Raw genomic sequence first — 72,089 nt, forward strand, 5'->3', positions numbered from 1 at the left:
AGAGGAAACTTTCTCCAATTCAAGCCTTCTTCAAATGATATCAATGTCTCCTGACTCAATCCTTGTTCCTCGAATTGCTTCAATTTAGGCACAAGTTTTAATCAACAACATGTCTGATCTGCCATGAAAATACATACCCTTCTTTCATTTCCTCTGTAACTGATGCTTGATTGTGAACTCTGTAATTGTTTGTGAAAGTGATAGTGGATATGTATAATGTAAAGTTTGGTACCCCAGATCGAACGATTTCAAAATCGTGATGGATTTTAAGTGAATTACCTTGTTTGGTACTTCATGTTTTTAATGGATTAATCATGTTTTCATCTAAAAAAAAATCGGATCAAAATGATTGGATTTTCCAGGATTTCACGGGATTCCAAAGAAATTACTTATTTAACTTTGTCATATTTTAATTTTATTAATAAATTTAAATTAAAAGTCTAAATTAGTAAAATTCTTATTTTATTTTTATTATTAAGGAATGAAAAAAAAATAATTTTAATTAATTTTAAATCATACTCATTTCAATTAAGATAAAAAATTTAAAATCATGGAATATAAAATTATTTATTGAAATTTCTTGATGCTTATAGTTAATATATCCATCTTTGGTATCGGCAAGAGATTGATGCAAATGTAAATGGTTGGTTTGACATCCATATTTTGTTAAAACTAAATTAGAAAAGTATCCAGCAACGGACCAAAATATAACTAATAGTAAATACTTAGAATCTAGCTACAAAACGTTTAAATCTTTTTTTTTTTTTTTGAAAGGGCAAAAACATTTAGATCTAACCATGAAAATTTGAACATTGTCACCAGATCAAGTTAACTTAGCAATAAAATACTTAAACTAGCCATAGAACATTCAATAGGACGAAAAAAACTAATATCCATAAAAATAGTACTACCCAATTACACATATACTCATGTGTCGGATACAAATCTTTGGAAATTAAAAAAAAAAAAAAAACCTAATTGAGCATGTTAATTTCAAATAATTATTTATGTTTATGATTAAATTTACGAGACTGAGAAATGAAGATTAAGATGGACTCAATGAGCCAAATACGTGTGAGAAATGAATTTCTTTTCTTTAAAATATATATAATTTGTAGGATAGAAACTAGTTTATGAAAAGTGGATAAATTAGCCAAATTATTAGACAGGACACTTCACTATGCCATTGCTTGAAGGGAGCTTAAAGGGTGTGCTCGGGAGATTATTCTCAAAAATCACTTTCCTTTCCATGGATCATGTTTGATAAGTTAGAAAATTGATTTTAGGAGAGCTTAAAATCACTTTAAATTTATTTTCGAGGTATCACTTGGATAGTAATTTTTTAAAATCAATTAAACTTAGATCTCTTTTTTCAAAATCGCTAATTTTATCTCACTTCCAAACACACTGTAAGATATCATTGGAGTCTAGGTTCGGCTACGTAGGTTTTAATATAAGAGTTTGTTTGAAAAATGACTAAAAATATATATATTTTTTTCAATAATTAGTTCGACCTATGGACTTGACTCATTTGATAAAGATCTAGGTGAGGTTTGCCCCGATATATGGTCATTCCTAGTTATTGAAAAAAAAAATTATTTTTTAGACTTTTTCTCGAAAAAGTTTTATATTGATACTTACTTTATTGGTATTTTCAGATCAAATTAATTTTGAATTAATCTTATTACTTTTTTTTCTCAATAAAGTTATTAAAATTAGTTTTTTTTTTTAAGAAATCTTTCATTACATTTTTAAATTTCTTTTATATTAATTATAAACTTATTGTGCTTAAACGTATGAATGCAAATTCATTCATATATACAAAAAAAATGAAGTTAATTTGTGTGTATATATAAATAGAATAATATAATTTGAATCAATTATGGAATGATGAGTCATTACTATCTGTTTGGGGGTTGAAAATCGTATTGCCACGTGGAGGACAGAAAAATGTCCAACTTTGGAGGTCTTCCCTTTGTTGGCCGACCTGAGGTGGTCGACCTGAAGATCTTCCTTTTGGTGGCCGACCTGAAGAGCTCCCATAAGGGCCGACCTGAAGGCCTTGCCTGATGGCCGACCTGAAGAGCTCTCTTGAGGGCTGACCTGTAGGCCTTGCCTAATGGCCGACCTGAGGCCTTCCCTGAAGGCCGATCTGAAGGTCTTCCCTAAAGATCATTCAAGGGAAGAACGACCTTCCATACTTCGTCAAATTCCAGATGACAAGAGTATGGACTGGAATAGCTACCCCCGACAGGTCGACCTTGGTCCCGACATGCTCAATCGTCGGTCGGATTCTTTGTCGGGTACCTCAGCTTATAAATAGGGCACTTCACTCTTCAGTCAGGTATCGCACTCTAGCTCGGCCTCCATACTAAGGTCGGACTCAAAACTGACTTGAGCGTCGAAGTGTTTGTTCCCTTGTGCAGGTCTTTCCTCGCCAAGTGGCCTTTCAGCTCATTCCTGACACCAGCTCATCCTAGTCAGCCGACATTGACCCTTTGAGTTGGTCATCCCTTTCCAAGGAAACCCAAGCTCTTCCCGTGGTCATACCTGAAAAGCAGGTCATGCTCTATCGACGGTCATACCTGGAGTAGGTTGAGCTCTCCTTGTGGCCGACCTTAACCAGGTCATACCCCGTCATATTTTTTGCATAAACATTTGGCGCCGTCTGTGGGGAAGGACATTTTAAGTCATTCCTACCAAACAAAGTTGTACGCACAAAACAATCCAATATGCGCGTCTCAACGGGGATCTCCAAGATGTTCTCAAGGACCGAGCTAGTCGATCGACGTGTAAACGATGGTAGCTCAACCTCGCCTAGAGAAAGAACTTCATCTCAACTCATCCTCGCCTTGGGAAAGAGTTTCATCTTAGCTCATTCCCGCCTAGAGGAAGAGCTCCATTTCAGCTCATCCTCGCCAAGTGGAAGAGCTTCATCTCAGCTCATCCTCACCTAGAGGAAGAGCTTCATCTTAGCTCATCCACGACAAGAGAAAGAGCTGTCATTATCATAACTCACCCCCGCCTAGAGGAAGAGCTTCTATCAAGATAGCTCAACCTCGCCAAGAGGAAGAGTTTCATCTCAGCGCATTCCCACATAGAGGAAGAGCTCCATTGCAGTTCATCCCCGCCAAGAGAAAGAACTTCATTTCAGCTCATTCCCACCTAGAGGAAGAGCTTCATCTCAGCTCATCCTCGACAAGAGGAAGAGCTGTCATCATCATAACTCAACCTTGCCAAGAGGAAGAGCTCCATCTCAGCTCATCCCGGTTAGAAGAAGAGCTACCATCAAATAGCTCAACCTCGCCAAGAGGAAGAGTTTCGTCTCAGCTCATCCCGGTTAGAAGAAGAGCTGCCATCAGATAACTCAACCTCGCCAAGAGGAAGAGTTTCATCTCAGCTCATCCCCACCTTGTGGAAGAGCTTCATCTCAGCTCATTTTCGGCAAGAGAAAGAGCTGCTATCATCATAACTCAATCTGGCCAAGAGGAAGAGTTTCATCTCAGCTCATCCCGCCTAGAGGAAGAGCTTCATATCAAATAACTCAACCTCGCCAAGAGGAAGAGTTTTATCTCAGCTCATCCCCGCCTTGTGGAAGAGCTTCATCTCAGCTCATCCCCGGCAAGAGAAAGAGCTGCTATCATCATAGCTCATCCCAGCAAGAGGAAGAGCTCAATCTCAGTTCATCCCCGCTAGAGGAAGAGTTTCATATCAGATAACTCAACTTCGCCAAGAGGAAGAGCGAGCAGCCATCAGACAGCTCATCCTCATCCAAAGGAAGAACCTCGATCGTTTGATCATATTTCATCCATCATAACAGATCCAACTTAGGGGCTGTCGACCTACATTCCAATGGGGGCCAAGTACTCCCACATGGCATAAGTGCCAAGGTACAATTCAAAACCAAATTCAAGCCTCTAAACTTTCAAGTTCGAGGTGAGATGTACTCTTATAAAAGAAAATTCAAACCTCAAAACTTACGAGTTCGAGGTGAGATGTAGTCTTATAAAAGAAAATTCAAACCTTTAAACTTACGAGTTCGAGGTGCGGTGTAATTCGACAAGAAAAAATTCAAACCTCTAAACTTACGAGTTCGAGGTGTGATGTAATTTGATAAAAGAAAATTCAAACCTCTAAACTTACGAGTTCGAGGTGCGATGTAATCTGATAAAAGAAAATTCAAACCTCTAAAGTTACGAGTTCGAGGTGCGATGTAATTTGATAAGAAAAAATTCAAACCTCTAAACTTACGAGTCCGAGGTGTGATGTACGAAAAATTACGACAAGTTCGAAATGACAAAGATGAGATTGAATTCACCCCATACAAAGTATGCAAGTCCCACTCCAACCCTAAGCGCCAAGCTTAAGCTGAGCTTCTCAACTCTTACTTCAAACTTCTAAGTGCCCAACTTAGGTCAAGCTTCTTCAAATACCAAGCTTAATCAACATGACAAGTCTAAGATGAGTTTCTCAAAGTTGGCTAAGATCATGACCATAACACTGTGTTCGATGTCTGACCTACTATATGTTGTTCGACGTCTGACGTGTGATCTACTTCAATCTCGAAAGACGGAAGTCACCACTTAGGCAAATTTTCAAACCCAGTAAAAAGTTCTCTGCCAGGTTGAACTCGGACCAGCCAGAGAGGGGGCCAATGTTTGGGGGTTGAAATCGTATTGCCACATGGAGGACAGAAAAAGGTCCAACTTTGGAGGTCTTCCATTTGTTGGCCGACTTGAAGTAGCCGACCTGAAGATCTTCTTTTTGGTGGCCGACCTGAAGTGGCCGACCTGAAGAGCTCCACTGAGGGCCGTCCAGAAGAGCTCCCCTAAGGGCCGACCTGAAGGCCTTGCCTGATGGCCGACCTGAAGAGCTCCCTTGAGGGCTGACCTGAAGGCCTTGCCTAATGGCCGACCTGAGACCTTCCCTAAAGGCCGATCTGAAGGTCTTCCCTGAAGATCATTCAAGGGAGGAACGACCTTCCATACTTGGTCAAATTCCAGATGACAAGAGTATGAACTGGAATAGCTACCCCCGACAGGCCGACTTTGGTCCCAACATGCTCAATCGCCGGTCAGATTCTTTGTCGGGTACCTCAGCCTATAAATAGGGCACTTCACTCTTCAGTCAGGTATCGTATTCTAGCTCGGCCTCCATACTAAGGTCGGACTCAAAACTGACTTGAGCGTCGGAGTGTTTGTTCCCTTGTGCAGGTCTTTCCTCGCCAAGTGGCCTTTCAGCTCATTCCTGACACCAGCTCATCCCAGTCAGCCGACATTGACCCTTTGAGCTGGTCATCCCTTTCCAAAGAAACCCAAGTTCTTCCCGCGATCATACTTGAAAAGCAGGTCATGCTCTCCCGATTGTCATACCTAGAGTAGGTCGAGCTCTCCTTGTAGCTGACCTTGACCAGGTCATACCCCATCATATTTTTTTGCATTAACACTATCATAATTAGAGAGGAAATGATTTCAATTTTATATAAGATTCTTACTTTTATATTCAAGTAGTTTCTATAATGAATTCTTTGTTGTAGTAATATCTTCATTGATATGTATAAAGGGAGAAGTCACAAATTTTGATTAACCGTTTCTGATAAAATTGTTTCAATCAAACCTTATTCCTATACTTTATTGGTGACATATCGCAAAATGTACAATTTATCCATGAACAATAAATCGCAAACAAAACTAATCGGAAAGAGATAAATAACAAAGTGAATGTTATTTTTTGATATTGTTATCAGAATACCCTCATGTATTTGTAATTAATTTAAAACAACATTAACTAATAAAAAAGTTGTTACAATAATTTTTATCTTAAAAGAATAATTACATAAATACATTTTAGTTATACTTTATATTATTTTTTGGGGAACTTGCACAAATAGAAAAAAAAAACTAATAATTATTTACAAAATTGGCAAACACATTTGAATATTGCAAGGAATGGTAAAATTTAGAGGTTGAGCTCATGTTTAATATAGAGAAAGTCAAATTTAACATAAAATAACATTTAGCCCAACAGTTATAACCATTGTTTTAAATGTCGGTCCGACGTCGACATAAGGGAAAAAATGATTTTTCCTCTTTATTGACGATGTTCAAAATATCATCAAAATATCGAGAAAATCTCGATATTTTGACGATATATATCGATATATTATTAAAAAAAATTGTTTTAAATGTCGGTCCAACATCGACATAAGGGGAAAAATCATTTTCCCCTTTATTGACGATGTTCAAAATATCATCAAAATATCAAGAAAATCTCGATATTTCGACAATATATATCGATATATTATTAAAAAAATTAACTTAAAAGGTCAGATCCATAGAATGTGCCTAATTCATCTACGATTTTGTGGATCGTTGAAGAGATAAGAGGCGCGGGAAGGGGATTTTATAGGGTGCGCGCCCCTCCCGCTCCTTACCCCATCCGTGTGGGATGGGGGCACCAGCACAACAAAACAATACGCTTGTGTGTTGCTCTTTTTCTTTTCTTTTTTATTTTTCTTTATTCCTTTATTTCTTATAATGATAATAATAATATTATTATTATTTAAATTCATTTATTTATTTTTTATGGATAGAAAAATTTATTTATTTATTTCAATTTTTACAATTGATCCATTCCTGTGGATTCTTTTTAACCTTAGACCTATTTTACTTTTCAAATCTAATTACAAATTTTTAAACCTCAATTTAATCATCATATGTATGTATATATGTATCAATATTTCATATCTTGTTCAATTATGTAACTAAGATTAGATTTGGTAATAAACTATTAATAAAACAGAATTGAGCAACATTCAACTTTAATTTAATAATTCAAATTATTTTCATCAATTTTTGTTATCTTGTTCCGACATTTCTATCGACATCGACATTTTTATAAGTAAGTTTTTAAAGACCCAGATTTCTGACACGTTAAACGAGGTAACGACCCTATAATGCTTACTGAACCCTCCCATTTAAAGTAACGAAAATGTAATGTTCTCCTAATGCATCATACAAAGTGGAGGTACACAAGAATAGAATATTCAGGAGATAATACCCGCCTCAGTGGTCAGGAATCCAATCAAGAATATAATCATTTTGTCTCGTAATCCCAAATACATCAGTAGTTCGAATAGTAAAAACAAAATACCCGTAAAGCAATAAAAGAAAGTGTTCTTGGAGTTAACCCAATGTCTAATTCCCTTTTTTATTTCATAGCAGTAAGATTTTAACGATGTTTGCATTGCACGACATCATTCCCTAGCCTAACCGACACAGCTAGTGATCCCGCCTCAGTCAGACCTCCTCCACGTCATCACCACGGTCGGCCCGATTCACACCTGAAACAAAAAGGTAGAGGGAGGGGTGAGTACATAAATACTCCGTAAGTAGCCCACCCTAACTAAACACCACAACACGCTCGTAATCACAACCACATCAAAAGAACAATAGCAGAACAACAGATAGGCAGCACGGGATAATAATAATAGATTAACAATTCCATACAAGCAACCCAACTCCTAGACTTCCGGGACCCCAACCACACTACCTACTAGCACTTGTCCATACTTGAACTAACACTCACTCCCACTCTATGTTAGTCTCCAAGTCTAACTTTTCGAGGCGTAACGGCTCTTGACATTTATTCCTAAGATACCGACCTCCTTCTACAACGTTAGGTGTTCGACCCTGCCATTTATTCCCAAGGTCTAGAACTGTTACATCTTAAGCACCCCTTCACGTTAGTCCTCCGTACTTAACTCCTCGAATCGTTTTGGCCCTTGACATTTATTCTCAAGGCCCCAATACTTCTCCACAGAAACTTGAAGTTCGACCTTGCCATTTATTCCCAAGGTCTAGAACTGTGCACCAGTCATTGACATTTATTCCCAAGGCACCGATGACTACCCGGCGTATTGGTTCTTGACATTTATTCCCATGACCCCAATACTTCTCCATAGAAACCTGATGTTCGGCCTTGCCATTTATTCCCAAGGCACCCACTCAAAGCTTTGAATAACCATTCGACTAGTATGCATTCTCAATTCAGACACCCCACAGGTTAACGAACCACTAACCCGACCCATCGCTCGGGACAATTCCCACTAATCTTCCAAAGACAACCTATAAATAAGTCTTCCACATTTCAATTCACAGCTCAATTTTACCAGCATGCTTTTCTTCGTACCAACAATACACTAACTCAGCAGCTTCCAACAAAATAATATAAAACTATATAACAGGCTATCAACACATGCATTTCGTCACTAAGAGTTCCAACTACAAAAATCATAATGTCTAGCAATGAAACAACAACACGTAACACAACGATAATCACTGAGAGTTCACAAACCACGACTAACAATTTTCTAATGCACGAAATAAATTATTCTAAATTAAAAATCAGCACCAAAACCATCCAACTAATTAAAAATCAGCACCAAAACCATTCAACTATTTAAAAATCAGCACCAAAACCATTCAACTAATTAAAAATCAGCACCAAAACCATTTCCGTTAACACTAAATAACGCACGCACTCGCCCCCTGGTGCTACTTACACACTACTATGCTCCTATATCTTGCGTCAACCCACCACCTAAACAACAATAGACAACGAAATAATTAATACAAAATTTCCAGCCGTCTAAATTCATTCTAAGAGATATTGCAATGTCCATTACCGCAAAAATCGACTTCGTCTAGGTGCGGGTAGCTCAGGCCTAACTCGAATGGTTGTGGGTTGCGTAAATCGAGCCTCTAATGGTTATGGGTAGGTGCCGGGATAGGAAACTGCTGCTGTCCGGACTATTTTAGCAGTAAAAATTCACCAAAACGATGCCTACGACGCTGTGTGCAGCAAAAACCCGCGCCACGACCCGCTGCTATCGGAACCTGCGCACCACTGCTGCTGCCTAACGCGCCGTGCACCTCCGCCGCTGCCCTACACCCGCGCAACGCTGCTGCCGACGCCCGCGCACCGCTGCTGCCCGTTGTCCGCGAACTGCTGCTGCCGTCACCCGCGCGCACCTGCCCGTTGCTGCCCGATGCCGCACACCGCCGCTGCCCGGAGTCGCCGCCTCCGTTGCCTGCCGCGCCACCTGCTGCGCCGTCGCTGCTGTCAAATCGCCGGTGGTCGTCGTCCGTCGAGTGTTTCGGGGAGGGTTGAGGCGCCGGTAGAAGGAAGAAAACGAAAACTAAAACGGGGAGGGGAAGAAAAGGTTCACGAAAGGGGAAGGGTTGTTGGGGGCTAGGGTTTCCTCTTACCTCCGTTTTGTTTTAACAAGAAGGGACCCACTTGGGCTAGGCCCTTTTCTCTTTCCCTCTTGTTTTAAAACAAGAAAGACCCACTTACTTAGATACTTAATTTGGGCCCAACGGACCAGAACAATTATAGAGACAACAATTTCCTCGTTACACAATAATTGGATACGTAAGTACACTTCAACACTCATAACAATTACCACAGCAACTCGAAATAAAATGAAATGAACAATGAAATTAAATAAAAAGAAATTTCTAAGAAAAGAGGCTCGGAGACTCGAGATAAACTAACCTGAGTAACGCGGGGCGTTACAAAGTTACTCATATTTTTACATTTGATGGATAAAAAGTGATCAATTATAACTTAATTAAGCTACCATTAAAGTTTTATTTACTAATTAAAATAATAATTATTAATTTCCATAATTTCCTAAATTTTTCGTCAAATATCCATCGACATGTTCGTAAAATCAAGACTTCGACAATTCCATTGACATGGACATCTCGAACCTTGTGACCTACCTAGCCCGTGACTAAAGTAGCCACCTTAGTTCAGTCTTTCACATATATACCTAAGATCCAAACATAATATAAAGAATGCATAACGCAACAAGGCACGACACAACTCATAATGAAGGGGGCGACATATCTGTTGCACCCTCCATACGTCTTCTCTTTTGATCCTAATAAATCGCAGTCGCCACATCGACATTATTCCAAACTAACCAGAATTTCTCCCACCTTCAATCTGCCTGACCTCTTTAACTCCCACCACTTCAATCTAAAATCACAGCCCTTCACATCCCGCCATTTTAATATTATCCTCCACCACCTGGTAAAATTCTATACAATGTGCCACCACTTCAAATCCCAACCATGGAGGTAGATGTGGTTTTTTACCATTCTCATCTTGGTCCCAATCCTTTTCTTCTACGCCAATGACACCAGCCTCTCAGGATCTCTCAGAATCATGCTATTATGATGTTTTGCAGTCCAACAAAGTACATTGCCAAATTTGTAGAAAATTTAGTCATAATGCACTAATTGTTATAATCAGATGAACCATGCTTTTCAAGGTCACCATCCTCCAACCCAACTTGCAGCCCTTGTTGCTTCCACTTCATCAACCTCCGACAATGGTTCCTATTGGCTTTTTGACACTGGCTGCAACGCCCATTTGAATTCTGACTTTGCAAACTTGTTCATCTCGAATGAGTACAATGGTGGCGAACAGGTGAGTGTTGGTAGTGGTCAATCTTTACCTATCACAAACAGAGGTTCTGACACCCTTACTACCCCTTATTCTTCCTTTACTCTTAGTAACCTTGTTCTTGTTCCCAACATCACATCCAACTTGCTTTCGGTTAATCAATTTTGTTGCGATAGTAACTGCACTTTTCTCTTCGATTCTGACCTTTTCTCCATCCAAGACCGACGTTCGGGAACAATTCTATTTCAATGGCCTAGTCATAATCGTCTCTATCCCATCCAGTCCACCTCATCGTCAATTGTCTCTTCCTCTCCTTCAGGATACAAGGCCCATCTTCACAGCCTTTGATGTACTCAACCCTACCACAAGTGGCTTAGGAAACCCTTGTAAGAACAAACACCTCCTAAACATACACGACAACACCTAGTACACACACAAAGAATCAACCAAGGGGAAGAAGAAGGGACTTACCTTGAAGGTCAAAAGGCTTTGGATAAAGAGAAGTGAAACACTCCACAAGTTTAATGGCCAACCTAAACTTGCATGTTTCAAAGGGTTTTGGGAGCAAAGAGGAAATCTCATGGCTATTTCATTCATCAATAACCTAACCTCTTAAATGTACAAGAAGAAGCCTCTTTATAGGCATTTCGAAAAAAAATAACCGTGATTAAACTTTAAATAAAACATAATCTAAAACCTAAATTAATTAGTGTTCTAAGTTACACAAATTTAGGGGTTTCTCTAAATGGGCCTCTAAAAGCATAAAACCCCATTATTGGGCCTAAGACCTATTAAATAAATGGGGCAATTGTAGGAGTGACTAAAATTAATAACGCGTTTTAAAAAATGTCCAAACCTATGAAATATTGCAATAATGGCTAATTTTTTTGTGAGTTAAATTCTAAAATATTTTGTAGACAAATATAGCCTTGTAACCAATTAAGTATATACACATAATTTTAGGGATTTAGAATTTTTAACTAATTAATAGCAAAAACAACGGGCCTTCATTTTAGGGAATCAATTCTATTTAATCAAATGAATGAAATTTAAATAATTAACTTAAATCTAATTTAAAATTGATAATCAGAATTTAAAAGTTGATTTAAGAAAAAATTATTAAAAATGTGTTGGGTAGATTGAAATCTAACCCTCTAAAATTCCAAAATAAGGGGATAAATAAGATTATTACTAGGTAAATGATAAAATTTACTTCTCACCTTTGACTTGAGTTAGAGAAGTTAGGGTTTTAGGAATCCCCACCTTCTTCCCACCTTTTGGTCTCACGCAACTTCATGCGCCCCACAGCCATCGTCTTCCTCACGAAGCAGATTCGCAAGCCGCCATCCCGCCACTCACCTTCAAGGCCACCATCCCGTCTTGCTACTCACCTCACCGAAGCAGATCCGTGCGCCGCTCGCCTTCACGCTGCCGTCCACGAACCAAAACTAGACCCGTCGCCGCCGCACCCAACCGCTGCCACCCTCCCTGTTGGCTGCAACACGGTACCATATCTGCTTGATGCGCCACGTCCCAAACCAGATCTACCGCCCCCTGCTCGACCAGATCCGCCCAAGGCCGATATGATCCACCGGCCGCCCCAGACCAGATCCACCTACTGTCGCTTCAATATGTTTCCAATCTGCCGCCCAACTTTCCATCTTCTAGCAACTATTCGAGGAAGGTAAGATCCTTTGTTCAGTTTTTGCGTATTTTAAGGGTATTTAAAAAGATATTTTTGGTTTTCCTATATTTTTGGGTATTTAAAAAAATACAAGTGTGGGACCGACATGTGTTTTTTGTTTATAACTCTACAACTGCAACAGACTTACTATATTTATATAGCTTAAATTCTAAATAGAATCTATGGTTAAAGTTAGAGGAGGAACATCTCGACGATGATTAAAAGCTATGGTATAACAGGACGTTCAAAGGAATCGTGCAAAATCAACTTAGAAAGTGAAAAAAGATGTATAGATGCAGTAGTTTATATATTTCTTGTTTGTTAATTTTTACAGTAATATTTACAAATTAGATTCACTGAGCTAACTGTATGTTGGGTGTGTTGCCCTAAACTCGTAGTTTGTATTTTGTAAAAACAAATGTCTATTTAATAAAGTTTTTTTCAATAAATTTGTTGTTAAATCATAGCTTTGCATTATCCAAAATCCAATAAACTAAACATTCAAGGTTATTTGTGATGTAATCGGGACAGTATATATACTGGGTATATAGTTGATATACGGGGTATATATTTGATATACCCCTGATATATGAATGGATAATGTCCCGTGAATAACCTAAAGGGTCTATAGTATATGGATAAGGCTGGGTACCTTATCCTGGCAACACTATGGATACGGCCCACTCTGTAAAGGTTACAGACGACTCGATCCAGGTCGCTCGTGTGGACACATGCGAGTGGGGGTATCCTATACAATGAGTTTGTATAAGACCAGACCGCGAAATAGGCAATCTTTAGATGTAACACCGTTAACTAATAGATTGCCATTTCTTAGGATGACCAGGCAACTCATTCTCAATCCTGAGTGAGTTATGGACTCCTGCCCGTGAGGGCTCGTTCTTTGATCTGTATGGGTGAGAGTGGCCCGAGTCGACGACTCAACATTCCTACCATTTTGGGGATGAGACCGAGTGGGGAGCTGGGAACATAACTTCACAAGATGGAATTCACTCCTCCCCGACTTTAGGGGAGTAAATGAGTGTTCCCTTAAATGCTGACTCCGGGACTTGAACAAGAGGCCCCACCCTTTCATTGGCCGAGAGGGACTTCCGGTTATTGGTTGGACCATAACCGGGTTGTTCATTAGAGGAGCAGTGGTGTTTAAGGAGTAAGATGTAACTCAGGGGTAAAACGGTAATTTGACCCAACTTGAGTTACGAACACTCGTGAAGGATTGACTCGTCATTAATGGTCGTATATCCCTGGACACGAAAACATTCTGCAGTGAGAAGAGTGCAACTACGGGTCTTTAGTGAAATGACCCGTAGTTAACGAATCTAGATTAACTCGGTCAATGAGTTTGACCGATTAATCTTGCATCGTTGGAGCTTCGGATCTGTAGGTCCATTAGGTCCCCTTGCTAGCTCATAACGGGTAAAACGAGGATCAAATTTTTTGGAAGAATTTGAATTGTTCAAATTACTTAAGGGATTATATGTATATTGATACATTATAATATATATAGTTAATTGTAAATTAAAACTATATATTAGGAGAGATATTATTTGAATGAGATTCAAATAAAATTAATATGAATGAGATTCATATTAAAACTATAGGTTAAAAATAATGTGCATAAGATGTACATTAAAAATATAGGTTATACGAGAGAAATGTTTAAGAATATGATTCTAATTTTATAATAAATAATTAAGTGTTATACGAGAGGTTGTTGTGCGTGGGGAGTTACCCCACGTCACCCTTCTTTTTCTTCTCCAAGTGTTGGAGAAGGTGAAGAGCAGTGGTTACAGAACAGAAGGAAAAAAGAAACTCCCAACGATTTCTCTCAAAATTCGCTCAATCTCTCCCTCTCGTTCCAAAGGATTGCTCCCACCAGCACGATCCCGAGACCCAAGAGGATAGCGAGGAAGACATAGTGGTGGTGTTCGAGGGAAACTCGTTGAAGAAACGTTCTTCAAAGGTAAAGTTTCCTCTGTATTTTCCTACTTTGTAATTCGATTTTGTATCCCGAAAATCAACAACGAAAATCCGTTTCCACTCCGGGATTCACATCCCTTCACTGTACTCGTATATTTCAGGAAAAGGAAAGGGTCTCAAGATAGTTGAGGAAAAACGTGTTAGTGAGGTAATTATTGGTATATACATGTATTGACATTCTGCTTATGATATTTGAGTTGTATATTTGTATATACATGTATTGACTTTCGTATTTTGTTAATTCTTGAATTGGTATATACATGTATTGACATAATTGAGTTTTATGGTGATATATACGTGTATTGAATTCTAATTTTGATTTTTCTTTAATTGGTATATACATTTATTGACCTTTTAATTTTGATAAATTTTCTAATGTTTTAAAGAACGATACAAAGCCTAATGAAGAGAATGAAAGAGTGAATAATGAATCCACCGATGAACATAAGAAAAATAACTCATCGTCAAAAGAAGTTTAAGAAATTGAATCTGATGACGATACACGCCCAAAGGCTACAAATTTAAGAGGCATCACCTATTTTCCTAATCGTTTTGATTTATGGGTTGTTAATCTTCGATTTTTTAATTTACTTTTGTTGTAGATGATTTATTAAATGATAAAGAAATAGGAAAACAAGAATGCAAATAACATGTGACAACATATACTCCTTAGTGGTTAGGTATATATATCAATTGATGCAAATATGTATATATACATTAAGAAGATACGGTAGAACAATTGCAGAACGATGAGATGAGAGATGAATCGTTGTACACAAATGGTTTAAATTAACTGAAATACAAAACAAAGTAATTAAAATAATTAACTTGAAATCCGTTGAATGTAGGAAAATCATTTTGAATTCAAAACAAAGTTTGTTACGTGGTTGAATATAAGAAAAAACCAAAAAGACATAGAAAAGGGTATTGTTGGAAAACTACGTTCTTTTGTAAAACTCCTAAAATACCCTTTAGCCATTTGTGGAAAATTTAAAACTAATAGACATTTTTGAAAACGGGTGGCCAAATTTAGCTATCCACTTAAATTTCCCTAAATAAATTATACATGAAGTCCAAAGGAAGGTTATAAGACTAATTACATGAAAACACTACTTGAATGCTCAATCCCTAAATAACCCCTAAATTGGAGCTCTCATGTTTGATGTCTTCATGTTCCCTTGAATCTTCTTTCTCCACTTGTTCTCTTTCCTCATGAAGCTTGATTGTCTACATGTTGAAGTGAAGATCTCTTTTTTCATCGGTTGTCCCTCATGGCATGATGTGCATTGCGTGAAGCATATCAGTCTTAATTCTTGTTTGTGGCATGATAGGTTAGGCCACCCAAATAAAATAGTTCTTAAGTTGTTAAGAAGGCATTCCTGCATCTCGTTCTCGCTGTCTTTTAATTGTGTCTGTCAACATTGTTTGTTCGGTAAGATGTCCATATTACCTTTTCATATATCTCACAGTATCTATGTAATTCCTCTTAATATGATTCACAATGATGTTTGGTGTACTTCTCCTGAAGTATCTTTTAATGGGTTTAAATATTACGTGTCTTTTATCGATAACTATTCTCGTTACACTTGGATTTTTCCTTTGTTGCATAAATCTGATGTTTTCCTTGTCTTCTCCAAATTTAAATCTTATGTACAAAACTTGTTGAACTCTCTCATGAAAATATTTCATAGCGACGGTGGTGGTGAGCTTGTCAACTCCTTTATGCGCTCCTTATTTGAGTCGCATGTCATTTGACATCATGGTCCTTATACTCCAAAGCAAAATGACATTATTGAACGCAAACATAGACACATTGTAGAAACTGCATTATCACTTATTTCTCGTTCTTCTGTGCCTTTACATTGTTGGTATCATGTGTTTGCCACCGTAGTATTTCTCATTAAATCGTCTTTCCTCTCCTTCCCTTGATAATGTTTCTCCTTTTGAGCGTCTATTTTATTCTTCCCCTGATTACAAACGTCTCAAAGTTTTTGGTTGTGCTTGTTACGCTTTACTTTGTCCCTACCCTAAGAACAAATTACAACCACGCACAACTTGATGTATTTTCATTGGAAATTCTCTTGGGACAAAGGGCTACATTTGCTTTGACCCATGTTTCATAATTTTTTTTGTCATCCGCCCGGTCATTTTCGACGAAACTTGTTTCCCTTTGCTGAACCATCTTCCACCATAGACTCACAACCTCCTCAACTCATACCTTATTTTCTCCCTCATATCCTTCTCATTTCAACGACATCACCAACCCAGCCTTTTTCTGCTAATAAGCCAATCTCTGACCAGCAACCTACCGTACATGATTTGTCTAAATGTTTGCCCCTACACTTTCGCCCTCTTGTTCTCTCAACTCAAGTGTCAACACTTCCCTTGTTGTGACCTTTATTACCCTTCCATCGAGTTCTTCCCCTGGTATTCCCTTGTTGGATTGTTACCCCGCCATTCCGACACATGTATCCCCAACCCCAGCTGCTAGCTCCTCCTTGCCATCTGACCCACACCCTCTGCCACCTATTCATACCATACCATTTGCAGTCTCCAATACTCATTCCATGCATACACATTCCATGTCTGGTATCTCAAAACGTAAGCTGTTTTATTTATCTGCCACTTCATCTTTGGATAGTGAACCTAGTTTGTTTACTGTTGGAACCAAATTTGTCGATTCACAGGAGTGAAAGGATCGAATCTCCAGTGGAAGCGGTTGATCACTTGTGATTCAGCTTGAATTAGAAACGAATCGATACCGATTTTAAAAACATAACATTTCTATTAAAAAAAGGAGGTTAAGCCTCATGGGAGGATGAAAACGACTTACGTTTGAAGACTGTTGACAACCCTTCTTCCTCGAGTACAGAATTTGTATCGGCACAAAAAAGCGTTCCCGAATGCACGAATCCAAAAATTGGACACTACCACTATGTTACCTTACTATGTCTCAAGGATCAAGAACCGGATGGTGAGATCCTTTCTTGGAGAAGGAGACGTACAGAGGAAAAACAAAACCAATTTTTATATTCTATGAAAAAAAAAAACTCCAAATTGGAACAACCAACAAAACACAGCATCGTTGTGTTTTTTATTCAAGGGGGAGGAGAGAGGGGAGGGTGCACCACTTCCCAACAAAATTGCTAGGGAGTGGTGAGTTTTATTAATTAAATAAATAAATTATTAAATTAATTAATTAATATAATCTATAATATTTATTTAATCTAATTTAATTTAATAAATTAAATTAAATTAAAACTATTTTAATTTAATTAATAATTAATTAAATAAACATAATTTAATTAAATCACATTTAATTAAATCAATTAATATTTGAATCATATTCAAATATACATTTCCCTCCTAACCTATAGTATTTAATATGAATCTAATTCACATTCAATTAAAAACTAAACCTATAGAATTTAATACGAATCTAATTCACATTAAATTTTAACCTATAGTTTATAAAGTGAATCATATTCACATTATTATCTCATAATATATAGTTCTATAATGCATCAACATACATTATATTAAATTGTGTCATACACAATTAGCTCAAATTCCTTTTAATTAAATTTGAACAGTTCAAATTCCTTCCAAGACTTAATATTCTTAATTACCTTTTACGAGCTAGCAAGGGGACCTAACGGACCTATAGATAAGAAGCTCCAACGTTATGAGATTAATTGGTCAAACTCATTAATCACCTTCATCAACATACGTTAACTACAGGTTACTCCATTAAAAACCCGCAGCTGAACTCTTCTCACTACAGAGTATTTCTGTGTCCACTATTAACGGCAAGCCAATCAGTCAAGAGTGTTCGTAACCACATATGGGTCAAATTACCGCTTTACCCTGGTGTTACATCTACCTTTAGTACCGCTGATCCTCTAATGAACAACCTGGTTATGGTCCAACCCAATAACTGAAAGTCCCTCTCGGACCAGTGAGAGAGTGGGGCCTCTTGTTCAAGCCCCGGAGTCAGCACTAAAGGGAACACTCATCTACTCCCCTTAAGTTGGGGAGGAGTGAACAATATCTTGTATAGTTATGTTCTCAGCTCCCCACTCGGTCTCGTCCCCAAAATGGTGGGAATGTTGAGTTGGCGACTCGGGCCACTCTCACCCAAACAGATCAAAGAATGAGCCCTCACGGGCAGGAGTCCATAACTCACTCAGGATTGAGAATGAGTTGTCTGGTCATCATATGAAATAGCAATCTGTTAGTCAATGACGTTACATCTAATGATTGGTTATTTGTGGTCCAGTCTTATACAAACTCATTGTACTACCCCCACTCAGATGTCTCCCACGAACGACCTGGATCGAGCCGTCTGTAACATTTACAAAGTGGGCCGTATCCATAGTGTTGCCAGGGTAAGGTACCCAACCTTATCCATATACCATAGACCCTTCAGGTTATTCCTGGGACATTATCCACTTGTATATCGAGGGTATATCAAACCTAGTATATATACTATCCCTGTTACTTGACAATAACATTGGATGTTTAGTTGATTGGATTTAGACAATGCATTGCTATGAATTCAACAACAAATTAATTGAATAAAAATGTATTGAATATAAATTTATTTTTACATGAATACAAACTATGAGTTTAGGGCAACACACCCAACAAAGAGGCTATGGCTGATGAATTTTCTGCACTTCAAAAACAAGGTACTTGGTCACTGGTTCCTTCACCTCCGGGAAAGAATATCATTGGTTACAAATGGGTTTATCGCATCAAGCATCGCCCTAACCGGTCCATTGCGTACTATAAAGCACGCTTAGTAGCAAAAGGCTTTCATCAGGAACATTGCCTTGACTACGGTGAGACGTTCAGTCCCGTTGTCAATAAACCAACAGTAAGCCTTATCTTGGCTCTCTCCACCATATTTGATTGGCTCCTACGACAACTCGAAGCCAAAAATGTTTTTCTCCACGACATTCTCACTGAGGACGTCTATATGACCCAACCTCAGGTAATCCAGGCCTTCATCATCATTGTGAAAACTGCACAAGTCACTCTATGGTCTAAAGCAGGCCCCCCGTGCCCAGTATGAGTGCTTCACCAGGCACATTACTACTATATTTGATTTTGTTCCTTCTTATGCTGACCCCTGTTTGTTTGTTCGTTGTGTTGGTAGATATATTACATATCTCCCCTCTATGTGGATGACATCATTCTCACTATTCTCACTAGTAATGATGCTGCTTTTGTTAACCACTTCATCTCCAAACTTCAGACCACGTTTGACATGACTGACTTTGGAAGTCTCAAATACTTCCTTGTTCGTGAGATTGATCACCCAGGCAATTACCTTCTCATTAAATATGGTCGTGATCTCCTGGTTCGTTTTGGCTTAGCTTATGCTAAACCGTGCCTCACTCTTGACGCTATAAAAGGTCCTTCCTCTTCTATACTCGTGCAGTGCTCTCTTGCTGATGCCCATTATATCGACAGATGGCGATGCCCTTCAGTACCTTACATTCTCTCGACCAAACATTTATTTTGTTGTGAATAAAGTTTGTCAATAGATCCACTGTCCGACTAGCACTGGTCTTGCGATTGTCAAGCATATTTTCCGATATTTCAAAGGCACTCGTAATCAAGGTCCGCTTTCTACCCGACTCTCTCTCCTTTCATGCCTTCTCTGCTTTGATTAGGCAAGCGATTTTTCTGATCGTCGGTCCACCACAGGCTATGTAATCTTTCTAAGGTCTAATCTTATCTCGTTGTCTGCCAAGAAAAAATCTATTCTTTCTCGCTCTTCCACTGAGGTCGATTATCGTGTGTTGGCTGCAACTACTGTTGAGTTGTCATGGCTTCGCCAACTATGTAAGGATCTTCGCATCTTTCTCTCGGATGTCCAAACACTTTGCTGTGACAACCAATCCTTTATTTGACTGGTATCTAATCCAGTCTTTCATGCTCGCACCAAATATATTGAAATTACTTTCATTTTGTTCGTGAACGTGTTGTTCGTAAGGATCTCTGCCTTCAATATGTTCCTATCGAGTAGCAACTTGCAGAATTATTTACAAAGTCCTCACACAATAGATCGGTTTCATCTTTTATCCTCCAAACTTTTGTCTCTGTCAAAGGTATCATAAGTTTGCGGGGTCATGTTAAGTGTATCTTAACCATGTATTTTAACAATGTATCTAAACCACTTCCTTTACCTGTGTTGGGTGTGTTGCCCTAAACTCGTAGTTTGTATTTATGTAAAAACAAATTTATATTTGATAAAGTTATATTCAATAAATTTGTTGTTGAATTCATAACATTGCAATTATCTAATCTAATAAACTAAACATCCAAGGTTATTGTCATGTAATTGGGATAGTATATATATTTGGTATATATTTGATATATTTTCGATATACAAGTGGATAATGTCCCAGGAATAACCTAAAGGGTCTATGGTATATGGATAAGGCTGGGTACCTTATCCTGGCAACACTATGGATACAACCCACTTTGTAAATGTTACATACGACTCAATCCAGGTCGTGTGTATAGAGATATGGGAGTGAAGGTATCCTATACAATAATTTTGTATTAGACCAGACCACGAAATCGCAAATCTTTAGATGTAATGTTGTTGACTAACAGTTTGCTATTTCATAGGATGACCAGACAACTCATTCTCAATCTTGAGTGAGTTATGGACTCCTGCCCGTGAGCACTCGTTTTTTGATTTGTATGGGTGAGAGTGGCCCGAGTCGCCGACTCAACATTCCCACCATTTTGGGGACGAGGCCGAGTGGGGAGCTGGGAACATAACTACACAAGATGACATTCACTCCTCCCTGACTTTAGGAGAGTAGAGGAGTGTTCCCTTTAGTGCTTACTCCGGAACTTGAACAATGGGCCCCACCCACTCACTGGCCCGAGAGGGACTTTCGGTTACTGGTCGGACCATAACTAAATTGTTCATTAGAGGATCAACGGTATTTAAGGTACAAAATGTAACAGAGGGAAAAACGATAATTTGATCCATTTGTGGTTACAGACACTCGAGAAGGACTGACTTGCTGTTAATGGTCGATTTCCATGGACACAGAAATATTCTATAGTGAGAAGAGTTCAGCTGCGGGTTTTTAGTGGAGTAACATGTAGTTAACGTATGTTGATAAGGTGGTTAATGAGTTTAACCAATTAATCTCTTAACGTTGAAGCTTCTGATCTATAGGTCCATTAGTTCCCCTTGCTAGCTCGTAAAAAGTAATTAAAAACATTAAGTCTTGGAAGAAATTTGAATTGTTGAAATTTAAGTAAAGAGAATTTGAGTTAATTGTGTATCACACAATTTAATATAATGTATGATGATACATCATAGAACCATATATTATGAGAGAATAATATGAATTAGATTCATATGGAAACTATAGATTAAAGTTTAATGTGAATTAGATTCCTATTAAATATTATAGGTTGAAGTTTAATATGAATTAGACTCATATTAAATACTATAGGTTATGAGGGAAGTGTATATTTTGAATATGATTCAAATATCATTTGATTTAATTAAATTATATTTATCTAATTAATTAATTAAATAAGATTTAATTAATTATTAATTAAATTTAATTGTTTTATTAAATTAAATATATATTAAATAAATATATATATATTAGTTTTGTTAATTATGTTTTTATCGTAATTAACAAAACTACCACTTCCGAGCATTGAGGAGATTACTTCCCCTCCTCTCTCATCCCTCCTCCCTCCTCCCTCCTCCCTCCTCCCCTCCTCCCTGTTGTTAAAAAAACACAGGAGTTCTGTGTTTTGGTTGGTTTTTCCCTGGACAAAACTATATTGCAAACAACAACCTCTCTCTCTCATAATCTCGCAAAAATCAAGAAATTCCTTTTTGTTTTCTTTCCAAACACTAGTAGAAAGTCGGTCTTCAATGACAGTTAAATTCTGTCATTAACATCATTCATGACAATTATGTAATTGTCATCTATTAAGGCATCAAGAAAGAGGAGAAGATGACAAATTTGAAAAATTGTCATCAATGCATTTTCAATTACAGTTATACTTTGTCATGAATAGATTTTCCATCACAATTAATAAATGTCATGGAAAGTCATTTAATTACAATTTATAAGTGTCACTAAAACAATCAAATATTTTTGTCATTCTGTCAATAAATACCTAAAGACGACAATTTATAAATTGTCATTAACTAGTTTTTAACGACAGCTAAAGATTGACATGATTTTTTTTAACGATTATTTATAACTGTCATGAAAACTTTTGTAGTGATAGTTTTGATAGTCAATATTGCCAGTTTTAACAATCACGAAAAATTGTATAGTGACAACTTAAAAATGTCATGCAACATTAAATAATGACATTCGATAAATGTCACGTAAAGGTTTACAACGACAATTTAGAACTATCATGATGTACTTGATAATGTCAACATTTAATTGTCAAGAAACAGTTTTAATTTTTTATTTTTTTTGTCACGAAACCTATTTTGTTGACATTTATAAATGTAACTTTTCATATAAGCATGTTTTGAAATATTTCTAAAAATCGCTTTCCATAGTTGTACCTGTGCCTGCCAATTGTAACGTATTTTACATACAAGAACATATATATCCATTAATACACCAACCCACCTACAAATATAAAGTATATACATATAGTAAATTATATATACATGAACGAAGGTTTTCATGTCCATCAATCCCGTACATAAACAAACTATACCAAGTAACTACTAACCCAACAAAAAATGGCCCAACAATCATCTTTTAGATATTCCAAGTAGCTACCCGTCGTGGTTCTCCAGGCTGTTCTTGGAAGACCTAAACAATGGACAAAAACCTCAAATATTTCACAATAGTATATGCAAAAGGTCAAACTATAACAAATGTAGCTAACATATTACTATTATATGTTGTTAGAGTTCATACCGTGTAAACGTGAAAGGTCAAACTACAAAATGTAGCTAACATATTACAGAAACGCTCGGCCCTGCTTCCTTCAACCCTCGCTCCGACTTTGCATGACACATATAAACACTATATGCATGACACAAATATGAACAATAAGTCTTAATTGGCTATCTTTGCTGCAGGATAGCCACACAATTATCCAACTAAACTTTAAACCACACAATTATCCAATGATATATTATACTATATGCATGACACATATAAACACTAAGTCTTAATTGGCTACTTGCACAATTTTACATAAGCAAGTCAAGCCTAAAATCAATGCACGATATTCACAAAAGAGACCACATAAGTAGCCAGAACGGGAGAGAAAGACAACTAGAAACAAGATATGAACACACCAATCTAAACAACATAACTTTAACAAACACAAACGGAAACAGAAACATTATCTAGCACATGTCTCACTGCAAGAACAAGCTTTCACAATTAGTAAAAGTAATGAAATGAGAAAATATGAAAGACATAAAAGTTTGAACGCACTCCACTATTGCCAAAATGCTAACTTGTAAAGCACGATATAAAATAGAAAGTAAAACTGAGAGAGGGACATAACAAATGAAAACTAAGTTCTTCCTCCCCTCCCAATAATAAAATTAAATGAATGATCACCCTCTGTCTTTTGCACTATATATATGTACATCCTTTGCTCTCATTCAACTCAATGCAATTTATTACTTTGGCAATCATTCTGATCTCCTCCAATGTAGTACCCATGTATTTTATTTTCTTTCTCCACACCAAAATGAAACGAAACTATATATATACATTCTCCATTCCTTCAGAAGACATGAAAACATAATGTCTAACTAATTTTACGGGGTGGTAAATGACACAACGAATAATTCTACCATGACCAACATGCTTCTCAAGATCATACGATATGTTTCAGCTCAAGAATATAGTCAATAACATGAGGCGTTAACAGTGACCGAGAACCATACCTCAATATACCGTTACAATATATGTGGTTCATGCCGAGGGTATTGCCCAAATGTATTTGATGGAACCCTTCACTGAACAAAAATTTTCAATCTCCAACATGCGGCGGCCAACAAAACGACACTGAGTTACATGAACGGGGAAGCCAAAAAACAAGATAGCACATATACTACGAAAAGTATATGTGCGAGAGTATGAACTCTGCCAACTCCCTCCTGATCACATCTAAGTGCTCCTAGAGCATGACATCAAAGTACATCAAATATGGATAGTATGATTAAACTTGTTGTCAAACTTCAAGAGCATGAGATCATCCCATGAAAGACATCGTAGGGAGGACCATCCCAATAAAGAAACTACGATGACGTATAATGGTCATTAAAAGGAGAAGTTTCCTAGAAACAAACAAACTTGCAAAGATATGGAGGCTGACAAATATCTAAATATAGTATCTAACTTGGTTAGTCTAACAATTAGACAACTCTCATAAGGTATAATTTAACTAAATTAACATGGAAAAAATAGAAACCTTCCTATTTTTATTCCTATTCCTATTTCATATTCCCTAAAATATAGCAAATACACGCACTTGTTTTTTTTTCCTTCCCCACTCATTTTCCTTGTGTATATAGCAAAGGGATTGAAGAAAAATTATTATGATTGTTGTGTATATAAGAAAGTTATTACTAGTAATATTTGCAAATACAGATTCCAACACAACAAAATTGATTAAACAAAAACCAACCTACGTACACTTCTTCTACATCCTTTAGTAATATAGTATAAATAGAAACCTTCCAATATGAATAATACCACAATTGTAGGAAACCAAATGCAAGGAACTATATAGCCTCAACTAAGAAACTTTGCAAAGGAGATAAGTATTAAAACACCAATAAGCATAAACTCAAGAAGATGTTGTAGCATAGAAGAGAAGGAAAGAAAACGTTGATTATGTCATAGAGAGAAACTTGCAATATAATACTGTGCTCCAATCATTTAACAACAAAAATCCAATCTTTAGACAAATTCATTTCTTTCATAGACATCATTTCTTCATGAGGCATTATGGATGACACAACCATATGGTAAATTATTTCGGAATAAAATGGTCTATTTATTACAAACATATGGTACCTTTTTCCTCCTATGAATATAACCCAAGTTGTGATTGAGAGATCAAAAAATCAAGAAATCAAGCATGGTAAAATTTCCCCCACTATGGATATAACAGAGCCAATCTCATTGTGAGTGGATTTCTCACTCAACTAATATGTAAAGTCTAAGTTATATAACACTTTCCAAGAATGAGCTCTCTTTAGTCTACTTCAAATGAAGTTAGCTATAAACCTTGAATTAGCACTAAGAAATTTTAGTTTATTTCAAAATCCAGCACACTAGAATGCATCATCAAGGAGATTTGAGAAGTCATAGAATCTACGGAATTAATAGGTTTCATTCATTGTTGATAGTTGTGCCTCTCAAATTAACTTCAACAACTCTGATTGCCTTCATCAAAATTAGATAAATCATGCATTGGGATTTTGAAGGCAAACAATAAGATAATTCATGCATGATTTTTCCCATATGTCATATCAAAACAATTAAATATTAGCACAAGTAGTCAATATAATTGATGAGATTCCAGCAAAAGGGAGTCCAATATTAAGATATTACTTAGCAATATAAACTGAAACTCTCCCGTCGAAATAAAACAATGCATAATATCACTAGTTATACCATATAATACAGAGTAGGGCATGATGTTGACCGACAAAATAAATCCTTAATAACTAAAAAGTAAGAATAGAAACAAATGAAATATGAATTTCTCATCACAATAAATCCACGTCCAACAGAGAAATCGACCAAATCATGTGTAGAATGCAGGAAAATGTTTGTGCCATATGATAAACATACACAATCAATCATAATCCAGTAAAAATGACAAATCCTACCATTCTGTGAAGGCTTTGACTCGTGATTGGATTTGTTTGTGTTATTTTCTTTGCTGCAAAGAGTACAAATGATCAAGATGTAATGATTATATGCATCATAAACGGACCTCAAACAAAACCCTGTGTATTACAAAGTATGAACACATGCCTAAGTGGATCGATAAAATAAATAAGCAGTAAAGTAAGAACAAATGAAACCCTTCAACAAAGAAAATATGTAGCACCTTAAATGAGAACCTCCAACGGGCAATGGGGTAGTGATATGAATTTTTTCAAAAGAAAACTAAAATAAAATAAAATGGAAGATGAGGAGGAACTGCATGGAACCTAATAAACAAACTTCCTTACCTATTTTATCTCAGTTTATTCAAGTTACACAAAACCAACTCGGCAATCCCATCCATAAACTGAACAATTGCAGAATCAAGGCATCATAAATCATTTTAGATAGAATGAACCTAAAACAACATTTGATTGGCATATTTGCTAATAAATTTCATCTCCATGTTGAAAACATCAATTACCAAAATACTGCAAGATTAACAGAATCACCAACCTTCAAATTGTATAACTTCACAAGATTGACCTGAATAAGAATGAAAATGAAAAATAGGAAGGGGTAGTACTCCAAGATTGACGAACAGCAGTGATGGTCAGCGGTGGTCACGGTAATCAGTAGCGTTCGAGGTGTTCAGCGGCGTTCGCGATGGTAAGCGGTGGTCGTTGGGGTCAGTGGTGGTCGCGGTTTTAAAATCGTCACGACGTCATTGTCAATTGAAGCGTCGATTCGACCCTCACCCGTGTTGCATTGAACCGATGCCATTCGATTAACCTCCGACAACGTGCGATTCGACAGGGATTTGCGGTGGTCTACGGCATCATGGTGGTCAGCGTGCAAGAAGAGAAAGGGATAGTTAGGGATTGTGGCGTCGTGGTGGTCAGCGTGGAGAAGAGAAAGGGATGGTTAGGGATTTAGGGTTAAGGAGGGGTAAAGGAGATTTTTTTCAAAGGGGTAAAAGATTTTTAGAGAATACATAATAGAATAATAAAATTTAAAACTTAATTCATCTCAATCTAACGAGATATTGGACTTTAAGTTCTAATTTACCCAAAAATAGATCTCTGAAATTAGAAGATCCAGTAATTTAATTATCCTTAACGAAAAATCCAAAGCACAATTTAAATCTTAAAATAAAAATAACTTGAAAACTTGGGACGTTACAGAAATCATCTTTCTTAATATCTTCTTCCCCAACATTAGAAGCCTCATCTTTCTCAAAAGAGTCGAGAATTGTAATATTTAAAAAAACATATATTACCGACACTATTTTAGAATGGTCGGGAATATTAATATCTCCCGACTATTTCAAAAATAGTCGGGAATTGTAATATTTAAAAAAATAAAAAACAGTAGCGCCCAACAATTTATTAAAATATTGGTGTAAAGTCTACTATTCAAATTTTTTTCTAAAAATAGTCGTGAGTGGTAATTTAAAAAAATTAACAAAATTTTTTACCGACTATATAATAAAATAGTCGGGAATAGAAATCTCTCCCTTCTATTTCAAAAATCGTCGGGAGTGGTAATATATAAAAACAAAATTTTACGCGACTATTAGGCAAAAGCGTCGGTAAGAGTAACTTCACCCAGTGTCGATAATAAAAGCGTCGACAATATATTCCTTTCCAGATTATTTTAGTCAATAGTCAGCAGAGTTTCGACTATTATTCTTTAATCGAGAAAAAGATGTTTGCCCAGCGTCGAGAATAAAAGCGTTGGAAAAAACTCATAATTCTTGTAGTGTCAGCGATCGATTATGTGAATTTGTGTCATCTAGGTAACGGATCTTGAACGACGGCGGGAGGAAGATAATGAACTTTTGGTTTTTTTAGAAGAACATTGAAAACATATGAGGAAGAAAGAAGTTCGCAAAATGACGTGGTTTGATTTAACTTATTTTAATTGTAATTACCTACAATGAAAAAATGATTACTATATTAATATTATACTTGAACATTTCATAAAATCAGCTTATTTTGTTGGTGTTTGGTGTACACATGTGTCCATAAGCCTTAGTGGTCTTCAGCGTTCAATTCACACAAGTAACTAAATATGTTATCATTATATATATATATATACTTTAGAAAAAGAAATATCTACTAAGTTTTTATTTTTCACTTTATTGACTTGTTTCTATTTTCTTTCAAAAAGTTACCATTAATATTCTTAAAAATTTAGACAAGAATCTAATAAAAAAAACAAATTCTCAAAACTAAGATTTAATTTTGGAAATTTATATCCAAACTTCAAAATTTTATGTTATAAAGATTTAAAACTTCATTAACCTAACTAGTTCCAATTTAAACTCAAATTAATTCCTAACCATTCGATTAAGTTGATTACCTTTCATTCCAATATAAAAAAATCAGAGTATAATTTAAATGTGAATATTTTATTTTATGGAATGCTTGGTAAAACTAAAATTAACTTATATTATTTTTTTATAAAAATATATTAATAGAGGGTTGAAAAAATAATTTAAATTCATAGAGCTCAAACTCGGGATCGAATAGAGGAAGGGCACAATTACCCTAAGCATACCACTCTAACAAATATCATCTTCTACTTGTTTCATGCAGTATTTAGGGAAACTATTAAGCATAAATCTATATTCCATGCGACCGAACAATCTCGAAATAATTAATATCGTTAACGAAGTTGCAGTTTTTCCGACAAGAATGAAACGCGCTCAACATCATTTGTTTTTGTATATCATACGTTATCAAGATGATCTAGGTAATTGTCATGAAATACTTGAAATTTTTTTATTTTCATTGACAATTATAAAATGTCATAAAAGCTTGAAAATTTTCGTCATTTGCCGTTTTTTGCCGCCAAAATCGCGCCTCCACCATTTGTGATAGTTTTCCACTGTCATTGAAATTTCGATATTCGCGACAGTTTTTAACTGTCATAAAACTTACAAAATCCAAAAAATAGCGTTTTTTCCTGCCAAAAACGCGCCCCCATCATTTATGACAGTTTTTTTTTCATCCAAACTTTTTTACTGTTCACAACTGTCATGGAAGACCAACTTTCTACTAGTGAAAGAGGATCCCACAGTCCGGTTCTTGTTGCTAGAGTCAAAACGAAGAAACTTCGTGGTAGTGTCTAATTTTTGGTTCGTGCATTTGGGTTCGCTTGTTCGTTCCGAACCAATTATGTGCTTGAGGAAAGAGAGTTGTTAACGGTCTACAAAGTAAGTCGTTTTCTTCCTCCCAAGAGGCTTAGCCTCCATTTTAATAGAATTATTCTGTTTTTTTTTTAAAACCGGTATTGTTGACTGAATCATAATTGTAGGATATATAGGTTTTAAGTTTTTTAAAACCTGTATACCCTACAATTACCTCAATTAGTTGTAGTCCTTGTAATATTTATACCACGTTAGACGAATGAGCAAATATGGGCATTTACTCAACTTATTGAATTTGTTTAGTGCTTAATGGCGTGCCCTCACTTGTGCATGCCTACTGCTTACTCGTACGCCTTCCTGCGTGTCCTGCACAACGCGCGTCCACATAAACACACCCACTTGCCTGCATGGGTGTGTGCGTACTGTAACCATGCGCGCTCGTCTAGGTAATCATTTAATCAACAAAGATTAATGCCAAAAATATTTTCAATATACCCAAATGCACTTAATTTAATAAACCATAAACAAACGACGTTACTAGATACACCATTTTCCTTGATGTGTTCAAGCAAGCCACTATGTTGCTTCAATAAAATTTAATTTTCAATTTTAAGTCCAAGCAACCATTTGCTTCCTTGAAAACATACCTACAATGAGAAAGCTTAACCAAAATACTTTGGTACTCGTTTCTTGGGTCATTCATTGTTAGTGAGCATAGATTTTGGAACTCATTTCAAATTTGTTCCAACATTTTTAGTGTTCATTTTCTACAGGTAAAAAATATCGAATTTATGACCAATTTTGCCACATGACAACTTTTTAACATGTATATATATTATATACTCTACTTCCTATGGAGAATTATTTCTTGGGGCATAATTTAATTTAAAGCAATTGGGTCCAATATCACTTTTAACTCCACAAAAATGATAAGTAGGTACAAATTTGACATTATGCATATAATTTAATTTTGTATGAATATGCTTAGACATAAATTTAGATTTTACATGCATATTTGTCTTTCCATACTTAGCTTAAATTTACCATTTGCATTGACATTTGAAGCATTGAATTTAGACAAGTAACAAAAATAATCTTTATGTCCATACTTGCCACATGAGAACCAAATAACATATATATGCACAGATTTATTTATTTCAACAAATTTATGTACCATACTTTCCTTTGGGAAATTCTGTTTTGGGCCTTTGTGAAAATTTGCTCTTTTAGAAAATGTTCTAGAATAATTTCCTTTGGGAAATTCTCTTTTGGAGCTTTGTGAAAATTTGCTCTTTTAGAAAATGTTATAGAATAAGTAGTTTGAGCATATTTCAATTAAATCACTTAGGTCCAATATAGTTTTAGAACTTGAAGGAGTAGAACATTCATCTATGTGCTCCAAACCTCTTTTATCACCATAAGGCTTACCTACTTCAATTATTTTGTCTAATCTTCAAAATATTTCTCTCATCACAATAACTATCAATATGCAAAAAATCATTGGTAGCTCTATTTTTCAAGCATCATTTTAATCTATCAAAGATTTATTCTCTATTGATAATGTCTTATACTTCTTTGATAATTTAACATATTTAGAGCTAAATTTTTCCAAATCATGTTGCATATTTTAAAAAACATCAAACAATTCATCATATGAAGGGAGTTTATGGTTTACCTCATCTTCATCGCTTTCGAAAAATGATTTATATAAAATAGCAAAACCTCGCTCCGATACCACTTATACCTTGTCATAGGTTAACTACGCCCTATGTCACCAAATAATGGCACCTATAGAGGAACACACAACCGTCTCCATTGGTTCACCCACACCAATGAGCGTAGAGTTCTGCTTCAGTGACACATTCACAAGCGAGAGTTCTCATTAATGCTCTGCCCACATTAACGATATGGGACAACTTGCCCTGATACCACTTGTTGAATTGATATGCAATCCTAGAGGGGGTGAATAAAGTCTAATTAAACTTTATAAATTTCTTAACACGGTGGGCTCAATTTAAACAAATAAATAAATTTTTTTATGAATAAATAATTTTAACACAAATCAATAAATAGATTAGAAATATATTTCAAGCACCTTTATTCATTCAAACGTAAAGTTGGTTCGGTAATACCGGTCTACTCCAGCAATTCTTGGGGATTTGATTAAAAAATCTGACTTTTTTCCATGGCTTAGAGTCAAATTGACACATTGTTATATTTTCGGGAGCAAGAAGGAACCTGTTCCTTTCCACAGTTTAAGATCAAACCGTTACAAAAACTCTTTTTCAGGCTTAAGAATAACCCTTACAATAGAATTGAAATTACAATAAAGCCCTCGAATGGCTAAAAAAATAAAATTGGAAGCTCGAGAATCTCTGAAAATAAAATCTCTTACAAGAAATTATAATAACATTAAACTTTTAAAAGATGATGAACAATGGAAAAATTGGGAGAGAGATGTAGAGAGAATTGTTAGGTAATTTTGAAAGAGAGAGAGAATGTTTAAATAGGAGGGAAAAAATTCTGAAATTTGTTGAAATAAACATCAATTTAGGTCCTTCAATCTTAATAAGTAAAGGTCAAAGATTGAGATTTAATTGAATAAAAAGATAATATTATATGTATCAAATTTCTCTCTCCCAACGACAGCTTTAACGGCTCAAAAACTTTCCCTTTTTTAGACCTTACAAGTTACAACGGTAACTTTGATTTTTTTTTTTCCTTTCTAAAAAGTAAGACAGGTCAGCGCATTAATGATTGATTTGCCTTTTTTTTTAATTACCCCAATGGTAACTTGTAAATTTATTTTTTCTATAATAATTTTTCTTTCGTTTTCTTTCGTTTTATTTTTCTTTCTTTCGTTTTCTTTCATTTTTTTTGTTTCGATCGTAGTTTCTCTATTTTATCTTTGATTTGAGTGATTCAAGATTCAAGAGTCGTTCGAATTATTGTAACGAGCTCTATATTATGGATACTTTAAAAGATTGGAAATAAACTAAATTAGGTTTGTTATCATTAAAAAATTAATTAATTAATTTGTGATAAAGGAGGGTCGAAAGCCAACATTTGAAATAAAGGAGAGAGAATCTGAAGAGAGCTCATAAAGAATGAGTGTCTTTTTGGCTTACCAAGGATCTTATTTGTAGGAGCTTGAGGTAGAATCTTTTTAATATTGATATTAAAAAGTTTTATATTATTTGATTTTTATCCTATGCTATCTTAATTAAATGTTATTTTTTCCTTTTAATGCATCAAATACATTATTTAGAATTTTTTTTTTTTGGAACGGAAATGCTTTATTAATTAATAAAAACACCACTCTAGGTTACAATTGAAGGTTACAATTGAAGAAAAGCTTCTAGAAGACTGTTCATCTAACCAACACGTGAAAGACTCGGACCAATCTAAAAATGAACCAGATGAGAGAGCAAATTTAGCCAAGAGATCTGCTTGGGTGTCGAGGCATCGATTCACATGGGTAAATTTCACCTCCTCAAACTGTTTGCCTAGATCTAGAATATCCATGAACCAAATTGCAACTTCATTTCTGTTTGCACAATCCTCTTACAGCAAATGTATCGCCTCGCAACAATCTAAGAGAAGCAACACCCGCTTTAATTTCATTCTAATAACAAAACAAATGGCCACCTTAATTGCTTGGAGCTCTGCGTGAAGAGGGGGTATCCAACATCAAGGAATTTGGGTGAAGCATAACAGTGTTCATTTGTTCGGGTACGTATAGTAAACCCTAAGCCCTATTTCCTCTGATCTTGTTTACACGCCGCATCAGTGTTAATAATTGACCATTCAGGTGAAAAGCTCTCCCTCGGACACGCCTCTGATATAATGTTTCTATCTACTGTCTCATTTCTACGAATTGTCATCCGATAAACCCGCTCCCAAAGCCTCCCAAGTAGCATCAAAATTAGTCGTAGGAACAGATCTCAATGGAAATGACGGGACACACCTAGCCCAGATTTCACGATATCGACGACACTCAAATAAAGTATGAAATACAGTATCAACCTTTTGATTATAGCAAGGACAACATGGGGTAATCTCTACTCCTTTTCTTAGGTTAGCTCTTGATTGGGATAATATCATGAATAGCTCGTCACACAAATTGCTTGATTTTGGGCGGAATATTCAATTTCCATAGTTTCTGCCAAAATTGTTGATTACCTGAAGAATTGGAGGAGGAAGACTCAAATTTGTTATGCATAAATAGTTAATGCACTTTTCACGGAATAGATATCCTTTTTGTCGAAATGCCAAAGCCAGCTATCTCTCCTCTACGTCAAACTAATCAGAATCCCCTTAATGCACGCCAAATCTTCCAAGCAAAAGAAAGATGTTAGTTTAAGGACATCCCACTCGCCCTAGCCATTAATGAACTCAGCTACCTTCACATTAGATTTTGGTGGCGTAGGAGTGATTCGTTTAAAAGTTGATTCTCTTGGTAGCCACTTATCCCTAAAAACATAAATTTCCTCCCCATTACCAACCCTTTTCCGAGGACCCTTAGCAAGAAGCTCACGACTCCATCGAAAGCTTCTCCAAAAATATGAAGCTTTTGACCCTAGATTTGCATAAAAAAAAAGTTGTGTCCGAGACATACTTCGCTTTAATAATCTTAGAAAGTAGCAGATCTGGGGACATAACCATCTGTCAGACTTGTTTTGCAACTAAAGCTTTATTAAAGCCTTCCAAATCTCTGAAATTTAATCCCCCAATTCCTTTGGCATACAAACTTTATCCCATCTCATCCAATGGATCTTCCTACTCTCCGCTGAAGAACCCCACCAGAACCGAGCATATAATTTCGATAAATCCCCACAGCAGCCTTTAGGAATTTTGAATACACTCATTGCATAGGTTGGGACCGCTTGATGCACACTCTTAATCAAAATATCTTTTCCGGCCCTGAGAAAAACGATCTTTTCCAGCCTTGCATAACTTTCCACACTTTGTTCTTAAGAAAGGTCCAATCCTCCGTCTTCCGCCTCATAAAAGCCGACGGCAACCCCAAATAAGGGCCAAGGTTGTCCACCATCCGAACGCCAAAAGGGATTGGAGATAAGCTCTTCATTCTGCCACAATATTAGGAGAAAAACAAACAGCTGACTTGTCGAACTTGATGCATTGGCCCGACACACTTTCATACACTTTGAGCATTTGTTTTAAGGCACACACTCGGCTGGATCGGCTTTAATAAAGGTAAGGCTATCATCAGCAAACAAAATGTGAGAAATAATCGGACCATGGTAGGCAGGATTTAGTCTAGTAGCCTCCGCAAGCAATGAAGATAACCCCTCAGCACACAAAAGGAAAAGATACGGGGAAATAGGATCCCCTGTCTTAAACCTCTAGACGGAACAATTCTGCCCACTGATTCGCCATTAGTGTTGACTGCAAAAGATACCGAGGAGATGCAGTGCATGACGCGTTCGATCCAACCTTCGGCAAACCCGAGCTTTTCCATTATCTTCTCAAGAAAAACCCGCTCCACCCTGTCGTAGGCTTTACTCATATCTAGTTTAAGAGCAGCAAAGCCTTCGCGACCCGACTTATATCCTCCCAAAGTATGTAAACATTCATGCCCTACAATGATGTTATCACTGACAGGACGACCTGGGATAAAGGACGATTGGGACTCAGAGATAACATCATTAAGGACTTCTTTCATCCTAATCGCCATATCTTTAGTCACAATCTTATAAGTGACATTACACAAACCAATGGGCAGGAAATCAGTCACCAGTTTTGGGATCACTCTTCTTAGGAATCAAGACAATAGTCGTCTCATTCCAACCTTGTATACTGCTCTTGTTATTTAAAACTTCCAGACAACTTGCTATAGTTTTAGGACCCACTATATTCCAAAATTTCTGATAAAGAAGAGATGGAAAACCATTAGGACCAGGTGCTTTAGTTGGAAACATTTCCTTTATAGCCCTTTCCACCTCTTGTTTCCTATAGGGAAGAGACAATCTGCTATTCATTTGTGGCGTGACCTTTGGAGTAACTGTACTAAGAACTTTGTCAATAACATCCTCGTTTGGCTTAGTGGAGTGTTACAATTATATAGAAATTCTAGAATCAATTTGCTTCTTCAATGAGTTTTTTTATAGCCTAAAAGAGTATTTATAAATGCTAACTAAGAGGCGAATAATCACATAAACATTTCAATTATTCTTTAGATAATTTTCAGCAACTAACAGTAATGTAAAATAGAGAATTGACACAAGATCTATAGTGGTTCAGTCCTAAAATAGGACCTACATCCACTTTGCAAAGATAATATCCCTGCGAGTATTTATTATTAACTACAAAGATCGAAATACACAGTAGGGATATACTCCAAAATAGAATCGAAAAACCTAAAACAGAGAGTCAAGATCTACGATTCAAGAATGCTTCTACTCAAAATCTTGAAGAGATTTGAGGTGCAATCTCAAACACATGTAAATCTCTTCAAGAATAGGTAAGAACCAGCAAAGATAGAAAGATACAACCTCAACGCTTAGATCTACGCCGAATCTAAGCCCAGATTTGAACAAAATCGCCAAAGAAGCTTACGGTTGCCTGAGTACTTCGGCGGCAGAGTCGTTTTCCGTTCAATCAAGCGGCAGTGTCGATTTCTACCCAATCCCGACGACACGGTGAGCGACGACGGCGATAGAATTGAAGGTGGTTGACCGTGGCTTGAACTCTCTCAAGGTGGTGACTCTCCTCTATCTCTATTCTTCTCCTCTCTTAGGGTTCTCAACAGAGAGGGATAAATATGCTTATATAAGCCTTCCAAACCAAGACCTAGTATTTAGATGGGTTGGGTTAACTTAAAGAAGAATGGGCCATAAAAATATAACAAGTAAAAGAGACCAAAAAAAAGATAAATGACAACAAGAAAAATACATTATTAAATCAAAATTAACAATCTGCACCTTGATTTGATAATCTCATGAAACCAAGAGGGAGCCCACTGCCATAAACAACCAAAATCTTCACCCTGTATCAAGCTGCAACATTCTCACAGATAGGTTAAATTTATCACAAGGCAATGCCTTAGTAAACATATCAGCTGCATTTAAATCAGTTGATATATTTTTAACAGAAACTAAATCACCATTGATAATATCTCTAATAAAGTGGTATCTAACACCAATATGTTTAGTTATTTCATGGTGAGAATGATTTTTAGACAAGTGAATGTCACTTTGAATATCACGGAATACGGTAACATTAACAATGCTGTCACACAATTCAGAGACTATTCCCCTAAGCCAAATAGACTCTTTAATAGCTTCAGTTAATGTAATGTATTCTGACTCGGTAGTAGATAAAACAACTATAGGTTGTAAACATGCTTTCCAACTAATAGTGCAATTAAAAATTTTAAACACAAAACGAGTCAAAGACCTTCGCTTATCAATATCGACAGCATAATCAGCATCCACATATCCTTCTATCTCTATGCCTATGTTATCATTAACAGTTGCATTTGCTCCACCATAAACAAGGCATATATGTGAATGAGATGCAAGATATCTTAAAATCCATTTTATAGCATTCCAGTGTTGTTTTCTAGGATTAGCTAGAAATCTATTCACAACACTTAATGGATGAGCAAGGTCAGGTCTAATACATACCATAGCATACATAAGACTCCCAATAGTACTAGCATAAGGAATATCAAGCATATCATCAATATCATTGGGGGTCTTAGGGGAATCATTAGAAGACAATTTAAAATGTTTCCCAAAAGGAGTACTAGCCTTCCTAATATCTTGCAAACCTAATCTTTTGACTAGCCTGTCTATGTAGTTCTTTTGCGACAAACACAACTTATTATAAACACGATCTCTAGTTATATCCATCCCTAAAATTCTTTTCGCTCGCCCTAAATCTTTCATTTCAAACTCTCTACTTAAAAGATCCTTCAAATTTTTAATATCATGCATATATTTACAAGCAATCAACATATCATCAACATATAGAAGTAAATAAAAAAAATCAGATTTAGAAACTTGTTTAAAATAAACAAAACTATCATATTTACTTCTATTAAAGTTGATTGAAATCATATAAGTGTCAAAACGTTTATACCATTGACGAGGAGATTGCTTTAAACCATATAACGATCTTTTAAGGAGGCAAACCTTCTTTTCTTGTTTGGGAGCTTCAAAACCCAGAGGTTGTTCCATGTAAATGGTCTCCTCAAGCTGACCATACAAGAAAGCAGTTTTAACATCCATTTGTTCTAACTCAAGATTATAATGGCAACAAAAGCAAGTAAGATGCGAATAAAGGCATGTCTAACGATTGGAGAAATAACATCATCATAGTCTATGCCTTCTCTTTGTGTGAACCCCTTAACAACTAACCTAGCCTTAAATCTAAGGTTGTTCTCATCTTCGGTGTTCTCTTTAATTTTATAAAGCCACTTACAACCCATTGTTTTATCTTCTAATGGTTTGTTAACAAGTTCCATGTTTTATTCTTCTTCAAAGAATCAAACTCCTCTTTCATTGCGGCCCACCATTTCTCACTGTTCTCATCATTAATGGCCTCATTGAAAGTTTGTGGTTCTTGATTAACAAACTCATTAGCTACAACTAGGGCATAGGATATCAAGTCTGCATACCTATATCTATTGGGTGGTCTAATAGGCCTACGTTTCCGCTATCCCTAGCTAGTTGGTAATCAGTTAAGTTCTCATCATCTACCTCCTCATCTTGCTCTACTTCTTGTGTATGTATTTGTTCTATAGGTGTTTGAACTACTTGATCATTTTGGGAAGTAGAGCTAGAAGGAGCTAAAACAGTTTGTATGGTTGTAGGGTCACTGGGGCTACTATCGATTTTGTTCTCCACATACCCCATTTGATTTTCATCAAATATCACATCTCTACTCATTATGATTTTAGGGTTATCTACATCTAGACTCCACATTTTATATCCCTTTACTCCCTCGGGATATCCTAAGAAAACACATTTCGTAGCCCTAGGTCATAACTTTCTCTCATTTGAATGAGCATAAGCTAAACACCCAACGACTTTCATGTGTGTGAAATCAGGGGGATTGCCTTGCCAAAGTTCTTGAGGTGTTTTAAGTCCTATGGCAGTGGCGGAGCTCTTATTAACTATGTAGCATGCTGCCACGACAGCTTCACCCTAAAAACTCTTGGGAAGCTGTGCATTGGACAACATGCACCTCTCTTTTTCCATTAGAGTTGGGTTGGTTCTCGCAGCTACCCCATTTTGTTGGGGGGTTCCTACAACTGTCAAGTGCCTAGCTATGCCCTTAGACTTGCAGTAATTATTAAACACATGATTACAAAACTCTAGGCCATTGTTAGTTCTAAGCTTGTTAACTTTTAGGCTAGTTTGATTTTCTACAAGATTTACCCACTCAACAAATTTATTAAAAGTGTCAGATTTCTTTTTCAAAATATAAACCCACACTTTCCTAGTGCAATCATCAATTATGGATAAAAAATACTTAGCCCCACCATTAGTAGCTACACTAGATGGCCCCCATAAGTCGGCGTGGACATACTCTAGCTTTCTTTTTGTTACATGCATACCCTTCCCAAATTTGACTCTCTTGGACTTACCATATATGCAATGCTCACAAATGTCTAAGTCTACATTTTTATTACTAGGGAGAAGGTTTTGTTTAGCTAACTCACTTAACCATTGTTCACTCATGTGACCTAGACGCTTATGCCAAAGAGTAATTTGAGAACTATTACATTCTTTAACTAAGGCAGTTGACCCCGTAACAACCAAACAATCTAAGGAATATAAAGTTTCTATAAGATGCCCCCTCATCACTACCATAATCCCCTTCATGACTTTAACTATACCACTCTCAAATTTTATGGTATATCCTAGTTTTCAAGCATACTAGTTGAAATTAGATTCCTCTTAACCTCATGAACATACCTAATACTGATTAAAAGTCTAATTTTTCCGTCATGAAGTTTAAGTCTAATTGTGCCTTGACCTTCTACATTACAGAACTGGTGGTTTCCTAGCATAACTTTACCCTCTACCGGTTTGAAAGTGTTCTAACCAATTTCTATTTGGTGTCATATGGAAAGAACAACTTGAGTCTATGATCCATGTTTCATCCTCACTAGGCTCACTCACCATAAGGACATGGGCATACTCCTCATACTCCTCACTGAGGTTGACCCCATCCTTATCCTCTTTCCCCTTACCCTTTTGGTTTTGGTTATGGTTACCACCCCCATTCTTCCTAAGGTTGGGACAAAATCTCCTAATATGACATTCTTTATTACAATTATAACACCTCCTATGACTAGGCTCCCTAAACTTCGATCTAGATTTTGATCTGTTTCTACTTTTTCCCCTATTATGAGATTTCTTATTATTTGATTTTTCACTAACAAACAAAGACTCACTATTATTATTTTTACTATCCTTCAATTCTAACTCTTTCATTTTAATGACATTAATCAAAATAGTAGACATCAGATCATATCTACCATACTTTGTTGTAGACTTAACATTGTTATAACTATGAGGCAAAGAATTTACTAAAATAATTGCATGATTTTCATTAGAAAAGGTTTCACCAATATTCTCCATTTTAGATACTATTTTATTAAATTCATCTAGGTTATCTTTCATGCTTTTATTAGTTTCCATTTTAAAACTAAAGAACCTAGATTTTATATATATTTTATTTGAAATGGATGCTACTTGATATGTAGTTTCTAACCTTTTCCAAAGCTTCCTTGTAGTGTCCTCACTACACATTTGGCGTATGACACTGTCTGTCAAGTGGAGGATGATCAAGCTATGCGCCCCCCTATCCTTTTCTTTAAGATCATCTTCGTTCCCACTGACACTTGCTGGAATTTTCTTAGGATGCATTAGCACGTAGTCAACTTTTTGTTGCCTTAACACGGCCATCATTTTGATTTTCCAAAGACCGAAGTCTCCTTTACCATCAAAACGATCCACCTCGAACTCAGTACCCATCCTACACAAAAAAACAAGTATGGAAAAGACCTTGGAAATAATTTTCAGAATATTAACAAGAATTTACAGAATATTAATAATGCTGTAAAATTAAAAACAATGTACTTTTTCGGCAATAAAGAGTGCAGATTACACAATAAAGAGAGTACGAAGCTCTGATACCAATTGTTACAATTATATATAAATTCCATAATCAATTTTCTTCTTTAATGAGTTATTTATAGCCTAACAGAGTATTTACAAATGCTAACTAAGAGGCGAATAATCACAGAAACGTTTCAATTATTATTTAGATAATTTCCAGCAACTAACAATAATGTAAAATAGAGAATTGATACAAGATTTATAGTGGTTCAGTCCTAAAATAGGACCTACATCCACTTTGCAAAGATAATATCCCTGCGAGTCTTTATTATTAACTACAAAGATTGAAATACAAATACACAATAGACATATACACTAAAACAGAATCGGAAAACCTAAAACTGAGAGTCAAGATCTACGATTCTAGAAAGCTTCTACTCAAAATCTTGAATAGATTTGAGGAGTAATCTCAAACACATGTAAATCTCTTCAAGAATAATTAAGAACCAACAAAGATAGAAAGATACAACCTCAACGCTTAAATCTACGCTGAATCCAAGCCTGGATTTGAACAAAACCGCCAAAGAAACTTACGGTTGCACGACCACTCCGGCGGCGACATCGTTTTCCGTTCAATCGGATGGCAACGTCGATTTCTACCCAATCCCGACAGCATGGTGAGCGACGACAACGATTGAATTGAAGGTCGTTGACTGTGTCTTGAACTCTCTCTCTCAAGGTGTAACGCCCCAGGCCCAGGATTCGGAATCCGGTTTCGGCACCTCTCTGCTCCGGCATTCCCCTGCGACCTGGCTGCGCCACCATCAAGTTCTAAGCCACTTAGAAGAACAATGTACTTTTTCGGCAATAAAGAGTGCAGATTACACAATAAAGAGAGTACGAAGCTCTGATACCAATTGTTACAATTATATATAAATTCCATAATCAATTTTCTTCTTTAATGAGTTATTTATAGCCTAACAGAGTATTTACAAATGCTAACTAAGAGGCGAATAATCACAGAAACGTTTCAATTATTATTTAGATAATTTCCAGCAACTAACAATAATGTAAAATAGAGAATTGATACAAGATTTATAGTGGTTCAGTCCTAAAATAGGACCTACATCCACTTTGCAAAGATAATATCCCTGCGAGTCTTTATTATTAACTACAAAGATTGAAATACAAATACACAATAGACATATACACTAAAACAGAATCGGAAAACCTAAAACTGAGAGTCAAGATCTACGATTCTAGAAAGCTTCTACTCAAAATCTTGAATAGATTTGAGGAGTAATCTCAAACACATGTAAATCTCTTCAAGAATAATTAAGAACCAACAAAGATAGAAAGATACAACCTCAACGCTTAAATCTACGCTGAATCCAAGCCTGGATTTGAACAAAACCGCCAAAGAAACTTACGGTTGCACGACCACTCCGGCGGCGACATCGTTTTCCGTTCAATCGGATGGCAACGTCGATTTCTACCCAATCCCGACAGCATGGTGAGCGACGACAACGATTGAATTGAAGGTCGTTGACTATGTCTTGAACTCTCTCTCTCAAGGTGTAACGCCCCAGGCCCAGGATTCGGAATCCGGTTTCGGCACCTCTCTGCTCCGGCATTCCCCTGCGACCTGGCTGCGCCACCATCAAGTTCTAAGCCACTTAGAAGAGCATAACTAGGAGGTCACCCAACCTAAGATTGCTCCTAAGATTGCTCCAAGCCAAGCACGCTTAACTTTGGAGTTCTTACGATTGAGCCACCGAAAAGGAAGGTGCACCTTGTTGGTACAGGTAGTGACTATCAATTCTTTTTAACCCTTTTGACCATTCTTCAATAATCTCAGGATCCCTCTCATTCGGATGTGGTATCGGTTCATTCATGTACCCCTCCTCTCGGGCGTTATGGTATCAATTGTAACGCCCCAGGAATTTCACCATTTCCAAACAGGGACCGTTACTAAGCCTACCTAAAATTTTCATAAAAACAAGAGAATTTTCTTCACAACTATACTAAGCAATAGAACTACCACGCTTCCGCTGCGCTACTCTGATTTTCAACACTCACGAGAGCTTGAACAATTAGAACAACAACACTAAAGTTTTAAGAGAAACTCAAATCCTATACAGATAAACCATTTAATACCGACTTCACGTTAACCAAACTCTTCAAGGAAACCTTTACTAACTATAAACCATCCACTAAATGAGTTTTAACATCTCGAATGGCAATGAAGCGAAAACTAATTCAAGTACGAACAACTTAAACGAATGTATTCATAAATATCCTAAGTCGACTACAATCCCGTAGTTCAAGAGGCTAACAAAGTTATTGATCTAAAAGAATAATGAATCGGCACCCTCACGATCATCCTTTAGACAATAAAACTAAACAAAACCAACCACTACCAACTCAACTACAAGATTAAATGGCCACAACTATCCTAACTAAAAGAAATTAATTTCACGCAGCATAACTAATGGTCTTTCCGATCAAGTCTCCTCCTCGCCATCACCATTCCAAGAGCTAGCTCGATACCTGCAAACTGGAGGGGAAAAAGAAGAGGGATGAGTACAACCACAGTACTCAGTAAGCAGCCCTTATCTGAAGGGTCACGCACAAACAGCATACTTATCAAGGAACAACGTGTCATGCTTATTAACGAATCAACATATCATGCTTATCACAACTCTCGAGCTTTGAGTAAATAGAAACATATCACAAGAAGCAGTTTATGAAAATGTTTAACTCTACATGTACCGTACATGTCAAACTCATCCTTACACATTAACTACCAACCTCCAGTTTCCCTAACATCTCAAGTATCTCTACGCTTATCACAGCTACTCTAGCCTTCCATAGTTAACTCCTTCGAGCAGAGTTGGCCCCTGACCATTTATACCCAGAGCCCCGACCCTACAGCATCGGCCCTCGACCATTTATACCCGAGGTCCCGATGACTTCACCGTCTATTGGCCCTTGACCATCTGTACCCAAGGCCCCAATAGTTCTCCTTTCGAAAGACTCCTCGCATTGACCCCCGACCATTTATACCCGAGGCCTCGATACCCAATTAGTGACGTATCAGCCCTCGACCATTTATACCCGAGGCACTGACACTCACCCATTCACTTCATAACTTTCATAACTCCACATAACATTTCTAGCCTCCAACCAAGATTTCAGTACTACTTCCCTAATAACAGCAACCACCACAACGCCCATCACGACACAACCACTAGTATGATTTCAATGCATCACAGATCTCAAAAACACAAAGTTTGATAGCAACCAACCTGATCACAACATAGAGCACACAAAAGCTTCAACAAATAACCCTATGACATGCTTCACATAACATACATTTCACATAGCGGTTCAGAAAACTTTTAAGAACACGCCCAACACAATTCATCCAAACATTTAATATCCAACATTCGAAGAAATCATCCAACATCAGTATTCAATAAGCATTACTAGACATAAATAAACACATCAGACACGTCAAACATCTTATGCAAAATTCAGACAACAACATCTCCACAATAAGTCCACTTTAACGAGCATTCCCTGCAACATACATCATTCCACATCAGATCTCAGCAGCTCAACAATACAAAATTTCCACTATTATCACCGACGGACATGCAACACTACTCAGGCACATAAACCAACATAAACAAGAGTTACACTACACAATAACGTATCGAAATCAATATTAAACATCATAAAACAGCACAACTAAACATCAACGCACGCACCCGCCCCTCGTCTACTTACTTTTCACTACTCGATAGGCCACCAATTCCAATCTTTCAAATGTATCGACAAGCCATTCACACATCTAATCAAAACACAATTATCCAACATGCTCTTCATCGTACAAAACAAGAAAATAATCTCGTAGCTTCCAACTAAGCAAACATAAACTAAATAACATAAAACTATCACGTGCATTTTCAATCCCAAGACATGCTTTCAAACATCAAAGCTTAATCACTTCCAACCATGCAGAGCAGCAACTTTCAAGGCACATCCAATAATCATGACACAAGATATTTTCCTAATATGTAAAAGGAAAGGAACAAAAGAAACAACAAGGATGCAACCCAACAATAACAACTAGAAGTCCTCAAATGATGCCCAACAAACTCTAAATACATGAGATATTCAAGTATAGCAAAGTTAAGCACGAAACCATCTCAATAACACCTATTAACTTATATATTAATAAATAATAAACACACCGAAAGCACCACACAATTCATACATATTCAATCAACAAACATCCCCCAAGTAAGAACTACTTACACAATGGCCATAACACTACTAAGCTCGCCGAAGTATTTCCTACAACAAACGAGATTACATTTGCATTAGAAATCCATTGGAGACACTTAAATTAATTGAAACCATGAGGTGGTTCGTTACCTACAAGCTCACATTAAAAACTCTTGGATTAGGAGTGGGTAGATGTCGAGGATGTTCGGGCTCCCAAATCCGAGCTCAAACGGCCTTATGCTTGCTGGTCCGATACCAAAAAGGAATGGGTAACGCTGATTTGGGTCCGATTAGCGGTGGGTCAACGCCGAACCAATGTCGAATAGAGTGGGTATCATGAATCAAGCTTCGGTTATGTGTGGGTAATCCAAATTTAACTTCGAACAAGGGTGGGACCACTAAACGTGCCGAGCTTCACCGATCTAGACCGTTCAAGGTCGTTGGGGGGCGTCGGAATGAAGAAAACGTCATAGAAAAGGGCTGTTCGGGGTTGTCGAAGCTGGAGAAGTCGTCAACTGCCCTGTTCGCCGTGTGCTACCTTGGTGCAGCAGGTTGCGCCACTGCAGACGCTAGAGGAGGTCGTGCTGCTACTGATCGGGAGAAAGAAACGTTGGAATATGCTTCTGAACGCCCAACCCGCCGTCGCTGCCTCGTGGAGAATGTGGGTCGCGGTTCCTCGCTACTCCAGAACGCCGTCACCGTCGGGATATCTGCTGCCGACGAGGTAGAGAAGCGCCGTCGTATGGTTGCTGCTTCACCGTAGGAGACGCGCCGGTGCTCAGTCGCGCTGCCATGGATCGGGTTCGTGAGCGACCTGCTGCAGGCGTCGTCGCCACCGTGTCGAGGAATGCGGCCGTCGTGGGAATTGAACGTCGTCACTCGTCGGAGGAGTGCCGTCGCCGGTGCTGCTTCGCCGGAGAAGAAGTTCGAGGGGGGGGCTATCGGCTGCCAAGAGGGAGAGGAAGAAGGAGATCCTAGGGTTTCTTGTTGTTGTTTTGTTTATTATTATTATTATATTTTTTTTCTTTTCTTTTGTTTTAAAACCCATAGCCCAATTCCCAAATCTTAATGAGGCCCAACTAAAACTACAATGGTCCAAAACAAAAGCTCAATAATTATGCTTTAGAAATAAAATAAACCCCACAACAACCCGAAATAAAATCGTTAACTTAAACTCTAAAACCCAAGAATAATAAATCAAAGAAAAGTAGAATTTAGGAAGGAAAATCCTAAAACTCGTGAATTTAGAATTTAACTAAAAATCTCCTACACAGGTCGAGAACTTAAATTATCTTAATCCAAGGAAATTAAACTTAATTCTAATTTAGCCAAAAATTAGAATTTCAAAGTTAGAAAATCCAAGAATTAAAGTTATCAACTTAGGGAAAAATCCAAAGACACTATTTATCTCTTAAAATAAACGAGTCAGAGAACGCAGGGCATTACACGTGATGGTTCTCCTTTATCTCTATTCTTCCCCTCTCTTAGGGTTCTCAACAAAGAGGGATAAGGATGCTTATATAAGCCTTCCAAAACCAAGACCTAGTACTTAGACAAGTTGGGTTAACTTAAAGAAGAATGAGCCATAAAAATATAATAAGGAAAAGAGATCCAAAACAAATGATAAATGGCAGCAAGAAAAATACATTATTAAATCAATATTAACATGGAGCAAAAGATATCCTCAAAGTAGGATATAAACATCTGAGCAATTTCCTTCTCATCCTCCAACCATCTACCCATAAGAGATATAATACCACTAATAGAATTCTTCCTTTTTCGTGTAGAAGCTCGTTTATGGAACCACTTCGTATTATTGTCTCCCCATAGGAGCCAATTCTCACGCGAACGCTGCTTCCAGTATATTTATTCATCCTCTAACAGCTTCTCTAGATCAGACTCAAGAGCATGAATAGTATTAAAATTTAATGGGAGCGGTATATTATACTCTTCACTTAAAGCCTTCTTCAATCATCTAATCTGCTTAAATAGCCCTCTATTCACACTCTGACCCCATACCTTTAGAGCTTGCTCTGAACCGTTTAGATGAAAAGATAATGACTCGTTTGCATAATTCCGATCATTCCATCATCCACCATTGGTAATTAACGTAGAGCATTTTGTATGATCAACGCAAATTTCCTCAAAACGAACAGGCTGGGACAAAGCACAAGGATGCTCTCTAGCTTTCTTCTTCCAACCTCAAATTTCCTCAAAACGAAAAGGCTTAAATGGTTTATTTTAGCCACTACCACTGCCACTTCCAAAGAGGTTGCATTCAATAGCTCCATGATCAGACCGAGCCCACTGTAAGTGTCTAATTCGATACTCTAGAAACAGATTTATAAAAGCATCATTAATTAAAAATCTATAAAGCCTCTCACGGACCTGAGCTTCATCTTGTCGCCTGTTAATCCACCTAAATTGATCTCCAACAAAATCCGATTCCACCAAATTGCAATTGTCCAGCGTCTCTCTAAAATTCTCAATTTGTGCAGATCTTCTCCTAGCTCCACCCTCCTTCTCAAAGTTCCACAAGATCTCATTTAAATCACTATCAACCAACCACGTCGAATTGTCATCGTTGTGAATACGTTTTAGTAACTTACACGACTCCACTCTCTTTGATGCATTTGGATGTTCGTAAAAGCCAGTGAATCGCCAAGCATAGCCCTTCCACTTTATACTAGCATCAATATGATTTGAGGAGAAAGATCGAATAGAAATATCCACATCCTCCACCTACAACAAACACAAACCTCCACTCAACCCCTTACTGTCCAACGTGAAACACCCATACATATTTAGTGATCTCTTAAGCTTAAGCATACTGACCGCATAACACTTTGTTTCATAAATAAAAAGAACTTGAGGATTTTGGTGATTAAGAAAGTCATATTTTAAATGGAATGTCTTTGGGCTCCCCAACCCTTTGGACATTCCAACATAAAATTTTCATTGCGTTTGGCAGGGCTGATCCACAGCCTCTACAGATCTTAAAATTTCTGTCGATGAAGTATCCGAGCACCCCTCTAGCCCATCACTACGCTTTTCTTAGACTCAGGACAGCCAATCCCTTGAGAATCTTCCCCTTTCCTTTTACCCCCACGATCATAGGTTGGGACGGAGCACAAGGAGCATATTAATTAGAATTGAATCATATGCCAAATAAAATATTTTAATATCTTATCTTCAACTTTTATATTATTTGATTCATAATCAAATATATATTAACAAAATATTAGTTTTCCAAATACATTAATTCATTATTCTTTTTATTAATTATTGTATTCCAAATACATTAAATTTGAATTTGAATATTTCAAATTCTATTTTTCTTTCAACATAATCAATCTATTAATGTTATTATAAGCTAGCAAGTGGATCTTATCAACCTACGATTCATAAGGTCCAATGATACAAAATTAATTAATTAACTTTCATTCGTTAACTCAAGGTTGCTCCACTATAAAATTGGAGTTGCACACTTACACACGGTAGAACAAGTTATGTCCATGGATATAATTATTACATGCAAGTCGATCCTTCTTGAGTTATTCATGAAGGGACATTAATCCTGCAGTGGAAACGGCGATCTTGTTCTTGAATTTTCAGGAACAAAAACAACAATACCAAAGAAAAACACAGGGGAAGAAATTAACCTACATTTGAAGACCTTTCTTCAAGATTCTCCGATAATCAATCCATTTCACGACCACCGATCTTTCCAACTATTCTCTTGGTACGAGAATCTGCTTGTGGGAGCAATTGAAAGGAAAATGGAGAGACTAAATTTTTTAGAGCTAAATCTCTGTTTATTTTGCAGGTTGAAGACCAAGAGATGCCTAACAACTTCTGCATATTAACCAAAGGGGTGATGTGGGGTGAGAGGTGACGTGGGGTAACTCCCAACGTCACCACATCACCACTCCTCTACTTTTTTTTGGGAGTTGGTTTTTCTTCTTTTTTTTTTATTTTATTACTTAAGTATAATTAATTAAATTAACAAATTTAATTTAATTATTAAATTAAATTAATTAAAAACTCTCTCTTGTATAACCTATAGTGTTAATATAGTGTTAATATGAATCCAATTCATATTAATTATTGGAAACCTATTCAAATATTTATCTCATAATATATAATATTAATTTTGAATATTTATCCAAAATTAATATATACTTATATTCCTTTATATAATTTGAACATTTCAAATTATTTAATAATTCTTGATCCTCGTTTTACCCATTGTGAGCTAGCAAGGGGACCCAATGGACCTACAGATCAGAAGCTCTAACGATACGAGATTAATCGGCCAAACTCATTGACTGAGTTAATCAACATTCGTTAACTACGGGTCACTCCACTAAAGACCCGCAATTGCACTCTTCTCACTGCAGAATATTTTCTTGTCTACAACCATTAATGGCAAGTCATTCGTTAACGAGTGCTCGTAACTCAAGTTGGGTCAAATTACTGTTTGACCCTTAAATTACATCTTACTCCTTAAATACCACTACTCCTCTAATGGTCTAACCAATAATCGGAAGTCCCTTTCAGGCTAGTGAGAGCGTGAGACCCCTTGTTCAAGTCTCAGAGTCAGCATTTAAGAGAACACCCATCTACTCTCCTAAAGTGGGGGAGGAGAGTGAATTCCATCTTGTGAAGTTATGTTTCCAGCTCCCCACTCGGTCTTATCCCCAAAATGGTAGGAATGTTGAGTAGGCAACTCGGGCCACGCTGACTTATACAGATCAAAGGACGAGCCCTAATGGGTAGGAGTCCATAACTCAATCAAGATTGATAATGTGTTGCCTGGTCATCCTATGAAATAGCAATCTGTTAGTCAATGATGTTACATATAAAGATTTGCTATTTCGCGGTCTGGTCTTATATAAACTCATTGTATAGGATACCCTCACTCGCATGTCTCCACATGGATCGGGTCATCTGTAACATTTACAAAGCAGATCGCATCCATAGTGTTGCAAGGATAAGGTACCCAACCTTATCCATATACTATAGACCCTTTAGATTATTCCCTGGACATTATCCACTTGTATATCAAGGGAATATCAAATATATACCTAATATCTATACTGTCCCGGTTACATGATAATAACCTTGGATATTTAGTTTATTGGATTTGGACAGTGCAATGCTATGAATTCAACAACAAATTGATTGAATATAAAATTGTTTTTATATAAATATAAACTACGAGTTTATGGCAACAAACCCAACACTTCAAAATTTATAGTTGGGTCGAAATTTAGTTTTACGCATGTAATTGCATTTTATATCTTAAGTACTACTAAGTCCCTCTCGGGCCACTGAAATTGTGGGTCCCATTGCTCAAGTCCCGAAATCAACACTTAAGGGAACTACACATCTACTTATCATATAATGGGAATGAGTGAATTTCATCTTGTGAGATTATGATCCCATCTCCCTTTTGGCCATATCCGCAAAATAGTAGGCTTATTAAATCGACTACAAAAACAATTCTCATACATGTAAATTAAAGGACATGCTGTCATAGGCAAAAATTCATAAATCACTCAGGGTTAAGATTTTGTCATAGATGATCATCCTGTGAAATAATTATCTTATCTTTTAATGTCGTTGCAAAGAAAGATTAAATTTTTCCCGGTCTAGTCTTATACAAACTCATTATATATAATACCCCCAGTCACATGTATCTACATGAGCAATTTGGATCAAATAATCTATAACATTTACAAGGGGGCTGTATCAATGGTGTTACAAGGATAAGGCATCCACCTTATTCATATACTATAGAATCTTTAGGTTATAACATGAACACGATCCTCTTTTATGTCAACTACATACTGTTCAAGATTAGATTTATAAGCTTGGATTGTCACAATGTTAGATAATTTTTCCACATAACAAAGTAAAATAAAATACTTAATTTATTCATAAATAATTGAAAGTTTACGAACTACAAGGCTTTAATGCATAAATCTTAACAATATCCCACTTGTATTAAAGCCAGCGGGATATGTATCCTAGGGTATACGATTTACCCAACATTTTTTCCTACTTGTTGTTAGGGTTGACTTTTTGCTGCATGAATGTGACTATCATGGGCATGTTTGACCATAAAAACGAACTATTTTCCTTCATTTTTAATTAAAAATGTTTACATATTCTTAAAATGTTATATAAGGAGAATATTTATGGATAATTTGAAATATTGGTTATTTTGAGAAAAATGAAAGAAAAATGTGGCCAAAGTTGACAAAAATTCTCAAAATTCCCGTGTGCAGAAAAAAAGTGCCTAGCACAATTTTGGTGTTTTTTTTTTCAAAACGAGCATTTCACTTATGGAGGACACGAGGGTCATTTCACAAGTGGTTAGGTAGAATGAAATCAACCCAGTCCAAGTCAATTTGAAGTAGTTGAAAAGATCTCAACCCATTTTCTCTTATTTTGGTGGGGAGTTCAATCAACTCGAGGTCCTATTTAAAAGGGAGCCTCTATCAGTAGTTCATCATCCCATTTTTCATTCCATTTGCCTTCAATTTCATTCACTATCAGCTTTAGTTTTTATTTTTTAGCTTAGAGATTGTTATAGTTATTTTCCTGTTCTTGTTATAGTTATTTTCCATTTGCCTTCAAGTACCTCTACGCTTATCACAGCTACTCTAGCCTTCCACAGTTAACTCCTTCGGGCAGAGTCGGCCCCTGACCATTTATACCCAGAGCCCCGACCCTGCTGCATCAGCCCTCGACCATTTATACCCGAGGCCCCGATGACTTCACCATCTATTGGCCCTTGACCATTTATACCCAAGGCCCCAATAGTCTTCCCTCCAAAGAACTCCTCGTATCGACCCTCGACCATTTATACCCGAGGCCTCGATACTCCATTAGTGATGTATCAGCCCCCGACCATTTATACCCGAGGCCCTGACACTCACTCCTTCACTCCACTAGTGACGTATCAGCCCCCGACCATTTATACCCAAGGCCCTGACACCCACTCTTTCATTCCTTCCAAAAATCCAACTTTCACCAAAGTCTTACCATATACTTTCTTTTACCACTACCCCTACATCTTCCAACTCCCAAGTACGGTTCAGCATGCTTTCACAACTTTAACAACTTCCTAATAATGAAATAATAACCCAATCATGCTCAATATCCAACATCATTATTTAACAAGTATTACTAAGGATAATAGCTCACTAAACACGCCGAACAAAACATGTATATTCAGGCAACAAACATTACCACAACAATGCTCACAGTTTATCAAAGCAGAAAACTCACCATTTTCATCGACAAATATCCAACACCATTACAAATATATCGACTAACACCATGAAAATTATTTAGCACAATGACATCACAAAATTAGCATTAAACGCTACAAAATCAGCACCTTAGAGACCATCGAGCATACATTAACACACGCACACGCCCCTTGTCTACTTACCCACAACCGTGCCCTTAAGTTTTGCGTCGACCTCACCCTAAGCACACCAAAACAGAAAATACAACACGTTACTTACGCTATTTATCCTTCGAAATTAACTCTAAAAGGGTTCGAATGACGCATTACCACCAAAACTGACTTCGTATAGATGTGGGTCACCTAGATCTAACTCGCCAAGGTGTGGGTAGCCTAAATAGAGCTTCGAACGGAGGTGGGTCACCGCCAAACGTCCTAAACACCGCTGTAACGTACAAATCTGCCGTCGTTCCGCTGCTGTACCGTCATTCGCCGTGCGCTGCCGCGAGGGGGGAGGCCGCGCTGGTTCGTTGCAGATCGCCGGGGCGCGCCGCCGCTGCTGCAGGCCGTCGGAACGTCGGGGTCGCGCCGCCGCTGCTACTGCTACAGGTTGGTCGCCGACCGCCGCTCGTGGTGTCTTCGTCCGCCGCTGCTACGGGTCGTCGTTCCGTTCGGAGTGGGCTAGCAGCACCGGTGCTCCGTCGAGGCGTCGGAGAAGCTGCCGAAGAACGAGAGGAGGGGCGGCGGGATTGGGAACGGAGAAGAAGTCGGAGGAAGCGGCTAGGGTAGAAGAAAAAGAAGAAGAAAGAAAAGGAGCTTGGGGCTAGGGTTTTCTTTTCCTTTTGTTTTGTTTTAAAAACCAATTTACCTCAATGGAGGCCCAACACATTCAAGCCCAAGAGGAAATAAGTCCATCCCCCTTAAAACAAGACCCACCACACTGAGTCCGGTAATTATTAATTTAAGTTAGAGTTTAGAGCCCGATTGCCTTCTTCTACAAATTTCTTTCGGTATCTCCTTTAGACCAAAGACTCGACTTGATCCTTGAGGTCTCTACAATTAATAGTATCGTGCCCATGATTCCGATGAAACTTGCAATACTTGTTATTGTCACTTTTGGCGGTGTTAGGAGTGTTCCAGCCACTATAGTAGGTTGTTAACAGGAGTTCCGTCGATGCGAGCTAGTATCTGGTGCACCGGGAAATGAGTGGGAGTATACTTACCATACCTTTGTTGTAACGCCCCACGTTCTCTGACTCGTTTATTTTATGATTTAAAATTGTGCCTTTGGATTTCTTCCTTTTTCGTTAAGTGAAATTATTGAAACTTCTTATTTTGGAGTTTTAATTTTGGATAATTTCGAATCAAGTCTATTTTCGTTTGATTTAGATAATTAAGTTCTAAAATTTTGAAAAGAGATTTTAATTAAAACTTAATTAAACTTTTGGAAATTTAATTTTTCCTCTTGGATTTTATTTTGGGTTGTTGTGAGTTTATTTTAATTACTGGAGTGTTTTCTTTAGGATTTTCGCTTCGGGCCTTAGATTTATTTGTTTTACTTTTGTTTTAGTTGAAGATCGTTGAGTTTATATTGTTTGAAAGTAGAATTTTAGTTTCTTTAAACCCATGGGCCTTCTATTAATTTGGGAATTAGGCTTTTAGTGTAAAAACAAAGAAAATCAAAAGGAAAACAAGTCAAACCCTAGCCATCTCTTTCTCCCCCTTTTCCCTTTCTTGTTGCAGCCGCCGCACCCTTCTTCCCTTCTTCCTGTTTAGATCCGACGAACTTCTCCGACGAGTAGATGGCGACGGAGCACGTAGATCCGGCGACGCAAGCTTCATCCACGGCCGTTTTGTCCCCCCACGAGCAGCGATGGCAGATCTTGAACCCACGAGCTTTAGTTTTTGGCGTGCGGTGGTATTCCCCGAACAACATAGCTCTCCGGCGTCAGTCGGTTCTATCAACGGTAGCGTCTTGCGTCGGGATGCTCTCGTGAGTGTTGTGTCGGGTGTCGCGTGGTGGAGTCAGGTTTTACAACTTTGATCCGTGCCGGTGGGTCCTCCACGAACCGGATCCAGCTTCTTCCCTCTTCATTTTCTGCGGCACTTCCGGTGAGACCACGGCAGCGGCGACCTCACCCAGGCTGCGACAGTGACGGCGGTGTAGCGATCCTTTAGCAGTGGCGGCGGTACAGCGGTGTGCCTCGTGGGTTTCGGTGGCCCAAGCTCAGATCCGGAATTGTACGGTGTTCCAGCGACTGTCCCCGGCGGTGCACGACAGACAGAGGAGTTTTGGTTCGTCCTCTGGCCTCGACAGCCCCTAACAGTCCGGATTCGCGAAACCCAGCGAATTTGGTGACGTTTTCCGGCCTTCCAGTGACGTTCGACGTTGACCCATACCCAAATGAAGCTCAGTTCGTGATACCCACCCTTCTACGAAGGTCGATTTGCACTACCCATCGCATTTCGACATCGGACCAGCAAGCTCAAGCATTTTCGAACTCCGTTTTGAAGTACCGAGCTTTTTTCACTTTGACCCAGTTTTAACCCAATTGATCTTAGGGAACCATTCGGTGGAAGTTAGTAAGTAATGACTCACTTAGACCCGTTGTTGGATTTGATTTATGTGTTTATGTTTGGACTCTAACTCAAGCTTGTATCTATGTTTTTAGGAAGTTTTCGGCGGAGCTTAGGAGAGTTAGGTTCTTTGTTTGTAAGTAGTTCTTACTTGGGGGATGTTTGTTGATTGAATATGTATGAATTGTGTGGTGCTTTCGGTGTGTTCATTATTTATTAATATGTAAGTTAATAGGTGTTATTCAGATGGTTTCATGCTTAACTTTGCTATACTTGAATATCTCATGTATTTAGAGTTTGTTGGGCATCATTTGAGGACTTCTAGTTGTTATTGTTGGGTTGCATCCTTGTTGTTTCTTTTGTTCCTTTCCTTTTACATATTAGGAAAATATCTTGTGCCATGATTATTGGATGTGCCTTGAAAGTTGCTGCTCGGTATGGTTGGAAGTGATTAAGCTGTGATGTTTGAAAGCATGTCTTGGGATTGAAAATGCACGTGATAATTTTATGTTATTTAGTTTATGTTTGCTTAGTTGGAAGCTACGGGATTATCTTCTTGTTTTGTACGATGAAGAGCATGTTGGATAATTGTGTTTTGATTAGATGTGTGAATGGCTTGTCGATGCATTTGAAAGATTGGAATTGGTGGCCTATCGAGTAATGAAAATGTAACTCTTGTTTATGTTGGTTTATGTGCCTGAGTAGTGTTGCATGTCCGTCGGTGACAATAGTGGAAATTTTGTATTGTTGAGCTGCTGAGATCTGATGTGGAATGATGTATGTTGCAGGGAATGCTCGTTAAAGTGGACTTATTGTGGAGATGTTGTTGTCTGAATTTTGCATAAGATGTTTGGCGTGTCTGATGTGTTTATTTATATCTAGCAATGCTTATTGAATACTGATGTTGGATGATTTCTTCGAATGTTGGATATTAAATTTTTGGATGAATTGTGTTGGGCGTGTTCTTAAAAGTTTTCTGAACCGCTATGTGAAATGTATGTTATGTGAAGCATGCCATAGGGTTATTTGTTGAAGCTTTTGTGTGCTCTATGTTGTGATCAGGTTGGTTGCTGTCAAACTTTGTGTTTTTGAGATCTGTGATGCATTGAAATCATACTAGTGGTTGTGTCGTGATGGGCGTTGTGGTGGTTGCTGTTATTAGGGAAGTAGTACTGAAATCTTGGTTGGAGGCTAGAAATGTTATGTGGAGTTATGAAGTGAATGAGTGAGTGTCAGGGCCTCGGGTATAAATGGTCGAGGGCTGATACGTCACTAATTGGGTATCGAGGCCTCGGGTATAAATGGTCGGGGGTCGATACGCCAATATTGGATAAAGATGAGCGTTGAGGCCTCGAGTATAAATGGTCGGGGGTCGATGCGAGGAGTCTTTCGAAAGGAGAACTATTGGGGCCTTGGGTATAAATGGTCAAGGGCCAATAGACGGTGAAGTCATCGGGGCCTCAGGTATAAATGGTCGAGGGCCGATGTTGCGGGGTCGGGGCTCTGGGTATAAATGGTTAGGGGCCGACTCTGCCCGAAGGAGTTAACTGTGGAAGGCTAGAGTAGCTGTGATAAGGGTAGAAGTACTTGAATGTTAGGGAGACTAGAGGTTAGTACTGGTAGTTAATGTGTTCCTGGTTGTGGTTGTCACCGAATTTTATAGAATGTGTCTATGTTTGAATGCATAATGTGTTGAAAAGCATGACAATGAATGTTTCATGATTTGGTGGAGCATGATGTGTGTGTGTTGATTCTTTAAAAAGCATGACATGTTGTTCCTTGATAAGTAAGTTGTTTGTGCATGACCCTTCAGATAAGGGCTGCTTACTGAGTACTGTGGTTGTACTCATCCTTTTTTTCCCTCCAGTTTGCAGGTATCGAGCTAGCTCGTGGGATGGTGATGGCGAGGAGGAGGCTTGATCAGAAAGACCATTAGCTATGCTGTGTGCAATTAATTTCTTTTAGTTAGGATAGTTGAGGCTACGTAATCTTGTAGTTGAGTTGTTAGTGGTTGGTTTTGTTTAGTTTATTGTCTAAAGGATGTTGTAAGGTTGCCGATTCATTATTCCTTTTAGAGCATTAATTTTGTTGTCTTCCTGAACTACGGGATTGTAACCTACCTGTGATTTTTATGAATACATTTGTTTAAGTTGATTGTACTTGAATTAGTTTTTGTTTCATTGCCATTCGAGATGTTAATATTCGTTTAGTGAATGGTTTATAGTTAGGAAAGGTTTCCTGGACAGGTTTGGTTAATGTGAAGTCGGCATTAAATGATTTATCTGTATAGGAGGCGAGTTTCTCTTAAATCTTTAGTGTTGTTGTTCTAATTGTTCAAGCTCTCGTGAGTGTTAAAAATAGAGTAGCGCAGCGGAAGCGTGGTAGCTTTATTGCTTAGTATTGTTGTGAAGGTACTTCTCTTGTTTATGTGAAAATTTTAGGTAGTCTTAGTAACGGTCCCTGTTTGGAAATGGTGGAATTCTTGGGGCGTTACATTTGTAGTGAGTCGATCATAGGTCCCAAACGAGTTCCAACCGACTCCCTTTTGGGACCGCTCTTTCCATTTGCTTCCCTTTATCTCACCAAGTCACATCGTTCGGCTTATTATCCAAGGACTTGGCCGTGAGCATTTCTTTTCACGCTATGTGTCAGTTGATCCTGACCGTGAGTTTGACCATGGACTTGGCGGGTTACTCGCTGATCGAGCGGATGAGCTTCCTTTCTTTGATTCCTTGGGAGAGTGCCCAAAGAGAAACGCTTTCATTACAATTAGGCACCTGGAGTCGTTCACTGGAGAAGCGGGCGAGATTCGCCTTCAAGTCCTCACGAGGCTTCTGCTTCACCGATGAGAGATGGGCCTCTGTACGCCTGTTGATGCATGAGTAGTGGAAGTGGTCTACAAACTTTCTGGCCTGGTCTTGGTAGCTCTTGACCGATTGCTGGGGGAGGTCATTGATCCATTACCTAGTTGGCCCGATGAGGGTTCATAAGAAGCCCCGACACTGCTCGATGTCGCTATATCCCGCTTGGTGCATCGCGTTATGATATGATGTGGCATGGTCCATGGGGTCTGCTGACCCATTGTACTTGTTTAGACGGGGTCCCTTGAACCCTTTGAGCAGCTCTACAGCCAAGATGCTGGCCGTGAAGGGTTCTTCAACAATCTTTGATAGCTCGTACTAGGTGGTGGGGTCGACTCCCCTAGCCCCAACTTAGTCTTAACTCGGTTGAAAATCTCCTCATTGACTCGATCCAGATATTCCTCGGTGACCCCGATTTGGGAATTACTTTGTCTGCTTGATGTTTCGATGCTGGTTTTTGAATCCTCGTTTTTAAGTCACCCATGCGATGGGGCCTGGGGTTCCCCTCGATAATTCCTCTTTTAACCGTACTTCTAGCTAGAAGGGAGAACGTTTCACGGGTTCGGTCAATCAAAATCTCGATCAGCCTTCCCACCTGGGAAGTCATATGGGCGTGGGCCGCCCTCATCTTGGTACGGAATCCAAAACTCTTTCGGTGGGGATGTTCCACCTTCCTCTTACCGAGTTGTCCCACTGTGCGGAGCATGTTGACTGATGAGACGTGAATCCCGGAGCGGAAGCGGATCATCATTCATGAATTTTTGAGAAACAAAATAAAATGTACAAGATTGAGAAATACATGGAAAACTTACATTTCAAGAACAGTTCTTCAACAATTTCTCGACAAACACCACCAAATGGTCTTCCGTGCTATCCTCTAGGTACCGAGATCTTTACTTGTGGGAGCGTTTGTTTGGAACGAGAGGGAGAATTGAGAGAGATTGAGAGTTCCAAGAGGAATACTGGGAGTTGCCTTTCTGTATTCATAACTAACTGCAACAAACAGACAAAAAAATATGATGTGGGGTAACTCCCCATGTCATAAGCAACTTCCCACTCCCTTGCATTTTTGCAGGGGAGTGATTTATTATTAATAATATTATTAAATAAAATAATATTATTAATTATTAATAATTAATATCTATATATATTTAATTAATTAATTATTAATCTAATTAATAATTAATTAAATATATATATTAACTAAATAAATAATTAATACTTAATTATTTATTATCAAAATAGAATCATATTCTAAAACATTTCTCTCATATAACCTATAGTCGTAATGTGCATCTTATGCACATTATTTTTAACTTATAGTTTTAATATGAATCATATTCATATTAATTTTATTTGATTCTCATTCAAACAGTTTCTCTCATAATATATAGTTTCAATTAGAATTAACTATATATTATAATATATCAATATACATATAATCCCTTGAGCAATTTGAACATTTCAAATTTTTCCAAAAACTTGATCCTCGTTTTACCTGTTATGAGCTAGAAAGGGGACCTGATGGACCTACAGATCAGAAGCTTCAACGATGCGAGATTAATCGGTCAAACTCATTGACCGAGTTAATCAACATTCGTTAACTGCGGGTCACTCCACTAAAGACCCGTAGTTGTACTCTTCTCACTGTAGAATGTTTTAGTGTCCATGGATATACGACCATTATGGTAAGTCAATCCTTCACGAGTGCTCGTAACTCAAGTTGAATTAAATTACCGTTTTACCCCTAAGTTACATCTTGCTCCATAAATACCACTGCTCCTCTAATGAACAACCCGGTTATGATCCAACCAATAACCGAAAGTCCCTCTCGGGCCAATGAGAGGGTGGGGCCCTTTGTTCAAGTCCCGGAGTCAGCATTTAAGAGAACACTCATCTATTCCCCTAAGGTTGGGGATGAGTGAATTTAATTTTGTGAAGTTATGTTCCCAGCTTCCTACTCGGTCTCGTCCCCAAAATGGTAGGAATGTTGAGTCGTCGAGTCGGGCCACTCTCACCCATACAGATCAAAGGACGAGCTCTCACGAGCAGGAGTCCGTAACTCACTCAAGATTGAGAATGAGTTGCCTGGTCATCTTAAGAAATAACAATCTGTTAGTTAACGGTGTTACACATAAAGATTGACTATTTCGCGGTCCGGTCTTAATTGTATAGGATACCCCCACTCACATGTCTCTACACGAACGACATCGATCGAGTCGTCTACAACAATTACAAAGTGGGCCGTATCCATAGTGTTGCCAGGATAAGGTACCCAGCCTTATCCATTTACTATAGACCCTTTAGGTTATTCACAGGACATTATCCACTCGTATATCAGATATATATCAAATATATATCTCGTATATCAGGGGTATATCAAATATATACCTAGTATATCAGGGGTATATCAAATATATACCCAATATATATACTGTCCCGGTTACATGATAATAACCTTGGATGTTTAGTTTATTTGATTTTGGACAATGCAATGCTATGAATTCAACAACAAATTTATTGAATATACATTTGTTTTTACATAAATACAAACTATGAGTTTAGGGCAACAAACCCAACAGACAATGTCCCGAGTTCCCCTCGCTTTTTACGGTGCGGGGAGTCGGAGCAGGCTTGTCAACAGTCATGTCACGTCGATGCTCCTCATCGATGGTGTTTTCGTAGGACGACTCCTTGTCGGAGACCATCCCGATGATGTCATAGTGCGGAGAACTAGTTTTCGTTTTTTACATGAAAACACAGTTCCCATAAATGGTGCCAACTGTTGACGGTGAATTTTAGTTGACGGCCACGTGGTACACGGATGAGCAGTTAGGCTTGGAACCCAACGGACTTGAAATAAAAAAACTCAACACCGGTGCGGTGTCCAACCTAAAATACTCTCGCGATCAAGTTAGTAATGATAATAGAAATAGGAATAAGATGCCAGATGTATTAGTGACAGATTATTCACTTGCCTGGTGAAGATGAAGTTCCTTCCTTTTATAGCCTTGAGGGTCGATTGGGAAGGACGACGGTGAGAGGTGATAGAAGGGAACGTACTTCCAGCAGGTGCAGAGGACCACCGCCACCTGCGGCTCTGGGCATATCGCCCGCCACTGTGGAATGTGCCCGCTGTACCAAGGTCACACGGTCATAAGTAATACTCGAAAGTAATCCAAGGTCGAATCCTCAGGGACTTGTTGCTTTTCAAAATAAAGTAATGTCATGAAATGGTTCAAATATGCAATTGTGTTTTAGGAAGAAAAATGTGATGAAATGTTGTCGTTTGGGGTTTTAACTAACAATCAATTTAATAAAATTCAACCTATTTGCTTCCTACCTTAGTCTTGATGCAAAACATGGAAAACACACTATGTTGGGGACATTGCGCCAGGTGCAATTCCTGACTTTTCTTGCGATTCGAGTTCTACTCTTTCACTACCACTTTTGGTTGCTGCAGAGGCTAGGGTAACCTATGATCATATGCCTATGTGTGATTACAATCATAGAGAATATCTACCAACTCACTTGGATTATAGATCAGAGGGCCTATGTCTAGGACTATGTTTTATGAGCTTATGCGTAAATCACATCCCATATTGGTTTCCCATTATTTTACGGTGAGTTAGGTAAACACACAATCATAGAGAATATCTACCAACTCACTTGAATTATAGATTAGAGGGCCTATGTCATGAGCTTATGCGTAAATCACATCCCATATTGGTTTCCTATTATTTTACCTGACTCACATTTCTCAAGGTTAGGCTTTGGTGTATAAATCAAGTTCCCAACGGCCAAATGTAAAAAAGATGTAAAGAGAAGGTTTTAGAAACGGACCCATAAAAGTGCAAGGCACAATCTGGCCAAAATCCTGAGCGTGTTGAAAATCAAATCATTTTGACTAAGGCATTTCACAAAGAGGTTGATAACTATATTAGAACATAATTAAAGGAGAGTAAATGCATGAAAACATAAAGAAAGTATTTTTCATTGAATTTAAATGAATAAATAAGTCGTACAATGAGTTCTAGCTTAACCCTCATCTCTCTCGAGCTTGAGGAGAGTTGAAACTCTCTAAAGAGCTTTAAAATAACAGAATGAACAAATAACGGAAGTAAGAACTTGAATTAAAAGCAATACAAAAGGTAAAAACGTTAAAAACAAATAAATGAACAACTAGAATATGAATATAAACCCTAAAAACGTGTTCTACAACTAAAAAGCAACTAAAAGATGAAATGAAGCTTGGAATGGATGAAATTTTGCTAGAGGGATGACTTTCTTTTATAGCACCATAGGTCGGTTGAAACTCCCTACCATTTTAGGTGGAAATGGGTTGAAATTCACCTAACCACCTCACTTGGACTTGGACTTACGGGTTGGGATGTATTTGAACATGTGGCGAATGTCCTCCTTGCCCTTCATTAATCAAAATGTGCGTTTTGCCATTTTGTTCTCCACAAATGTGCCGACGCAATTTTGCAAAAAACAAATTTCTGTTATTTTCTTCCAACTTTGACCGCATTTTCTCATATTTTTCCTCAAGTACCATAGTTTGACTTTTATGCATAAATTATGCATGTTCTACTTTAAGAATATGTGGTCTTTTTGGCAAATAATAATGGGAAATGGGTAAAAGACGTGGTCAAACATAGCTACTGACACATGTTTCTACAGCAAAAGGTCAACCCTAACATACCCCCAAACTTAGCCATTTGCTTGTCCTCAAGCAAAAACAACAACAACAAATCTAAAACAATAAACATGCTAGAAATATGAATGATCAACAATCCAAATGTTCCAAGTAAGTGAATCATATAGGTCTCAAGAAAGACTCCACAAGCTAAACGCCTAACTTTAATCTCAAGCAAACAAACTATAAACCATCCTTATTTTGAAAATAAGAATGATTGTAATTTCCTAAAACATAAAACTTTTTGGAAAACCAAGGAATATGCACACTTCTGTTTTGATTCAAAAGTTCTAACATCAAGTGGACCGGCTACTAGCCCCTGAGGTTTTCAACACACTAACATCGGTTTCAAACAAAAGCGACTCATAGAAACACGTAAGGTAGCAACCGGTCATAAAATGATGTCGATAATGGTTTTCACGTAGTCATCTTAATATGTAGGCTACTACCCTCCAAGATGCTAACGCCACCCATTTAAAGAAAATGAATGTCTATAGTGGGGACTCGCGAAAAAGTAAATGCATTTTATTGCCGCTCATGTTTCTTACCACTCTTATTTTACTGTCACTTTTATTTTGCTTTCTCCCACTCTTATTTTCTCTCCAGACTCTTCTTTTACTTCTTTTTCTTCTTTTGTACTCTTTTTCGAAAAAAATTTCTTGCGTATGACTCTTTTTGCATAAGACTCTTTTTATTGCTTTCATTTTCTTGTTGACTTTCTTACGAATCCATATTTTTACCCTTGGAGCTTGTTTGGTTGGTTGGTCACCAAACTCGTGGAGTGTTTCCTGCTTTGAGCATAGTGAGTATTCTGTCTGCTCAAGTTACTTGTGGCTCGAGTAGCTCAATACGCTTGGGTTCGTTTTTGTTCAAATCATGGTGTCAAACTTCGGTGGACGAAAACGTTTAGTTTTGGACTTCATTAAAACTTGAGCAATAAAAAGATGGTTAATTGTTGGTTCAAATCATGGCGTCAAACTTAGTTGACGAAAACTTTTTGTTATGGACTCTGTATAACTCAAACATTATAAAAATTGTCCAATCGTGGTTCAAATCATGACATAAAACTTTAGGGGACAAAAGCTTTTGGTTTTGGACTCACTTAATCTCTAGCAACCCAAATATGGTTCACTTTTCGTTCAAATTATGGCGTCAAACTTCAGTGGATGAAAACTTTTGGTTTTGTAGTCATTAAAGTTTAAGCAACCCTAAGATGGTTCACTTTTTTTTACAAATCATGGCGTCAAACTTCAGTGGACGAAAACTTTTATTTTTTACTCACTAACAATCAAGCAACCCAAAGATGGTTCACTTTTTGTTCAAATCATGTTGCCAAACTCCAGTGGACGTAAACGTTTGGTTTTGGACTCCTTAAAACTCGAGCAACCAGAAGATAGTTCACTTTTCGTTCAAATCATGGAATCAAACTTTAGTGGACGAACACTTTTAGTTTTGGACTCATTAAAACTCAAGCAACCCTAATATGGTTCAAGTTTTGTTTAACTTACTTCGTGAAACTTCAATGGATGAATACTTTTGGTTTTCGACTCATTAAAACTTGAGCAACCAAAACAGGGTTCACTTTTGGTTCAAATCATGGCGTCAAACTTCATTGGACAAAAACAATTTTTTTTTTACTCATTAACACTCGACCAACCTAAAGATGGTTCACTTTTTGCTCAAATCATAGAGTGAAACTCCAATAGACAAAAACTTTATGTTTTGGACTTATTAAAACTCAAACAAGCAAAAGATAGTTCACTTTTGGTTAAAATCATGGGATCGAATTTTAGTGGAGGAACAGTTTTGGTTTTGGAATCAATAAAACTTGAAAGACCTAAAGATGGTTCAGTTCTTGTTTAAATCGTGGATCTAAACTTCAATGGACGAAAATTTTTTGTTTTGGACTCATTAAAACTCCAGCAGCCCAAAGATGGTTCACTTTTGGTTTAAATCATGTCGTCAAATTACTTGATTGGACAAAAACTTTTGGTTTCATACTCATTAAAACTTGAGCATCCAAAAGATAATTAAATTTTGACTTAAATCACGGCGTCAAACTTCAGTGGACGAGAACTTTTTCTTGTGGATTCATTAACAATTGACCAACCCAAAGATGGTTCACTTTTCGTTCAAGTCACGGCATCAAACTTTAGTGGACGAAAACTTTTGGTTTTGGACTCATTCAAACTCGACCAACGCAGAGATGGTTTAATGTTTGTTTAAATCACGACATCAAACTTCAGTGGATGAAAACTTTTTGTTTTTTACTTATTAAAACTCGAGCAACCCAAAGATCGTTCCATTTTTGTTCAAATCTTCGCGTCAAACTTCAGCGGACGAAATCTTTTGGTTGAAGTGGAATCATTAATACTCAAGCAACCCAAAGATGATTCACTTTTAATTCAAATCATTACATTAAACTTTAGTGGATGAAAACTTTTGTTTTGAACTCATTAAAACTCTAGCAAGCCAAAGATCATTCACTTTTTGTTTAGATCATAGCGTCAAACTTCAGTGGACGAACACTTTTGGTTTCAGAATTATTAAAACTCGAGCAATCCAAAGAGTGTTCAATTTTTGTTCAGATCATGGCATGAAACTTAAGTGGATGAAAATTTTTGGTTTTGGACTCATTAAAACTCAAGTGGCTCAAAGATTGTTCATCGTTCGTTCAAATTATGACATCAAACTTCGGTGCACGAAAAATTTTTGTTTGAGACTCATTAAAAGTCGAGCAACCCAAAGATGGTTCGGTCTTGGTTCAAATCACAGCGTCAAACTTTAGTGGACGAAAACTTTTTATTGTGGACTCATTAACACTCGACCAACCCAATGATGGTTCACGTTTGGTTCAAATCATGGTGTCAGACTTCAGTGCATGACAACTTTTTGAAGGGATGTGATTCCCGGAGCGGAAACAGATTTTCGTTGCTGATTTTCGGGATACAAAATCGAATTACAAAGTAGGAAAATACAGAGTACACTTTACCTTTGAAGAACGTTTCTTCAACGAGTTTCCCTTGAACACCACCACTATGTCTTCCTCGCTATCCTCTTGGGTCTCGGGATCGTGCTGGTGGGTGCAATCCTTTGGAACGAGAGGGAGAGATTGAGCTTCTTGAGAGAGCTCTAGGGATTCTCTTTTCCACTGTAGTGTTCTGTTTTCTTCAACCATTGAAGAAGAAGAACAATGACGTGGGGAACTCCCCACGTCACAGCAACCCCCCACTCCCCTGCAATTTTGCAGGGGAGTTAATATTAATATATATTTATATATTTATAATATATAATCATAATTAAAATATATAAATAATATATATATAATAATTAATATATATATCAAATTAATTAATATAATTAATTATTAATCCAAATAATAATTAATAAATATATATAAACACAAATAATTAACACTTAATTATTTATAAAATTAGAATCATATTCTAAAACATTACTCTCGTATAAGCTATAGTTTTAATGTACATCTTATGCACATTATTTTTAACCTATAGTTTTAATATGAATCTTATTCATATTAATCTTATTTGAATCTCATTCAAATAATATCTCACATAATATATAGTTTTAATTCACAATTAACTATATATTATAATGTATCAATATACATATAATCCCTTAAGTAATTTTAACAATTCAAATTCTTCCAAAACCTTGATCCTCGTTTTACCCGTTATGAGCTAGCAAGGGGACCTAATGGACCTACAGATCCGAAGCTCCAACGATGCAAGATTAATCGGTAAAACTCATTGACCGAGTTAATCTAGATTCGTTAACTACGGGTCATTCCACTAAAGACCTGCAGTTGCACTCTTCTCACTGCAGAATGTTTTCGTGTCCATGAATATATGATCATTAATGACGAGTCAATCCTTCACGAGTGTTCGTAACTCAAGTTGGGTCAAATTACCGTTTTACCCCTGAGTTACATCTTACTCCTTAAACACCACTGCTCCTCTAATGAACAACCTAGTTATGGTCCAACCAATAACCAGAAGTCCCTCTCGGCCAGTGAGAGGGTGGGGACCCTTGTTCAAGTCCCGGAGGCAGCATTTAAGGGAACACTCATCTACTCCCCTAAAGTCGGGGAGGAGTAAATTCCATCTTGTGAAGTTATGTTCCCAGCTCCCCACTCGGTCTCGTCCCCAAAATGGTAGGAATGTTGAGTCGGCGACTCGAGCCACTCTCACCCATACAGATCAAAGAACGAGCCCTCACTGGTAGGAGTCCATAACTCACTCAGGATTGAGAATGAGTTGCCTGGTCATCCAAAGAAATGGCAATCTTTTAGTTAACGGTGTTACATCTAAAGATTGCCTATTTCGCGGTCCGGTCTTATACGAACTCATTGTATAGGATACCCCCACTCGCATGTCTCCACACGAACGACCTGGGTCGAGTCGTCTATAACCTTTACAGAGCGGGCCGTATCCATAGTGTTGCCAAGATAAGGTACCCAGCCTTATCCATATACTATAGACCCTTTAGGTTATTCACGGGACATTATCCATTCATATATCAGGGGTATATCAAATATATACCCCGTATATCAACTATATACCCAGTATATATATTGTCCCGATTACATCATAAATAACCTTGGATGTTTAGTTTATTGGATTTTTGACAATGCAAAGCTATGATTCAACAACAAATTTATTGAATAAAACTTTATTAAGTAGACATTTGTTTTTACAAAATACAGACTACGAGTTTAGAGCAACACACCCAACAAACTCCCACTTGAACTAAACTCGAGTGGGGTGTACATTATCATAAAGCGAAGGGAGAATACAATAAACTAGGGCATACACTATACCCAATTACATTTCTCCCACTTGCCCTAGACTAACTGTACAAAGCTCGTAAACCTAGAGTTTCTAGATGGCCCTCAAACACTTTAGCTGTGAGTGCCTTTGTAAAAGGATCAGCAATATTGTGCTCTGTAGCGATCTTCGTGACAATCACATCTCGTCGCTGCATTATCTCCCGTATAAGGTGGTACTTCCTTTCGATGTGTTTGCCTCTCTTATGGCTTCGAGGTTCTTTAGAATTTGCCACAGCACCACTGTTATCACAATAAAGTGTGATGGACAAGTTCATGTTTGGAACGACGTCCAAATCTGTCAAGAACTTTCTAAGCGAAACCGCCTCTTTTGCTGCTTCACAAGCTGCAACATACTTAGCCTCCATCGTGGAGTCTGCGATGCATCCTTGTTTGATGCTTCGCCAAACTATCGCTCCTCCATTAAGAGTGAATACTGACCCCGACGTGGTTTTCCTTGAATCCTTGTCTGTTTGGTAGTCAGAGTCAATGTATCCTGTAAGGATCAAATCTTTAGCGCCATACACGAGCTTGTAGTCCCTCGTTCTCCTAAGATACTTGAGGATTCCCTTAACAGCAGTCCAGTGATCATATCCTGGGTTGGATTGGTACCTACTAACTATCCCTACCGCATAGCAAATGTTAGGCCTAGTGCACAGCATAGCATACATCAGGCTGCGCACTGCTGAAGCATAGGGTATACGTCTCATATCCTCAACTTCTTGAGGTGTCTTAGGACACTGCTCCTTAGACTGATGAATTCCATGCCTGAAGGGTAATAAACCTTTCTTGGAATTCTGCATCGAATATCGAGCAAGCATCTTATCGATATAAGTTGCTTGAGACAGGGCTAACTTTCTGTTCTTGCGATCCCTTAGGATTTGGATGCCAAGAACATACCGAGCTTCTCCCAAATCTTTCATTTGGAACTCAGTCGCTAGCCACTTCTTTATGTCAGTGAGGTATCCTACATCATTCCCAATGAGTAGGATATCATCCACGTACAACACTAAGAAGGCTACAGTGTTATTAACGATCTTCTTGTATACACAAGGCTCATCAACGTTTTGGTCAAAACCATAAGATTTGATCGCTGTATCGAACCTTATGTTCCAAGATCGAGATGCTTGTTTTAGTCCATATATGGACCGTTTAAGCTTGCAAACCTTTTGCTCTTGACCTTGTTCTATGAACCCTTCGGGTTGAGACATATAAATACTTTCTTCAAGATTGCCATTCAGAAAAGCAGTCTTGACGTCCATTTGCCATATCTCATAGTCATAATATATGGCAATGGACAAAAGTATTCTAATAGACTTAAGCATAGCAACAGGGGATAAGGTTTCTTCATAGTCCACCCCTTCCCTTTGTGTGTAGCATTTTGCCACAAGTATCGCCTTATAGGTCTGTACCTTTCCTTTGGCGTCTCGTTTTCGCTTGTAGATCCATTTGCACCCTATTGGTTTTACCCCGTCAGGTTGATCTACAAGTTCCCAAACGGAATTGAAGTACATCGACTCCATTTCCAGGTCCATTGATTTGACCCATTTGTCCTTGTCAGTATCTTCCATTGCCTTCTTATAGGTCAATGGATCCTCGACGCCGTCATCAGGTATGACAACTTGAGTTTCAGTTAAACCCACGTAGCGGTCAGGTTGTGACACAATCCTCCCACTACGTCGAGGCACCCTCAACACTTGAGGTGGATGCGACTAACGCGATGTGCTGGCTTCATCAACAACTCTTGTTGTAGTGCCAGTTTGATCAACAACTCTTGTTGACGTGTTTGTAGCCTCTTCGGAAATCTCGTTAATTACTACCTTACTCCCTGGTTTATGATCTCGAACATGGCCTTCTTCTAAGAAAGTAGCATTTGAACGAGACCACCTCTCGTCTCTTTAGGGTAACCTACGAATATGCATACTTTTGAACGAGGTTCCAGTTTCTTCGAGTTAGTCATGAGCACGTGTGCCGGGCATCCCCAAATGTGAAAGTGACGTAAACTAGGTTTACGACCCTTCCACAGCTCAAAGGGTGTTTCAGAAACACTCTTTGATGGAACTACGTTCAAAATATAAACTGCAGTCTCCACTGCATAACCCCAAAACGAGTTAAGCAACTGAGCATAGCTCATCATTGATCGAACCATGTCCAACAGGGTTCTGTTTCTCCTTTTTGACACACCGTTTTGTTGAGGTGTACCAGGGGCTGAGAGTTGGGACGTGATTCCATGTTCTATCATATAGTCTTGGAATCTCAAGTCCATATACTCTCCACCCCGATCTGATCGAAGTGTTTTAATGGTTTTACCTAATTGATTTTCAACTTCAGTCTTGTACTCCTTGAACTTTTCAAGGGCTTCAGACTTATGTTGCATTAGGTATAAATAATCATACCTTGAATAATCATCAATAAAAGAGATGAAGTATTCATACCCTCCTCGAGCTCTAACATTCATCGGACCACAAAGGTCTGAATGTATAAGTTCTAATGGCTCTTTGGCTCTATAACCTTTTCCAGTAAAAGGTCTTTTAGTCATGTTACCTTCAAGACAAGACTCACATGGTGGTAAAGAATCGTCTTCTAACTCACTTAGAATGCCATTCTTAACCAACCACCCAATCCTATTAAGATTAATGTGACCTAATCTTAAGTGCCAAAGATAGGTATCTTCCTTTTGAGAAACTTTTTGCCTTTTATTTTGAGTTCTAGCATTTTTAAACAACTCAGTATTTAAAACTGCTTTAGGTATGGTCTGTCTTGGCACATACAAGTTGTTTTCAAGTAAAGCTGAACAAATATTAACACCGGTTCAATATAACAGTTAATTTCAAGGACAGAGGTATGCAACAATCATACAATGAAATAATTCACTTGAAAAGAATATGATTTGAAACTCAAGTCCCCAGCAACGGCGCCAAAAACTTATTGGGATTTTCTCTACCTTTAAAAAGATTAGAGACTCGTGCAAGCGCACACGGTCACAAGTAATACTCGGAAGTAATCCAAGGTCGAATCCTCAGGGACTTGTTGCTTTTCAAAATCAAGTAATGCAGTGAAATAGTTCAAATATGCAATTGTGATTTAGGAAGAAAATAATGGTGAAATGTTGTTGTTTGGGGTTTTAACTATAAGGCAATTTAATGAAACTCAACCTCCTTGTCTCCTACCTTAGTTTTGATGCAAAACATGGAAAACACACAATGTTGGGAAAATGCACCAGGCGCAATTCCTGACTTTTCTTGGGATTTGAGTTGTACTCTTTCACTACCACTTTTGGTTGCTGCAGAGACTAGGGTAACCTACAATCATATTCCTATGTGTGATTACAATCCTAGATAATATCTACCAACTCATTTGCATTATGGGTCAGAGGGCCTATTCCTAGGACCATATTTTATGCGCTTATTCCTAAGTCACATCCCATATTGGTTTCCTATTATTTTACCTAACTCACCTTTCCCAAGGTCAGGCTTTGGTGTATAAATCAAGTTCCCACCGGTCAAATGGAAAAAAAATGTAAAGAGAAGTTTTTAGAAACCAACCCAAAAAAGTGCCAGGCGCAATCTGGCCAAAATCCCGAGCGTGTTGAAAATCAAATCTTTTGACTAAGGCATTCCACAAGGAGGTTGATAACTAATTTAGAGCATAATTAAATGGAAGTAAATGCACGAAAACATAAAGAAAGTATTTTTCATTGAATTTAAATGAATAAATAAGCCGTACAAGGAGTTCTAGCTTGACCCTCTTCTCTCTCGAGCGTGAGGGGAGTTGAAACTTGCTAAAGAACTTTAAATTAATAGAATGAACAAAGAACGGAAGTAAGAGCTCGAATTAAAAGCACTACGAAAGGTAAAAGCGTGAAAAACGAAGAAATGAACAACTAGAACATGAACATAAACCCTAAAAACGTGTTCTACAACTAGAGAGCATCTAGAAGAAGATGAAATGAAGCTTGGAAGGGATGATTTGCTGAGGGAGGGATGGATGACCTCCTTTTATAGCACCATAGGTTGGTTGAAATTCCCCTCCATTTTAGGTGGAAAAGGGTTGAGATTCACCTAACCACCTCTCTTGGACTTGGACTCACGGTTTTGAACATGTGGGAAATGTCCTCCTTGCCCTTCATTAATCAAAACGTGCGTTTTGACAAATTGCCCTCCAAAAATGCGCCAGGCGCAATTCTGCAAAAGATAGAATTCTGTTATTTTCTTCCAACTTTGACCGTATTTATCTCATATTTTTCCTAAAGTACCATAGTTTGACTTTTATGCATAAATAATCTATGTATGTTCTAATTTAAGAATATATGGTCCTTTTTGGCAAATAGTAATGGGAAATGGGTCAAAAACGTGGTCAAACAGGACTACCGACACATGTTTTTGCAGTAAAAAGTCAACCCTAACAACATTCTCAACTAAATTTTACACCAGAATAACTCTTATTCCTATAAATTTTAGTCATCGTTTATTTGGTCAGGAAATTGCTAACTAACTTAACAACTCCTCGTAAGTGTGACCCAACATTTTCGGACCTCAGAGGTCCACCCCAATAATCCTGCCGTAGGGAAGGAAAATATTGGAGCAAAACCTAAGAAACTCCTATCCATTTATGGAGTTTGCCTTGATTTTGATTTCCATACAATGAACCCTCCGTAGGGATGGTTTCTCCAGGATGACACGTAGGTCATGTATGAAACCTCATGGTGCAAACCAATGGCGGAGATCGCAGGATGTGTTGTCACACGTCCTTCTCACACTTACTATGAACACTATCGCCATTCACCTCGATATTGAACCATGCAAACACCTTCCGTAGGGAGGCCGTGCCCAGGGCGACACGAGGCCGAGCATGGAACTCAAAGCTTGAATTTAAAGGAGAACGTGAGAGACAGAGTAAAGTATGTTATATATACTTTGTATATCAAATATATACGCTGTATATTACATATTCTCTTTTGCTCCCACTTAGTATTCTAAGACTATGGTATATTACTTAGATAAATCTCAACTAAGTGAAATTAACTAAGTGTATTTTTAGTCGGCCCAATATAACTATTATATCGGAAGTTGTACAATAATTTTTTAGATCGTTAAACACTTTAATAAACCAACGACATTATTGCTTGTATATAAAATATTGACTAATTCAACCCCCAGGTCGGTTCCCAGGTAGAGGTGTTCCCTTACGGTCAGCTTAAATACCTCAACC

The 72,089-nt window shown here is 37.6% G+C and overlaps 1 protein-coding gene and 2 long non-coding RNA genes across 13 annotated transcripts in view; 2 read left to right on the forward strand and 1 right to left on the reverse strand.

The window, feature by feature from the left end:
* Positions 1–237, forward strand: part of LOC148210278 (Protein kinase superfamily protein) — a 2,385-nt gene extending 2,148 nt beyond the window's left edge. Inside the window, exon 3 of the mRNA XM_088126669.1 lies at positions 1–237. This exon is cut by the window's left edge and continues 967 nt beyond it. Coding sequence (XP_087982795.1) covers positions 1–88 — 88 coding nt within the window. The 3' untranslated portion in view covers positions 89–237.
* Positions 238–22,810: 22,573 nt separating this feature from the next.
* Positions 22,811–27,049, reverse strand: LOC111025222 (uncharacterized). Of its 10 annotated transcripts, none has more exons than XR_015792346.1 (5): positions 26,678–27,049; positions 26,400–26,458; positions 24,096–26,104; positions 23,107–23,214; positions 22,811–22,998 (listed from the first exon to the last, which is right to left on the reverse strand). It is a non-coding gene; the product is annotated as an uncharacterized LOC111025222 (long non-coding RNA). The 10 variants fall into 10 exon arrangements; XR_015792347.1 differs by having other exon boundaries at positions 26,608–26,681; XR_015792349.1 differs by lacking the exon at positions 26,678–27,049 and having other exon boundaries at positions 24,096–24,328; positions 26,052–26,104; positions 26,400–26,601.
* A 5,483-nt stretch (positions 27,050–32,532) lies between these two features.
* Positions 32,533–56,621, forward strand: LOC148210279 (uncharacterized). Of its 2 annotated transcripts, XR_015792208.1 has the most exons (4): positions 32,533–32,723; positions 32,816–32,977; positions 33,057–33,299; positions 56,340–56,621. It is a non-coding gene; the product is annotated as an uncharacterized LOC148210279 (long non-coding RNA). The 2 variants fall into 2 exon arrangements; XR_015792207.1 differs by having other exon boundaries at positions 32,536–32,977.
* The last annotated feature ends 15,468 nt before the right edge of the window (positions 56,622–72,089 follow it).

Source organism: Momordica charantia (genome assembly GCF_013281855.1).
Source record: "Momordica charantia cultivar OHB3-1 chromosome 7 unlocalized genomic scaffold, Mcharantia_2.0 BLBB01000007.1, whole genome shotgun sequence".
NCBI lineage: Eukaryota > Viridiplantae > Streptophyta > Magnoliopsida > Cucurbitales > Cucurbitaceae > Momordica > Momordica charantia.